General features: G+C 37.6%; 3 protein-coding genes and 1 long non-coding RNA gene across 9 annotated transcripts; all 4 read left to right on the top strand.

Moving 5' to 3' along the window:
* Positions 1–2,810: 2,810 nt before the first annotated feature.
* LOC144706630 (uncharacterized) lies at positions 2,811–5,971 on the top strand. The gene is made up of 3 exons (XR_013582286.1): positions 2,811–3,060; positions 4,200–4,792; positions 5,802–5,971. It is a non-coding gene; the product is annotated as an uncharacterized LOC144706630 (long non-coding RNA).
* An 11,422-nt stretch (positions 5,972–17,393) lies between these two features.
* Positions 17,394–23,121, top strand: SETH2 (UDP-Glycosyltransferase superfamily protein). 5 transcript variants are annotated; one of them, XM_078579720.1, is made up of 8 exons: positions 17,399–19,544; positions 20,144–20,716; positions 21,517–21,652; positions 21,829–21,893; positions 21,972–22,088; positions 22,167–22,270; positions 22,435–22,525; positions 22,964–23,121. In XM_078579720.1, exons 1-8 carry the CDS (start codon positions 19,416–19,418, stop codon positions 23,015–23,017), a joined length of 1,269 nt encoding a protein of 422 aa, XP_078435846.1. In that variant the 5' UTR covers positions 17,399–19,415; the 3' UTR covers positions 23,018–23,121. The 5 variants fall into 5 exon arrangements, 4 of the variants coding, with proteins under 4 accessions (XP_078435846.1, XP_078435847.1, XP_078435845.1 ...); XM_078579721.1 differs by having other exon boundaries at positions 17,403–19,544; positions 20,144–20,626; positions 21,517–21,671; positions 21,803–21,893; XM_078579719.1 differs by having other exon boundaries at positions 17,407–19,544; positions 21,517–21,671; positions 21,803–21,893.
* Positions 23,122–23,407: 286 nt separating this feature from the next.
* On the top strand, positions 23,408–25,966 carry LOC144706717 (OBERON-like protein). Its single transcript, XM_078579718.1, has 3 exons — positions 23,408–23,529; positions 23,853–24,959; positions 25,035–25,966. Exons 2-3 carry the CDS (start codon positions 23,867–23,869, stop codon positions 25,706–25,708), a joined length of 1,767 nt encoding a protein of 588 aa, XP_078435844.1. The 5' UTR covers positions 23,408–23,529; positions 23,853–23,866; the 3' UTR covers positions 25,709–25,966.
* Positions 25,967–27,347: 1,381 nt separating this feature from the next.
* Positions 27,348–30,137, top strand: LOC144706719 (uncharacterized). 2 transcript variants are annotated; one of them, XM_078579724.1, is made up of 4 exons: positions 27,348–27,488; positions 27,998–28,154; positions 28,782–28,857; positions 29,958–30,137. In XM_078579724.1, the coding sequence occupies exons 1-3, from the start codon at positions 27,486–27,488 to the stop codon at positions 28,826–28,828; spliced, it is 207 nt and encodes a 68-aa protein (XP_078435850.1). In that variant the 5' UTR covers positions 27,348–27,485; the 3' UTR covers positions 28,829–28,857; positions 29,958–30,137. The 2 variants fall into 2 exon arrangements, with proteins under 2 accessions (XP_078435850.1, XP_078435849.1); XM_078579723.1 differs by lacking the exon at positions 29,958–30,137 and having other exon boundaries at positions 28,782–28,979.
* Positions 30,138–54,621: the final 24,484 nt, after the last annotated feature.

The following is a 54,621-nucleotide window of genomic DNA, read 5'->3' as shown; positions in this document are numbered from 1 at the left end:
GCCAATCTGACAAAAGGAAGAAAAGAGTTGGGACAACCTAGGGTTAGGTAAAATTTTGATCGTATAGAGATTACACAAATTACTTAAGTTTTATTTGCTATGCATGCACAAACATCTTGTCTTGCAACCAACATGCCAATATTGTAGATACCTTCAATCCAGAAACGTTCAGTAATATGTGGTCATAAAATGTCTCAAAGCCACATGATTTTTCAGTCAGTATTCTTCTGCAATAGTTTTCTAGATTAATATAGGCACTAAAAATATAATTAATATATGTTTACTATGTTGACTTATATTGTATTGTCATTAATGAATTCGAGATGCGTAGGAAATACGATAATAAAGATATTATCTTGAAGCTTCAGTGAAAAATCTTCATTACTTAACATATTAAAAATAAATGATTTCTTCCACTATTATTAGAAATGCGTATAGTCTTAAGTGGCACGGCACAAAACCTCAATCAGTAACGAGAAGATGTCTTAATTGTATCAGTAATTCAGTTATATGAACAAAGAAACCAATTTCTATTAAATTACTTGGATTTCATACTTAATTTCTCAATAATAATGATTAAAACTAACGTTTAAATGGATCAAATCATCTATTTGGGAATTTATTTTTTGTTTTTTAAATATTTTAGGCTCCTTTTACAATGGTTTAAGTTTTGTTATTGATCATACTTCATTTGACAGATAATTGACAAGTTCAAATATTATATGCATATTTTGGTCAGTGTTAACTGAACTATTAAAATAGTCAGTAAGTAAAGAGATCAAATATTGAATAAAATTCATTTATATAGACAATGTGTACTTGTACTTTTATTTTTGGAAATATTCAAAACAAATTTTGAGTTAAATCAAGGTTATTTAATTCTTTTCATGATCTACATTGAATTTTTATCAACCGGTAGTCAGTTGATCTTGATAGCTTCTAGAATTCATTATTTAGTCACATATACAATAAAAATTAAAAAAACAATTCAAACAAATTTCACACATTTTATTTATGTATGGAAAAGTAAATTTTCATTAAATTTAAAAAATAAAAGGGGAAAAGTAATCAGACTATCAATATCGATCAAATGCTTTGACCACATATTAGCCAAAAAGAAATATCTGAGATCTATCATGAAATAACTGACATATTTGTAAGAGAATGTGTGAGTAAATTTATCAATTATAAGATGTCATGACAAATCTGACTAATTTTAAATATATAATTTTGAGATGTTATTTCAGGCCACTTCTTATAAATCACAGGAGATAGGAATATTACTAAAGTTCATCATATACCTCATTAGTAGATCCAAAATACTCTAAACAAAGACTTGGTCGATAAGTTCCCATTTCAAACAATTTGTGTTGGTAACCTGAAAAATACAATATACCACTTTTTTAACTCTCATATTCTCTTATATCACGTCTTCATTAATAAAAAAATAAGACATCTTTTCAGTAGCCACAAATAATATAATTCACATTAGGCTAGGATTACATTGCTCCATTAGGGCAGAGTTTCACTGTGCAATGATTTTTTTAGCAAAATAAGGAAGACCATCTGATACCTGTGTGTAATGACTTATTTGAGGTTACAAAGATAATTTAGAACATTTTCAACCTGAAAATGTAGTACATTATATTAAAAAATCATGAGAGTATCATTTTAATGAGCTATTCTTTTATCTCCCTGATAGCATTTATTTTTCAGTAGCCTCACAATGTAATGGTAAGATCCACACACTTTGTAAATATCCACACATTTGGACAAAATTTTAGTTTTAAGAAATTCTAAAAATAATATAAGGTTATTTTTTAAAAGTAAATACCGATATGTGGTTTCATTCCCATCTTCCTTCTATCTTAGGGAAGGAGACATGGAAAAACTAATATTTCTTCTTTGGTTTCATGATTTTCCCTCAATAACTAATAAATATATTTCCAATTCGGACAAAAATGTGGTGATAACTCCACTTTCTGAAATGTGACTTCAAATTCTAAAGATTGAAGTATAAGAAGCTTTTTGTCTACCCCGCCACATTTAAAAATGCCTTTTGAACCAATTATATTTGAGCTGATCATAAATACCCCAGTGCAAACTTTAATAATTATTTCTGAATAATATACTTACACTACTGCACTATGCAGGCTGGTTGATTTATTTGAACGTACAACAAAGGTAGCGTTATGTTTTTTAAAAGTGTGATAGAATGTACTTTATTTATTTTTCACTTCTCATCTGTGCAGTTAATTTCTTATCATTAATTGATTCGAAAATATTTTTGAATAAAATTCTTTCATTTTGACGAATTTGTATGTATTACTTGACTTCTTCTTATATTACGGATGAAGGCAGAGAAAAATTTTAGAACTGAAATAGAAGGTACATTTTCATAATTTCCATACCGCATCCTATTTTCGTCCAAAGAGATATCACTGCTGTTTTATATCATCCTTGTAATTGTGAACAATTTTTTATTATTATTCCTCTATATTTTCTGATGGGGTAGTGATGACTCTAAAATATGTCATCAAATAATCAAGTTCTTAAGTTTAAATTCATTACAATTATCTTGTGAATTCATGCTAAGTTCATGCATATGTATTGTTTTATGAAATCACTAACCCCACTTGATTCTTTGAATCAAGTGGAATATATTTAACATTTTATGGCTAGTGAACATTCAAAAACAGGTTAAGAAGATCAAGGAAGAGAGGAGGATCAAGAGAAGTGGGCAAAAATTTGAAGTGGCAAAAATTACGAAAATGCCCCTGGGCATGACTTAAGAGAAAACCTATAAATACTCTCTTGAGAGGAGTTTAGGTGTTCAGAATTTTCTCTAAGGAAACAAGGGCTTGGAGAAGAGGATTTCTGCACCCTCCAAGAGCTGCTGAGCATTGGAGTTGGGAGGAGAAACAAGCTGAAGATTAACTGAAGATCGAAGACCTCCACCTCGCCGCAAGGAAGTGACCTTGGTTGGAGTGAGTTCTTCAGTTCAGTGGTGTACTCTTCCCATTTCAGACAATCTCAGTTGGGGCTGGAGAATCATCAAAGGTTCTTCAGCATTTCCCAATCTGTGTTGTTGCTTTGTGTTAGTTTGAATATCAGTTCATAGTTTTTGTGTTTGTTTGTGTTTGTTTATTCCTTTGTTCAAGCTCCTATCAATCTACTCCACCTATCAGAAACCTATCTGCATAAACGAAAGTTTGCTTGAGCTCCTGTGCAGCGCAAGGGGCAGGCACCTGTGCGCGCACGCCACAGGCACCGCTGTGCGCTCGCGCACAGCAGCTGCAACCGCTGGTCGCACGGGCTTGTGCGCTTGCGCCGCAAGTGTTGCCGCACACCCGCGCGGACGTGCAACACACTTGTTCGAGCGTGTTGCAGGCGGGTGGGCGCTTTTGAGGCCGTGGCCGCGAGCTTGTGTCGCGCAGCCACGAGCCCACTCTGTGTGCACGCAGCTGCTTGCACCGCAAGCAGTTGTGAGCTCGTGCAGCTTCCCCCTGCGAGCTGCAGGTTCTGGTCGTGCATAATCAAACACCTGTTAGGTGTTTGATGAATTGACTAGACCGTAGTTGCAGCCCATTTCATTATTTAATTGAAACTATAGGATTCTGCTTGTGGTTAAACTCAGATTCTAATCTTGCGGAGTAATCCTGAGTGGTACAAGCTACTGGAAGAATTATCGAATTGGACTGTAGATATTTCTTTCCATTGCTGAAATTCAACATTCTGATCTGATAATTCAAAGTGAACCGAAGACATTTTCTGCTGTTTCTCTGCTCCCTGAGGATCGACCCTCACTCTCCCTAAGCCGTGAGGTTATAAATTTTGTTGTATAAGCTCTCAACCTCACACGATTATCTTGCTAAATAACCAGTAAAAATCACAGTAAAATTGAGCTTATCAGGTAGGTGTGACTTTATTTAGATATAAAGAACGAAGGCATGGCAAAGTATCTGGACCAAAAATAGAAGACCCTTTTCGTAAATTTCAAAATACCTCCCACTTTTATCCAACGAGATAACAAAATTGTTCTCTAGCATCAGTTATTTGCAAACACAATTTTTCACCACTGTTCCTCCTTTTTCTAAGATTTGGGTATGTTTCGTGACTTCCATTATAATCTAATGAACGAAGACGGTGCAAAGTTTCTGAACCAGAAAATACACTTTACGTGTTTGTAATTCTTACAGGTCCTACTCTTCCTCGTCGAAAGATAGACAAAGATATAACTTGACAGGCTTCCAGTACGACAAAGACTACATCTTACAGGTGCAGAGAGGTATCGACGTCTTCATCAACGTCAACAATGGCGGAGTTGCCACCAAAAGAAGATGAAGAAGAAGAAGAAAAAGATGAAGAAACGACGCCAGAGCGAGCTTGAGAAGTCTGTAAGTCTGAAGTTGTGAGCCATCTAGCCGACGTCGCAAGCTGCTGGCTATGGCGAGGAGGAAGAGGAAGCCTCGCTGTGAGGTTTTCCCTTCTTTCTCGCATTTCCTTTTCCTTCTGCAGCAGCCTGAATCTCTCTTGAAGCAGGGCGATGGCGGCAGTGGGATCGCTTGTTCCTTCTCCTCTCATGGCGAACGCTGTGGTTTGTTTGATCTGGGTCTCCTCGGTATTTGTAGAGAGCGATGGTCGTCAAGAATCAACCCGGGCAGAGAGTCCAAGGAGAAGTAGTCTCTCTTGATTTAAACAAAGGGAGAATAATCGTTTGAGGAAGATCCAAGGAGAGGCGGCCGGGGATATTCATAGCCTTCTGCTGTAACTTTTCAAAGCTGCCGCGTAGGTAGATAAGGAACCTCTGTTTGTCCTGCTTCTTTGGAGCTTCTCCATCGACGTCTCTCCATCGTCTCTCTTCCTATGACAAGATCTCTCTCTATCTCTCTCTCTATCTCTATCTCTATCTCTATCTCTACCTCTATCTATATCTGTATCTGTATATGTATCTGTATCTGTATCTGTATCTCTATCTCTATCTCTATCTCTATCCCTCTCTCTCTCTTTCTCTATCTCTATCCCTCTCTCTCTCCCTCTCTATCTCTATCTCTATCTCTATCCCTCTCTCTCTCCCTCTCTATCTCTATCTCTATCCCTCTCTCTCCCTCTCTTTATCTCTCATAATCTCTATTTATCTCTCCCTTTATCTCTCTTAATCTCTCTTAATCTGTCTTTATCTCTCTTAATCTCTCTCGATCTCTATCTCAGTCTCTTTCTCTATCTCTCTCTCTATCTCTATCTCCCTCTCTCTCGATATCTCTGTCCCCACCTCTCTCACACTGCGTTTATCTATTGTCTATCTCTATTAATCTCGGTATAACTCCCTCTCTATTTATCTATCTCCCTCGCTCTCTCTCGATATCTCTCTGTTCCTATCTCTCTCTCTGTTTATCTATTACCCATCTCTATTAATCTTCACGTATAACTGCCGCTCTATTTATCTATCTATCTATCTATGGATCGTCTCTATCCTTTTCTTTGAAACCCAACACATGCGATAAGAAAAATACTACTTTCTCTGTCTTCCAAAGAGTTTGTGCGAGGGCTGAAGAAACCCAGTCTGGGGATGGGTTCTCCTTCTCTGGCTTTTTCCTTGCATGTTCTTTCCTCAGACAGGATTTCTCCGTCTCGCTTCTGTCATTGTTTCCTGCACTGATGATTTGATACGTCGTACATGTGGATAGAAGCCCATTCACTTTTCCCTTATTTAGTTCTCCTCCTCAGCCTTCTTCCTTTGTCTTCAACCATTGATTCCAGTTTCGGCGCTTATTCTGTTCGTTTGATTCGTTTGTCCCCAGCTCACAAGATGCCGCCAGCCATGACAGATGTGATAGATCATGGTACCTGAAGACTCCATAGATTCCGAAAGATGCTGATAGAATTTCCTTCATCATTTAACATAGAATCCACATTTTGATGCATGTATGTGTCCCTCATAATCTTTGCGGCAACAACATCTGTCATCACTTTCTCCCTCTTAACCTGTTTTAATGCTTTCATATGATACAACAGGTTTGGAGTATGAGAACTTTAAATGTTGGGTATAAGTTAAGGTTTGATCATAGCACTTATTATACCTGTTAGGTATGGTTTTATGTAGGTTTTAAAACCTTGTATAGGGAAGTAATAGTTAATGGGAATGCTGGTTGAAAAAAATGATATCCAATGAACTCATTATGTCATTACAGTAATCTTAGCCCCATTCATGAATATGGTTGACAACATATCATGGTTCATACTTGAATGATAGCCAGGCATTGAAAAGAAATGATATCGTGAAATACATCAGTGTCTCAACAGAGAAATCTCACTGCAGATCTGGATGGTAGAAACTCAACCCCATACCAAACATATCGAACTCTATGTTCATGTTACCAAGCGCTGAATAGCCCCATTGTTCATAATTTAAACTAATCCATCTCCTATCCCCTCAATTATGAAGAATTCATCCATGTGCATTTAATCACTTGGACTCTTGTTGTTACCTGATAAAATCATTTGGCTTCATTTTCACCCAGTATCCAAATGATTTTACTCAGCTCATGACTCCTTTATGTGAAATAATATTGTGCAACTATGTAGATTGTGAAGATATGTGGAAACAGTTATAGTACCCAACTTAAATCATAGGAAAATATGTGTTCTTCTTCTTGGTACTAGAGCATCAGACTGCAACCTCGATAAATATTAAATTTAGTGAGATGTTGAAGTTTAAACATAAAAATCCCACGACTTCCAGATTAACTTTCACCAGTAAACAAGCATCAAATCCTTGGTTCCTTGTAAATAACTCAGAAAGTTTTTTTTACGCTACCAGTGAATTATTATAGTTCATTTAGTACATAACCTAAAACCTACAGTTTAACTCAAGATCACATTGAGTCATAGCTACACAGTCAAAATACCCCAATACTTTCACATAGATCTTCCGTCATAAGAAGTTAAAAATGTGCCTTCATGTATATTCTTATAAAAAATAATGTCGGACTTTTGGTGTAAGAGACATTTCTCATAGTCCTACAGTACCTTGGGATGCATCTCCGTGGCTTTTAATTGCAAAAAAGCATTCTTAAATTAAAAATAAATGAATTGAATTCCTTGGTCTTCTTCAATAAACTAAATTTCAACATGTCAAGTATAACATTATATACATACTTTACAAATAAGATCCAAAAACTCCAGCATTCCGTCAAAAACTTAAATTGGTTAATAATGTGTTTCTCGATCTGATAGTGGTTTCAAACTCATTAAAATAGAAGTATGGTTTAAAAATATTTCTTAAATCTATCATAGACACATTCCTCTCCATAACTAGATATTGTTTCCCCTTTGTCTAAATACTATTTGGCCTCGCCTACCATTGTAAAAGGAATTATTGACTTGTGATGCCATAAAAATTCATTCATTGACTTGCCATTTTCTTCATTCATTCAAACATGTGGCATTGATTTGATCAATGCAATCATGACACACAGTCATCAATATAATTTATATCCTACCCCTTCAGCCAAAAAAAATGCAGATCTTTTTCATAATAAATGCAGCACAAGTCACTAGAAATTTTTAAGCTAAAAAAATCATTAATTTCCAGGCACACATGGCAACCTTTTAGTGGCCAAACAAGGTGCTCTTTTGGTGCTGGAATCAGTGCCATAAGGATGTTTGGTTTTTTATGTTTACTCTTCTTTTAATGCTCAGGGCAGGTGGCAGCATGTGGTTGATCAGTAGAGAGAACAAGGAAGGGTGCTGATGAATCAGAAAGGGGATATTGATCTATCTGGAGCGCACATGGAAGAGAGAGATTAAAGATCCAATAATTGATATTAAGTGAAGTTCAAATGGAGTTATCTTGAGATCCAAAAGTCCAATCGATCCAAAATTTTGAGGTCAGTCTAGTCTTTTAACCATTATCCATCCGTACAGTTGGATTATAAAAGTATCATTGGGAACATGGAGAAAAATACCAAGGAAACTCTGCCCAACTCCGTTGGCCAGGGAGGACCTAGCAGCTGATTTCGATTGAAATTTTCTTGCATCTTGGATCCAATTTGTAATTTTCTTATTCACCTTTTATTCCTTCTTGAATGCTTCCAAAACCTCAAGGCATGGGCTAAATGTACATACTCTCGAAGGTATATTAACGGTGAAGAGCTTCACCTTTAATTTAAGATCAAGGCAAAAACACTAAAAATATAATATTCAATTTCTCATCTCATTTACTATCCTAGATTCCTAGATCCATTTCAAACTCCATTAAGAAAAACTAATTTCCCCCCAAATTTTACTATTTCATCTCTTTATGGTCTTCCTAATTTATCTCTCCAGATTGTGAAATTGATTGTTCTATAATTAAATTTAATATATGTCATATCTCTTTCCAAATGTTTTTAAACATATTCATTCATCTTCACCTTTAATGCAAATTTCTGCTTTTCCTATTTAGAATTTTGAATAGATACCATTAAAAATTCAATCTAGAATTGTTCCATTCTGAAATTTAGTTTCACTTTTATCTGAAGTTTGGACATAAAATTCAGGTCAGAAATTTAATGAACAAAAACTAAAAGCAATAAAATTATTATGATCTTCCAAAAGTCCATAAAAATAATGTTTGTTATATCTTTGAATATTTTCTTCAATAGTTTTAATCAGATATAAATTCAGATTTGTATAGAGAGTTTCCTTCATGTGAATTGACCCCTTTCTCGCCCTATGATATCTATATTTTTAAAAAATGTAAAATTCAATAATATTGTATGATCTTAGAATCCTATGACACAATTATTTCACGTCAAAACACATCTAATTTTAGGCTTATTTCTCTGTTCCTAGGAAGAGTACCTCAAGCCATTCATACATCTAGATTCTAGGAGTATCCACTCAATTTCTAGAATGATGGATCTTGTCTTGAACTTCTTCAATTCTCATTTAAGTTATAAGGGTAGTTATGAGAAGTAGAGAAGGAGGGTGCATCTAAGGTGGTATGTCATGGGCACCTAAAAATGGTGCCCTATATTTATTCTTAATTTAGTCATTTTCATAAAAAACCCTTATAATTTAAATATATCTACCAATGTCCCATAGATCTTATGTGTGTGGCTCTCTAGGCCCATGTATCAGTCGACATAATAACTTTAATGGGCTAATAATACTCATTGGCCAAACTTATTAATTAACTATATTGGCATGTATATATCCATTACTCAATGATATATTTAACTCAATTGATAGGTTCAATTTCCATCCCTTGGGGTGCCAAGGTACACCTCGCCCTTTAGAAGATATAAAGTGTTAAAATGTACTCTCCTACAGAATCTTTACCATCATAAATTATTTTAAATGTATATTCTTTTAGTTGCGGAAGACTCCCAAATGACTTAGGTTATGTTTATTAGCACTGATGTATAATTTTGATAATTAGAAAACCTTTATCCAATATCTCCATTACCTTGTCCACGAAATTTTAAGCATTTTATTCTTCAAGTAAGTTTCCTCTAACACTGATGATGGAGGATCCCATCTTGACCTTTCAACCACCTTCATTAACTTCCTTCTATAGGTGAGCCAAGACTTATTGTATTCCCATATTTAGGAACTCCTAGTACATAGTCAAAATATAGTCATTCATGCACAAGAGGTATTTCGTGTCTTGGGTCGTAGGACCACTAACATGATATGACATGAATCAATATAATTGAAGTTTTGGTATATTACAATTCAATGATTCATATAGATCAATTCAATGAAATCTTTCCCTAAAGAGCATCCCACTATTCATCTATAATGGTCCTAAAATAATGGTTGAATGATCAACTATACTTATCATAAAAGTAGGATCAAATAGTGCTCCTATTTGTGGTTATTTTGATGTTTGTTTCGAGTGTCCGTAGAATATGAATACTAATAATACATGTGTTAAACATATAAGTTTCCATATTTTGATCTTACGGTAATTCACTTAGTATTTCATAAATAAAGTAAAAAAATTTAGCCAGAAATTATATTTTTTAAGCATATTTAAATATTATTAGGTTTTTAAATATCTTAAAAGTAACATTATTATTTTAATGGATTTTCTAATACTGTTTATGGAATTTATGTCATTAAAGAATTAAAAAAGTCATTGTAATAGTGTACATATTTATTTTCTGGTACTTGTAGCCTTTTCAAATGGGCTGCATCATTTCAAGCATAGAAAATCATGATAATGATTGACCGTTTTTGGCCGAAACAAGGCACATGACAGTGCATTTCTGGAGGGCAGTTTTTGGGATATCCATTTATTCTTCGTCACACTGGTAAAGGGAATAGATAAAAATTAAGGGCCTACATTAATCTAAAGTCAATTGAATATATATGACAAAGTAAAGGGAATTCAAGAAGAAATGTGTAGGGTAGTTTCATCATTCTCCCCTCTATCTATCCACCATGTCAAATAAACAAAAAGGCCACCCATCCCATAAAAATGGGATCCTTGGATTTTGTTCCTAATTAAAAATAGTAAGAGTGTTTTTCTCATCACTTGGGGGCATTCATATAATTTTGATTAAGGCTCATCATCACCAGGAGCTCGATACCCGCAAAACTCATAAACAATTGAGTCTACCCTATCCTCTAGCGCATTCCATAGTTAGGTAGGCCATAATTTACACACTGAACTAGATTAGAGTGAATTGAAATTTTAAGAACCTAATTCATCATTTCTTTATCTCATTCCCTAATTCAGCTCCCCCCTCTTGGGTCATACATTGGACACTAAAATGACCATAAATTAATCTAATTGATTTACAATCTAAATTATGAACACAATTATGGTGGTTAGAAATAAAAAACTAGCCTAGATACCACTGAAAAAATTGATGAATCAATGTGGCATATCCACTTCTAACTAATATCCCCCATTAGTGTATCCTTTGGTTGAAGCTTAATTTTCTTCCTCACCATAGCAGCAATCACATTTAGATGATAGGATATAAGCTTTCAATTAAAGAGAAAAAACCTTCCCAAGAATTGTATATGCTTTTGACAAGGCCCATGAGAATTATATCACCATGAGAATGAAAATTTATGCAAATAAATATTTTTGATCTGATTACAATTGAGGGGCTCAGATTTATGAAAAATCCTGAGAGCTCGTGCAAAGAGATTGATAAACTCAAATTTTGGGTTTTAATTTATGACGGTATTAGATTTTGAGTATAATCAATAAAAGTTAAAGATATCTTTACTCACTTGAATATATCTATTTAGTGACGAGTTAAAAGATAATAGGGTGGTGATTATGAATTTGTAACTATTTTAATGGTGATTAACGAGAAGGGAAAACATATGTATAGAACGCATGATAAGGGGACCATTGAAATGGAGAGATATGAATATAATTCATAATATTAATATATTTTTATGAATGATAGAATATAGTAGAGAGTGATTTAAGGGAGATAATGAAAAAGCGAGATGGAGGATGAAGTGAAAAGATAGTGGATGTGAATGTTAATGTAAGATGGATGGGATGAGAAGGTGGATGGAGAGGTACTGGTAAATGTTAATGTATGAGTGGATGTGAATGTTATGAAAGTTTAGCTACGTTCTATGATGAGACAAAGTAACAATGAGGGCCTACAGGGTGATGACGAAAGTGGAGTGTGATGTGACAAAAAAGATATGTTGTTATGATGACAATATGGAACAATCTAAGGCAAGTAGTTTTACATTCTGCTGGGACAACCACAATGTGCCGTTACATGTAAGCTTCTCCACCTCTGTGTTGCTCCTAGGTAATCTAGCACAAAAACAATAAGCTTGAAGGATATTTAAAACTTAAACTCAAACTATGGAGCCTAGGGCATGGATGAAGTGAATATTTAATCATTGTCACCTATGTGCTTCACATTAATGATGATCCTAACTTCAGATTTATCCTTTAATGGTTTTTCATCCTTAAAATTCTTATAATCATTGGCTGATATTTTCCTCATCATCCGTGACTAATGTCTCCGAGCATTACACCTCTCTTGCATGAAGTAAGTGCCAAATAGTATTAAGACAATATTTATCATATGGGCGATGTGGTGACACATTGCCTTGTGCAATGTTAATGTATTCCCCCTTTTAATTCATGACACACATACACATGTCATCATCGATATAAAAATGTGTGTGCAATCATTTCGAAAATACAATCATGATGTAGCTATGTGGATTGTGGTGCCACGTCAATTTGATATTTCATTTTTTGCGAATGGAATGAATCCATATGAGGCATTGCCTTCTTGAGTTTCAAGCTTTGAGTCATGCATAACATTCAATTTTAATACTTCCTTCTCTTTTCTGTTCGTCCACATCGCCCCTGTGCTTAAAAAATATGTGACAGGAAATGATTGGCCATTATGGCATTGTGATTTGTGGTGATGAAAAAAAATTTAAATGACTGTGTACGCTAATCTATACCAAAATCTATGATTGGTCAATATATTTGCAATGACTCCACATAAGGCGTGGCAGGGCAAGAAATAATACTGGAAAAAGCATAACTTAAATTCTATTAAATAAAATATATGTCATCAGATGTAAATTTGAATAACCTTCACAACCTGATCTATTTTTTTATAAATTAACTTAGAAAAATGATATATCCCTGAATATAATATCACAAAAATATTCTGACTCTAAAAATAATATCCTATGACGAGTGGAGTGAGTCTGCTCTCTGTGGAGAGAGTGTCCCTACCACAAATTCATCCCTTCTTCCTTGAATGGCTGACGTGTAAACTTGCCCCTCAGGTTACGAAGTCAATTCACAATATGCGAATGAAGAATTTTATAGCAGAAATCTAGCAACGCATTCTACGCAAAGATCATTGGTATTAGATGTATCATTAGGTTGTGCCAAGTCAAATCTGCGCCATGTTTTTTTCTGTTGAAGAAAAGAGATCCCTTACCCCCGCTTTTTCTTTTTAAGAATATGGAATGAAAATCCTTAAAAATATCAATAAATATTAAAAAATAAGAATACCACTAAAAAATAGATTTAACTATTTTAGACGTAATAACATACATATTTAGAATTATATATGTAGAGAAATGTATTTTTTATTTTAACTTAATATTTGGATGGTATCAGTCATCACCCTTGTCACATAAATCCGAGTTGACTAAACCCATGATGAACCAACCTGGACAATTTTGTGTAGGTTTGTGATCTGTCAATCTTATTGACCAGTTTCAATACACATAAATCCTGCTATGTTGGCCCGACAACCTAATCTAAATGCCTGTGACTCATTTTATCACCCCACCAAGATGGCTAAGCCCACTCTGTGACCAATACACATTGTAAGATAAATCTGGTATTGCGGAAACACACATATTATAGAGTTTTAAATATATCTTTGACTAAAAATAAATCTATTATTTGAAACCTGGACATCGTAAAATTCTATAAAATTTCTTTAAAAAATAGAAAAATCATAAAAGCCTTCAGAAATTCTATAATAAATTCTATAAAATTTGTTATTAAAATTTATTATTTATTCTATAAAATCATAAAAGCCTTCAGAAATCTGGACATCGTAAAATTCTATAAATTTAAAGTGACACCCAAAGTTTTGGGTTTCACTTTGATTCATTAAATTATCTTAAAATTCTATGCATTAAGAATCACTATGATTATTCATGGATAATGAGGATACATATACAAAATATTATGACTTATTAAATTCATTTGATATATAAGCATGTTATCACTTAAGTCTATGATTTTTTATCCTGGGGTGTAGGTAAACACCATCACATGTTGTTTCTTTTGAAGTTATTCGCCTTATCGTCCATGAAAATTTCCTAGTGCTTATGCATCAAAGCCAAGGTCCTTTAAAGTAAGTATTATGTGCACCTAATTCATGCAATATACTAAGAAGAAAAGAAGCACCATCCTAAACGTTATAGACTTTATTATAGTGATTAGTCTTGTGACCCAAGCAAATAGTCTTCGATCCAAATAGACTTCAAAACGCAGTTTCAGTCTAGAAATCAAACATTCTAGGGTGAGGAATTTTAGGCTGCCATTTTTATTGCACAAAATTCTCATTGGCAATCAGTATTTCATTCTGGAATAGTGTTGTGGGATAATCAGGGACATGGATGAAAAAATATTTTTCACTAAGTTCAAAATAATTAATGTTGGAGTAGTTTTTAGGGATCCCTTTATTATGAAAATAATCTAAAACCTGGAATAATAAATATGATGTGAGTAATGTTATGCATAATCCATAACTGAAATCCAAATGTTAAACTCTTGAGCCAATGTTTTTTAAAACAAATTTATTTTTATATGACTCCTAGAGAGAGAATATGAAGGACATGGAATGAAATCTAGGAAAGATGCTAAGTCTCATGAGAGCATTGTGGGGTTCTATGGCATTGACTTGGATGAAACAAAGGAATTCTCTCAATAGACGATTTTGAATGGAATCATAACGACATTTATAAAACCAGTGATTGAATCACCTTTGAGTGTACTGGACCTGTGATTTCTTGATCCATCGCGAGTGACATGTTGTGCTGCTCAAGTGTGTAGCCTCTATATGTTTGCATGTGAACCTCCCCCCCCCCCTCCCCATGTCAAATCTCCTTCTTCATCTTGATGAAGCCCGTTCTCGCCCACCATCATTGTTAAGATGCCCTGATCGCATCATGAGTGGAAAGGAGCAAAGGGGACGAGATAGAAGAAGGGTAGGACCCTAAAAAAATCTGGCTTAGATGAATTTCATTCAGGGCCTTTCCTTATTTATACGAACTGGGAATTTTTCATAAACCTTAATGAACAATTCCATATTCACATCTTCTGACGTCCAGAAAGATAATTTGAGTGTGAGTCTCTAGGCCCATGCATGGATAGTTTTGTTGTGATGTTCAGATTTTCCATAAGATTTCTTAATCTAGATATTAAACTGGAAAAATCTAATTCAAAAGTTATGTTTATAATTTCGTAAGGGCTAATTACGAATTATGTTAAATGTATCTTTCTCAGAAGGGAGATTAGAAGAAGCGGCATGGAATTGCATCTTGGTTCCCATGGAAGAATATTTATGAGGCTACTGAACATAACACAATATTTAGGAAAATCAGAGTGAGTGGGTTGAAAGTTTTTTGGAAATCTGGATTATCAGGTTTAATATTTATGGACAAATTATTTTTTTATCTTAAACTATGAAAGTTTACAACACTGACATGCCCAAAATGTTAATTAGAAATATATTTTTTGAAAGAGTGTAATTTAAAACGCATACATATAACAAAGTATGGGAATATGGATTATTAGGTTTAATATTTATACGCAAATTATTTTTTATCTTAAACTAAGAAAGTTTACAACACTAACATGCCCAAAATGTTAATTAGAAATAATTTTTTTGAAAGAGTGTAATTTAAAACGCATACATATAACAAAGTATGGGAAATCTAGACTATTAGGTTTAATATTTATAGGCAAACTATTTTTTATTCAACACTAACATGCCCAAAATGTTAATTAGAAATAATTTTTTTTGAAAGAGTGTAATTTTAATCATATACATGTAACAAACGTATACATATAACAAGTGTGTAGCCGCTATATGTTCACAATGATTGACTTTGTTAGCGCCTCAAAGTGAATCTTAATCAGTAATCATATATTATTCCTCTAGAGGAGGATTGCAGCTATCATAAATGTTAGTGGATGGATGATGGTATAGGGCATACGGAACTGGAATAAATGTATATATTTTTTAGTCATCCATCAAAGAGTCTGGATCATTTGGTTTCAGTCCAAAGGCTTTAGAGGATGGCTGTAAAGCTTCACATTGACAGGCGCAATGCGACGCAATGGGAAGACATGAAGGCTTTTTTTCTAAGGTCAGGACGGATGACTAATAACGGTAAGGGTCAAGACAGGTAAGGGATGACATAAAATCGATAATTGTTAAAAAATTTAATGGACGACGGAACTAAACTGGGCGCAATGAGAGGAAATGATACAGAAGCCACAAAGGTTTTTTGATGGCGCAGCATCACGGGACGTCATCGAGCAAGCACGCGAGGAGCCACCGGACGTCATCGAGCCAGCACGCGAGGAGCCATCGTCGTCATCGAGCCCGCCACCGCCACGTGCCCAGCTGACACGACGAGCCGCCGTGGCGACACGCGACCCTGAGTTCAAATACTCGGCATGACGCACGCGCACATCTTCATCGGAGCAGCCACTATTCCCCTTTGCTTCTTTTCGTACCTTCATTTCCTCATCTTTCGTCTCGATACTTTTCATCGCCTTACATGTCGTCGTGTAGTGCGGGGAAGAGCCCATATGAGGACATCTTCCCCTCACATGGGCCTGACAAGCCCATTACCTCTTTTATTTTCTTATCTTTTCTTTGTTGTTCACAAGGGGGCCCACTTTCACCCATTATATAACGGGAGGAGGTGGGCGTCCAAACTTACTCTTGAATTTTAAGTTATAAAGTTATAAGAATTTGAAGAGTCACGACCGCGCGAGCAGGAAGAAGAAGAAGAAGAAGAAGAAGAAGAAGAAGGAAGAAGAAGGAGGAGAAGAAGAAGAGGAAGGAGAAGAAGGAGAAGAAGGGAGAGAAGAAAGAAGGAGAAAGAGAGCCGCCGCTTGCCGCTCGACCGCCGCCGTCTGTCGCCTGGCCGCCACCCAAGGTCGTTGCCGCCGTCGGCGCCGCCTCCGCCGTTTACTGCCGCCGCTCGCGCCGTCCCCGCACCTCCCACCGTCGTCCACGCCCTCGCCCCGCTTCTCTCTCGCTGCCCACGCTCATCCCGCAGCCCCTGCCACCCTCCTTCGCCCCATCCCCCCGCGCGGCCGTTGCACATCGCCCGATCGCGCCTTTTCACCTCCCGCCTCCGCCCTTGCTGCCTCTTTCACCCTCCCGTCGCCACACCACTTCTCTATCTCCTGTCCCCACCTGCAACCTCCCCGCGCCTCCTACCACCCTTCATTTTCCGTCCCGCAACTCCGCCATAGAAATTCCCTGCTGTGCCCTCTCTCTCACCCGTCTCCACCCGCACCGTGCTGTCGTTTTTTTTTCATTACTCTGCCGCGCGACGCCCATCATTGTAAGACCATCCATCCAATTGCCCACTGCCCTCTTCCTCTCCCTAACCACGCTAAACGCTCCGCACATCCGCCCGCGACAACGCGTCCCGCAGGCGATTCTACCACGCTGGTAGACGTTCAGTGACCTTGTTCTCGCCGACATCGCCCCGTTGTTCAGGAATCCCACATTCTTATGGATCTCCGGTTACGCATATCTGTCGCCAGCGCGACATCGGTAGCCTCTCTCGCCCTCCTTTTTACGTCCTTTACTTTCTTCAGTGCACTTTCGGTTCGCCTCCTCTGCGCTCGGGTTAGATAGGTGAGTGTGATACAGGTTGAGAAAACGATGAATATTTTTCGAGAGTCTTTACCCGTCCGGTACGAGTTGGCAAACCCCGACGCGTGTGGACACTTCAGCGGGGATTCCCCGTTCGGCGACGTACTCGCCCTCGACCCCCTCGGGCGAGGTTCAGGAGGTCCGTCAGGCTTCACTCAGGCGACCCGTCATTTCTCCGGAACGGCAATCACTGCTCGTCGGCGCACGCACGTACGATATTAGGACTTTCATTCATTCATCTCGTCATTTATACCTGTTCACTCGCATCCATCGGACGACGTCATTCGGCGTAGTCCGATTAGTTAGCGATACAACACCGAGCCCGTACCCTCGGTGACGACCGAACGACGTCGTGACGACGTCCGGCATCACTTTTGTTAAGAGGTCAAGACAAAGGACTGAATGACGGTTGGGTTGGAAATAGATGACAATAAGGGAAGGCACATACAGATGTCAGTCTCCTTAAGTCAGAACCTTTGACTCTTCCACAGACTTATACATGTACCGAATGCTCATACGGGAAAGTAAACTCTTGGGTCTGGTTCAGCAATAACTTTTGTAATAAGCCATCTTCCTATCTATCCTTAACATACGATTGAACAGAACGAGATTCAACAGGATGGGACGACACGGAAGACAGTAGGCTTTGACATTTTGGACCGGGGACCAGTTTGACCGGACCGAACCGGGACCGAACAAGACCGGACTGAAACTGGGCCGATCTTCAGGTAAGGTTTAGGTCCATGCCAAAAAACCAGACCAGACCGGACCCTGTCCCACGTAGACGTGGTCGTTCTGTTCTTTTTGTGCGAATTTGTGCGAATTGTTCGTTCTGTTTGGTTTTCCGAACAGAACAAAAACAAATTCGAACAGAACATCGCACAGACCCGTGTGCGGTTCTTTTGTTCGCTTTGTGCGAATTTTGTTCTAGTTTTGTTCGCTTTGTGCGAATTTTGTTCTAGTTTTGTGCGAATGTGCGAATTTTGTTCGTTTTTTTTATAAAGAACATAACAAAGAACAAGGTCCTGTGCAGTTCTTTTGTGCAAATTTTTTGTTCATTTCAAACGAACAGAACAGAAAAACCATGTCTAGTCCCACGCACTACCCATCCCCCTCCCCGTCGCCCTTCCCATGACCCACCCCAAGCGCTCATCGATGCTGCTCCTCCGCAACCCCCTGTACCGGACCGGATCGGGACCGAACAAGACCGAACTGGAACCGGACCGAACTTCTGGTAAGGTTTAGGTCCATGCCAGAAAACCGGACCAGACAGGGACCGTCAAACCCTAGAAGACAGGAAGACATTCGCTGCAAGGTCAGGATGGATGGCTGATGATGGTTGGGGTTGACAATTCAAAACCTTAACAGCTAACAGAGTGGAACGGGACGTGACACCAGGAAAGGCGCAAAGGCTTTTGTTTTGAGGTCAGGACGAACGGGAAAGGTCGAGATGGATGACGTCAAGGGAAGGCACGAATGGATGACAGTTCAAAAACCTTAACAGATGACGGAACGGAATGGGAATTAACATCACGGGGACGGCAGGCACAAAGGCTATAGGTCAGGACAGACAGACTGATGACAGTAAGGGTCAGGACTGATGACGTCAACGGAAGGCGGATGACGGTAAAAACCTTGGAGGATGACGGAGCGGAACGGGGAGTAACGGGACGGGACGTAAGGCACGAAGGCTTTCGTTACAAGGTAAGAACGGATGACTGATGACGGAATCAGGCGGTTAACGGCGTCATCCGTCCCCAACTTTCGCTGTCGTTTCTTTTCTCGCGGATAATCGGTTTGGGGAAAGTTGTTCGCAGATTCGTTTGAATTTTCAACTTTCCTGGCAGATCTGCTATACTCGTTTCGATCTTCAACTGGCCGACGAAAACATTCAAATTTTTGTTTTTGTGATTCTCCGTAACCACGGCGATATCTCTAGTTGTTCAAGAAGTTTGATCATTTCAAATTTGTTTCGGAGTTTTGTCAATGGCGGGGCTGGCAGAACGAAAGAGGCACAGTATCTTAATGGTTTCGGATTTTTTCTATCCGAATTTCGGCGGCGTTGAGAGCCACATCTACTCCCTGTCGCAGTGCTTGCTCTACCTCGGCCACAAGGTTCGCTTTCTGTTTGATTTTTCTTTAGATTTCAATACTCCCTTTGAACTTGATGAATCATGCGGGATTGCGACATCATCGCTAATGTGGTCAGATTTTCTAAAGTAGGTTTTCTAAACTTAAAACTCCAAGAACAATAAGTTCGAAATATTGAATTTGTCCCAAATATGAATAATCTATGTCATCGTAGGCGATGAACATGATACAGGGAGGGAAGCAGGCTGTTTAGTGCTCTGAAATGCTTATGCCCTCAATTTGTAAAAAATGTTTCGGATTGATATCCAATTACTGAATGCTTGTTTAAACGTCTTAATCGCTTCTAAAGAGAAACATATTTCAAGAAACGTATGATTGAGATACCCCGATTCAATTTTTAGAATGGCAGGATTGTGTTGATAAAATTAAACAGACGCAGGATTTCCTTCAACCTGTAATGCTTATATTTTTAGTGAATTTTTAAAGGGCAATGGATACCTGCTGGGAGTACATTCCCGGATGGCAAGTATCCAGATTGATACTTTTTTTAAAATCTCTTTTAAGGTGAAATTTCCTAACTTTCGGAATCGAAATAACTCTAATTATGTTCGTCAGTCCTTCAGGTCGTCGTCATGACACATTCCTATGGAAATCGAACTGGTGTTCGATACATGAGCAATGGATTGAAAGTTTACTACATTCCCTGGAGACAATTTTGCATGCAGAATACATTGCCTACTTTATTCTTTACACTTCCTATCATGAGGAACATTCTTATAAGAGAAAGGATATCCGTGGTACATGGACATCAAGCATTTTCCACTCTTTGTCATGAAGCCATAATGCATGCTCGGACGATGGGATTCAAAGCCGTCTTTACGGATCACTCACTATATGGGTTTGCAGACATTGGAAGTATTCACATGAATAAGGTTTTACAATTCACCTTGGCAGATGTGGATCACGCCATTTGTGTTTCTCACACGAGTAAGGAGAACACGGTTCTTCGATCTGGGTTGTCTCCGGAAAAAGTGTTCATGATTCCCAATGCTGTCGACGCCGCCATGTTTAATCCTGCTCCAGAGAAGCTGAACCACGATGAAATCGTAATTGTCGTTATTAGTAGATTAGTTTACAGAAAGGGAACCGATCTGTTGGTAGAAGTAATTCCAGAAGTGTGCAGTTTATTTCCAAATGTGAGTTCCCTTGACAGTCACCCCCTTCTTTAGTTCATTGTCATCGTCTATGGATGATGATGATGTACTGTAGAGATCATCAAAGACAGTTGGATGACATGGATGATGTCACAATGAGCTCATCATGGTCAGCCTCATCCTCCATTTATCATTGAATTTATTGACGCTGGAATCTTACTCTGAAATGCCTCCATTCTGTGGATGGATGATGAATTTGTCTTTATCATCATAATCCATAAATTCTGCCACTGACATCGTCATCCATGTTTTAGCTTGAATAATTGAAAATGCGACATCTATCGATAAATGACAATTACGATTCACCACCAACAGATGGATGACAGTAATGATTCGTTTCAACAGATGATGACTTAATCATCATCTACCATTTGAGGGCGCGGATAATTACGATGACGATTCACCATCAATAGATGGATGACGAAATCTGCATCTATTGTTGGATAACAAAGACAATTAAGATGGTCATCTTTATTTTCATCGTCATCGTCTGCTCATCATCGTTTTCTTTGTTGCCTGAATCTTGCCCTGAAGTTCTCCCTTCTTCTGCAGATTGATGACAAATTCGTCGTCACCATCATCATCATCCAAAAATTCTGTCATTTTCATCACCATCCATGTTTTGGCATGGACAAATGATGTTGACAACGATAAGTATTACGATGATTAGGGAAATTCATAATCAACAGATGGACGAGAGTGACAACATGATGGTGAATCGTCATCATCATTAATGATGCCCAACCCTAATTATTATGCTAACTACTCTCTCTTTTCACCAGGTTCGTTTTATCATTGGTGGTGACGGTCCGAAGAGGTTGCGGCTGGAAGAAATGAGAGAGAAATATTCTCTTCAGGATAGAGTTTCCATGTTGGGTGCGGTTCTGCATTCTCAAGTGCGATCTGTTTTAATACAAGGTCATATATTTTTAAACAGGTGTGCTTCTTTAGATGGGTCGTGTTGAATTAAATGTCAATAGTTTATGCATGTTGTACATTTTAATTGATCTTTTAAATATTCAATCTAAAATTTTAAAAAGTTGAATTTTTTTCTCGTCATCATGGCAGCTCTCTCACTGAAGCTTTTTGCATAGCTATACTAGAAGCTGCCTGTTGTGGGCTGCTCACTGTGAGCACGAGGGTTGGGGGAGTTCCTGAGGTTGGAATTTATTTTCAGAATTATTATTAGTATTATTTTCTCTGCTGTTCTTCAACTCAATAATACTCATTACTACAGGTTCTTCCAGATGATATGGTTGTGCTATCAGAGCCTGTGCCAAGTGATATGGTCAAAGCGATAAAAAAAGCAATTGACCTACTTCCTTTCATTGACCCACATGCCATGCACCTTCGGGTATAATTTTTCATTTTTCGACCCCTATATATAAAAGTAATTTTATTAAAAATGTTTTTTAAAATGGACTCTTGATAGGTTAAAGATTTGTATAGCTGGCATGACGTAGCTAGGAGAACTGAGATAGTCTACACTCGTGCGAGCAGCTGCCCAGATGAGAATCTTCTACAGCGCCTGTCGCGGTACCCTCTTCAACTATATGTTTATACTCCCTTTTTCATAATCAATTATATGTTTATATTAATTTTGATTTTAATTTAACCCTCAGGTTTCAACCTTTTATTGTTTTTAACCTTCTTCTCCCTAATAGGAATGCTCAAGTTTTGTAAATGATGGGGAATTTCAGGTATCTAAGCTGTGGGGCGTGGGCTGGGAAGCTATTTTGTATCGTGGTGATTATTGACTTCCTCTTTTGGCAATTTCTACAGCTGTGGCAGGTAATGAACCAAATCCTATCGTTTCATCTTACACATATTTCAACCCAGATAGATCAGGATGGATAAAAAATCCTGTTTGATATAAAGTGGAGGAATTGATGCGATCTGGTTGATCCATGATCAAGGAAGATCGCTTCAAATCTACTCTCTCTCTCTCTCCCAATCTTGACTGCTCAAAATTGGATCAGGATAGATCCGAGGGGTTTAAGGCGGTTGGAAATTCGCCCACTTGTGGCAAATTTCCATGCCGAACCACGCCACCATCCATAATTCGAGTGATTAAAATCATGCCACTTGATCAAATTTGGAAACTCCTTGAGACTGAATTTAGAATATATTTTTTTGAATCCAAGATAAGAGATGAACAATTCTCTCACCACCATAAATTTCTTTAGATTTGGAAATATAACAAAAATTCTTTTACTCTCTTTGAATCAGCCGGCGAGAAACATCGAAGAAGTGCCAGACATCGCGTGGAGTGATGCTGATTGAGAGAGTCAAACGCGGTCTGACTCCTCTTTATTCTCTTTTTAAAATCTCTTAAATTATATGTACAGCATGTAATGATTTAATTTTTAAAAAAATTCAAATCCTAATCGGATAAGGCTCCTGGACGGACGAAGGATGACGAACGGACGCCGGGACGACTGAAAAATTTGACTATTTGAACGGAGGTTGAAACGGAACGGGACGAGACGTATTTTTTTAATTCAGATTCGGAAACTCGAATTTATGTCCATATGGGTAAAAGATATATTTTTTTTAAGAATAGCCGGTAACTGGTGCCGTCCTCGGGCGGGCACAGTCGGTCAACGGCCAGGTGGCTGCAGGAAGAGCCGGTCAGCTTGACCGGCTGGTCCGGTCACTCAACAGATTTCTTCTTTTTGAGTTCGTACCCATTTGCTCTCGTCCCGTTCAAACGCGGAGATCGACGCGGGTCGGAGCAGATTCCCGATTTCCTCGGTGTTCTTCGCTGCCGGGCGAGATTCGCCGAGTATTGCGTTGTAAGTTTCGATTATATTCGTGTTTTTCTCTTTTTTCGATCTAGCACTCTTGTAATCGCGCCGGCGGCCGCAAATTTGGGGCTGGATCGCCTGTTCTAGGGTTTTATCGTCCTGTGACTTCGAAATCTGCTACTACTATTTCGATCAGCCAATCGATTCACTTCAATCCAAGCATTCCGATGGATTTACCGGGATTGTGAGTTTTCCGGAGGGTTTAATCGCTGATTCTTGGTGTTCTGAGTAGAATTCTAGCGGTGGCCGTGTGGATTTGCCGATTGCTGGATTCTGATATCGTCTGGGGGCGGATTTTGGAAAATTTGCAGAGGGAGAAGGTCCAATGGAGACCTCCTCGGGAGCCAATTTCCACCAGCACCAAGCTCCGTTAATGGTGCCGCCATTGAACCAGCACCCTCCCCCGGGTCGTCTCCAAGCATCGCTGTCTCTCCTTCCCTGCGACTCCGCCGGGCGCTCCCCCGACGACAACTCCCCCTCCGAGAGCGAGAGCTCCCGCGAGACGTGGCCCATCGACAAGGACAAGCAAGGAGATCAGAGCCACTCCCCTGATCAGAAGGTTGTCCGGCGGATCTCCGCCGTCGAAAAGCTCTCCCTGCGAGACGTCGCCGGCGAGCCCGTCGACGCCGTCGCGGAGCGGCTGACGGTGATGCCGGAGGAGCTCCACGCCGAGCTCAAATCCGAGCTCCGCGCCGTCCTCGACGGCGCCGGAGGCTCGCATCAGAGGGAGGAACTGCTGAATTTGCAGAGAATTGTCCAGGCCAGGTCGGATCTCTCGGAGGCGGCGCTCGCCAAGTGCCACCGTGCCCAGCTGGAGATGCTCGTCGCCGTCAAAACCGGCATCCAGGCCTTCTTGCACCCCACCATCTCGCTCTCCCACGGCCGCCTCGTCGAGATCTTCTCCTACAAGCGGTGCAGGAACATCGCCTGCCAGAGCTGCATCCCCGCCGACGACTGCCGCTGCGAGATCTGCTCGTCGAGGAAGGACTTCTGCAACCTCTGCATGTGTGTCGTCTGCAACAAGTTCGACTTTGAGGTGAACACCTGCCGGTGGATAGGTTGCGACCTCTGCCTCCACTGGACGCATACCGATTGTGCCATCCGGTCCGGGTCGATCGCCATGGCGGCCTCGCTGAAGCGCGGCGCCTCCGCCCCGCCGGAGATGATGTTCCGGTGCCAGGCCTGCAACCGGTCCTCGGAGCTGCTCGGCTGGGTCAAGGACGTGTTCCAGCAGTGCTCCCCCGGCTGGAGCCGCGACGCCATGGCCAGGGAATTGGACCTCGTGAGCAGGATCTTCTCCGCCAGCGAGGACCCCTGGGGCAGAAAGCTCCTCTGGAAGTGCGGCGAAGTCCTCGACAAGCTCAAGAGCGGCATGGCTGAGCCCGCCGCCTGCCGGATGATGATGATCTTCTTCCAAGGTATACTTCGTTTCGATCGCCGATCCGGGTTTTGGGCCGGCTTTCTCAAATGGGTTATGGCGAATTGTGGCGCAGAGCTGGAGGTGGAGGCGGGGAAGGCGTCGGAGGCGGCGGAGGTGGGACGGGCGATCACGCCGCAGGAGGCCTGCAACCAGATTTCGGAGGTGGTGCAGGAGGCGGTGAGGAAGATGGAGGCGGTGGCGGAGGAGAAGATCAGGATGCTGAAGAGGTGCAGACAGGCGGTGGAGGCCTGCGACCGGGAGCTCGAGGAGAAGGCAAGGGAGGTGGCCGAGCTGAAGATGGAGCGGCAACGAAAGCGGCAGCAGGTGGACGAGCTGGAGAGCATCGTGCGGTTGAAGCAGGCCGAGGCGGAGATGTTCCAATTCAAGGCGGCGGAGGCGCGGCGGGAGGCGGAGCGGCTGCAGAGCATCGCCATGGCCAAGTCCCAGAAAGCCGAGCAGGAGTATGCCAGCAGGTACCTCAAGGCGAGGCTCGAGGAGGCCGAGATGGAGAAGCAGTATCTCTTTGAGAAGTTCAAGTTGCAGGAGAGCCACCGCCCCGGGCAGGCCGTCTCCGTTCCCCCTGCCGCTACCGCTGCCGCCGCCTTCGCCGCCTCCGCCGGGGGAAGCCGCAGCTCCGAGCCGTCGCAGATGATGATGATGTGCAAGATTCAGGACTTGCTCAAGAATGTCTACGGGTCCGTCCCCAAGTCGGAGACGCAGAACTCTGGCGATCACACTCTTAATTAGCTCTCTCTTAAATCTCTCTCTAGTAGGGCATTAGGTTTTCACTTTGGGAGGAGCTCAAATATTCCTTGATGATGTAGCTTGGAGGGAGTAATTGTCTTTCTGTCCCATAGTTGACCATTGTGAATTCTCTCCCACAGAGACTCTCTCTCTCTCTCTCTCTCTAATAGGTTGGCAGTGTTCTGGCTCAATATCCATCTATCTAAATATACTGTACTATTTTTTTTACCTATTTCTTATGCAAATTTTTATTCTTCTGCATGGGTCAGATCTTGAATGGGGAACAAATTTAGCTCGATGGCAAATGTATGTACTTATGTATGTTCATATGCATGTTTTAATGTTTGCTGAATGATCCCTTCCGTATCTATGTCTATTTTGTTATGTCGTATTTAGTCATTTGGCTCTTATGTAATTCCTTAATTCCTTAAGAGGGGAGCCAAGAAGTATCAATACATGTAGTTTGGATCTCCGGTGATGTCCATCCCGCCACAATTGTCACCTCTGACATGTCCATTCCGACTGCTTCTAGTCTCGCAAGAACTTCACCACGGCATTCCCTGTTCTGACGCTGATGATGACTGTTACGGCATCTTCTCCTCACCTCCTATCTGATGTCCATTCTGCCTGCTTCTCGTCTAGTAAGAAGTCCACCGTGGCATTCCCTGCTCAGACGATGACGACTGTTCCGGCGCCTTCTCCTCACTTCCCGTCATCTCCCCCGTACAAACTTGAGAGTTCATATCATATGCAGATATGCACATATGTATGCATGCATACATGTATGTATGTATACATGATTGCATTAGACATGGTTGTTCTGTTCTGTTCATTTAAATCGAACAAAAAGTTCGCACAAAAGAACCGCACAGGGCATTGTTCTTTGTTCTGTTCTTTTTTATTTTTCAGAAACGAACAAAATTCGCCCATTGGAACAAAATTTGCACATTCGAACAAAACTAAAACAAAATTCGCTCAAAGCGAACAAAAGACTGCACACGGGTCTGTGCCATGTTCTGTTCGAATTCGTTTTTGTTCTGTTCGGAAAACCGAACAAAACAAACAATTTGCACAAATTAGCACAAAAAGTACCGAAGGACCACGTCTAATTGCATGTATGATGCTATCTTTATGATGCTACATCCCCTGTTCAGACCCTGTTACGGCATCTTCTCCTCACTTACCGTGCTCTCTCCCATACAAACTTGAGAGTTCATATCATATGTAGATATGTACATATGTATGCATGCATGCATCTATGTATGCTATCTTTATGAGGCTTTTAATAAGGCCTTTCAGCTGCCCAACTACTATCTTCCAGGGCTTTAAAAACCTCCCTTCTACTGCCTAACGGCTATCTTCCATCCAATGGGCTAAAACTGCTTTGACTTCAATAGTTGAATTTTGAGAGTAGAGATGACTAAAAAACAGTGGGCAATCCAGCCGTTGAGATTAGATCCAACGGATAAGCATCGGTTTCGTCGCCCACGGACGTTGATCCATCTCTCTTTCTGCATTTAAGTCCGCCTTTACTGACTTTTGATTTTTCTGAATTAAAAAACTATTGATAGTAAATACGAAATATAATATAAACCACTTGAAATCCAAGCAGATTTTCTAGACTGGTGGAAGGGCATTTCACAAATTTATATCTTGAACGGGTTGCAGAGAAATTAATCAGCGGTATAAATAATGGATCTGTTAGAGTCTGAAGAGAGACTTCTAGAGACTCTTGCCGTCAACTTCGCTTGTTCGTCCTCTCCGGCGCGTTCCTGTCTCGATGGTGAGCATTCTTCTTGCATCTGATGATTTTCTCGCTTTTGATCTTCTATTCGTGATAAATTGTCCGTGATTTGGCTGGCGATCTCGAAGAAATCGGTTGTTTGCGCTTTTATTTTCTCAAACTGCTGGCCTGCAGTATTTCTGCAATTGGAGCGCTGTTCATTCTGCATGTCGTTTCTTCTGCTTCAATATTTATTTGTAATCTTCGGATTTATTCTGATTATTGCGTTGTTCGACCAGTTTTTGTCTTAGGATTATTCATTGACCTTTTACTATCCGTAATCGGAAGTTTTCCTCTTGTCTCTTGGTGGTGGATTGAATCGATTCTGCGGTGATTCTATAGATTTTATTTCTATCTTGTCAGATATGGAATTTGTTTCGTCTATTTCCTCCACTTGGAATTCGCGTATACATTTTAAAGAAATTTTAACGAGTTTGATGTCAATACCCGTGAAAACGTTGGGATCGTCTTTTATTGTTACAGCAAACATTTATTTTTTTCCCTTGTAGACTACATCAAAGCGTCTCTCAGAGAGGAGAGTTGCTAAATTTGAAAAGAACATCACGAAAAGGGGCTCTGTTCCTGAAACAACGGTGAAGAAGGCAAATGACTATCCCGTGGGACCAATAGTACTTGGTTTTTTCGTCTTCGTCGTCATCGGCTCATGTGGGTTTCCAAATTTTCAACTTCCCCTCTTTATTTTTTCGAAGAAAATTGTTCATTAGTCATCTCTGGTGTTTGTGGGCAATGATGAATTCATGTGTGCAAGTGAAATTACAAGTTGTCCCCATCATCGCCCTGACCAGAATGATGAGGATGAAATTTTCATCACGATGAGGAACTCATCATTATCTAGTCATCTGAAGGAATAAAAATAGAGAAAGTGACAAGAGCATGATGGAGAGACTTCATCATCATCTGGCAACAACCTGCAAACGAAAGACGATGAAGATAACCAAATTGTTTTCATGATCACGATGAAGATGAATGGCAATAATGATGACTCGTCTTCATCATCCTCTTGTTCTCGTCTGTGTTGATGTAAACATCAGTCAAGAAGAATCATCGCTCCTTGGAAAATGTAATGCTAAACTCTTTCACAATTTTCTCATCTGCTGATTGAATTTGTAAATTTGAACAATTTTGTATGCTTGCACCTCATTCATGGTAGCTGTAATGATGTCATACTTCCACCAGTGATTACTGATATATCATTTCATACTTCATAGTATTTGAAAATTTTCTTGGTGTGTTGGCTATTAAGCTGTCTAATTAATTATTTGCCGTTTGCAGCTTTGTTTCAGTTAATCAGGATGGCAACGAGCGGTGGGATGGCATGATGACACTTTTTAAGCCCTTGAGAAAAAAGGTACATGTAGCCTTTGAGCTGTTTCTAATCGTCAAAACAATAAATTGAGCTTGCAATCGCCTCATACCAGTGAGTTTGTTCATAGTGATCTAATCAAATATTACACGGCTTCATTCTTATCATTAATGATGTATTAGCTTGATCAAAACGTTTAGAAAGTAGCATCCCAGTTCCAACTCTTGAATGGAAATTCATTCCAAACTGGGATCAGTCCTTGCATAGAACTCTACTTTTCCTTGGTTTCCTTACCCGACATTTATTCTCCACATTTCCTTTTTTTGTTGTTAAAAAATAGGGTTTGGAAATACATCCAACTCTTCAATGGAAATTGAAATAATTTTTTCCTAGGGTTTGGGAATGTTCCCTAGCAAAAAAATATTAAGAGAGAAAAGATTCCAATTTAACCATACTTGGAGACCCATATATGATTATGGAGTAGGATTAACCCCAACTATAACTTTTTATCAAAAATAGGTCAAAACAAAAGTTTGACTGTCGTCGGCCAAGTGGTCACTGATCAGGATTATTCCAGATCATACAATGAAGGCTAATTTTTTTTCATATGGCAAAGAGCCACAACCTTTGAAGGAACTTATGTGGCATATATTATGAATTGCATATGTTATGCATTGAGAAAAAATGGCCCTTTTGAGGTGGACAAGGTACTCACTTGTGATTCTTTTATCAGTACTTTAGGTAGTGAGAGGTTATAAAAATGTCAAAATTAAGTGATCTACTTTGGGATTTAAAGGATTATGAGTGAACAGAAAAACCATGTTGGCTGTATTTGATATGTCAGGTTAAGAGATTCTAATGCACTGTAAAATGTCCCTAATCGTGCAATATAAATTTGTGTCAATAATTGGTCATTTTTTCCATTTCTTGCATATTTAATCTCTTTTATAGTGATGGATTGTGCTAATATTGAGGTAAAAACATTATATTTAGGGTAAGTTAATTCAAAATTACAGAAATAGTATTGAGATGGGACAAGATAACATATTGCAAAAGCGGACTTTCATGGATTGGAAAAAACATTGATACGAATTTATAATGAATATGTCATCGCATTAACTGAAATGAAGATTTGTTTGTTGTAGCGGGTTGATAATCAAGGATGCAATGTTTCCAGAACAAAGGGTAATGAGATTTTGAAGACATGTTAGTTCTTGACAACATTTTCTCAGGGATCTTTTTAACCCTAACTTATGAGGAAAGCTAGGATGTTGAGACTTGTAATTGTCACATATAAATCTTCATGAAGGAATGCATTGAATACCTATGCGAATCATCATTCACGGAGGTTGCGAATTTGGAAAAATACAATAAATAAAAATTAAACCATTCTTCTTGATTAAATCTGTTGGCTACCAACCTGTCTTTTTCCCCTCATTATTTACATATGTGTTTGTGTCATTCTTGTACTTGTGTCGAAAAATATGTTTACACCAAAACATGAATGTTAGATGATTCAGGAATAAGAGACCAGGTATAGTTTTGAATTAGGTCTTAAAAATTATGGATGGATTTTAGAGGATGTATGTTCTCCAAGTAATGCAGTATTCTGCTGAGATCTACATAAATGTGATAGAGTCCATATTCAACAGTTGATTTGAGAATAATTTTATGGGTTGTCTTATCCTTCACTAACAAAAGTGAAACTCAAAGTTGAATTTATTTTATCGTTTTTGTTTTATACAGAACATAACCTTCATATTTTAAGTTAAATGCAAGGTATCGTATTGTTTCAAATGTTAAGACGTACAATTCAGTTTAAATTGTGCCACTGGAATGAATTTACAGAGATGTAAAATTAGATATGTGGATGTGATTCAATCCTTATGAGGGGTTGGATAACTGATATCTTTTTGATCAGGTGTAATGCAATGTAATATGTGAATCAGATATCTGGATATCAATATGAAATAGACAGTTTTGTGATGATTGAGGTTCTCGCAAAAAAGAATGACCAAATCACATATGTAAATAATGAGGGGGATATAGGAATTTATTTTCTTTATTTATCCAGGTCTCAAATGGGAGAAGAAATCGGAAACTATTTATTTATTTAATAACTATATTAGGAAAATTGTGGGAGATTGAGAAAGTCGTAATTAACATGTTTATTACACAACACAAAATTATGTATTTAACATTGGAAGTACTAAATTAGCTTGGTTGATGGTCGCTATCGGTATTGTGGAAATTGTATAACACGACACACAAATATCGGGGTGGAAGGTGCACATAGGGTTTGACGGTCCAGGTCCGGTCTGGATCTTTAGCAAAGACCTAAACCTTACCTAAACTTCGGTTCGGTTCCGCTTTGGACTGGTCCCCGTTTGATAAGGTTGAGTAGTTGATGTCAAAGTCTAAGTAGAAAATTTATGTTCATAGTGATGTTAAATATCCTCTACATCAAGTGGGTGCTCATAGATGATCAAATATATGATGTCTATGCTGAGCTCAATAGAAATCTCTCCGTCGAGTTGGATATTTTAAAAAATATTAAATAAATATCAAATAATATACTTTTGGTTCTGGTCCGGTTTGACCCTCGTACCTAAACCTGTTTGACAAACCGATCCACCCTCAAATGGAGGACCTACGGTCCCAGTTCTGTCCGGCCAAACTGGTTCTTGGTCCTAAATATCCAACCCTAGGTGCACATAGCTGATGAACTCAAATTTAGGATAATATTAACACATCGTCATACATAGAACAAATTGTGGTATTAATCTAAGTATTTACATAAGTCTGAGAAATGGGATGACATTGATGTTATTATTTTGAGTACATCAATAAACCTTTATCAATATCGACTCGTAAAAGAATTTGAATAATTAGTGACGAGAAAGGATCATCTCCAGAAAGAATGTATATTATGAATTTGTGGATGTTTAGATGGTAATGATGGGATGAGAAGAGGTATTTTATAAACTAAGCAATGAAGTAAGATCAGATGGATGATGATACTATATGATAATTAATATATATTATTGGACAAAGTTGTGCGATGATGACATGTAATTGGATGGATGATGTGTATGGATGGATATGCATTGATGGATCAAATGAATGATGCCAAGATGAAGACAATGATGTAAGCACATGAAGACTCACTTTAGATCTTTATAATCCACTACGATCAAGGTGATTTATCATAACGGAAAAGCTCCACCACTTCTCCTCTGCCTTCTAACTTCAATCATTGAGAGACACAGAGAAAAGTTGGTGGACCTCAAAATACTTTCTTTAAGTTAGCCTGTTGAAGTAGTATAAATTCATAGATGAATTTTACATGTATTTAGGGTGTATTTATAGATGAGAGGGTATGGATGTATTTAGAAGAGAGAAATAAAGTGACCCTTAAAATTTCAGCCCAAAAATCCTTAATTGGGTTATAGGCGCATGATTAACATGAAACTAAGACAATTCTTTTAGCATAAGAAATAAAACAGAATCATAATAGATATTTGAATCCCAATCTTTGAAATCAGATTGATCATGTGATTTCTAGATTTCTGAAGAAAAGTGTGTTGAGGTGCTTAAGTGCTCAATCTCTAGACCTACCCACACAATCTCTGGCACATCGAAGCCCCTCCTACATGATCTTTGTCATATGTTAATAATGATTTTACAGTGTTCTGATTGAATCAAGAGTAGAGGTGATACAAAGAAGGAAGAGAGAATAAGTGTGTGCACTTTAAGAATTATATCCTGGATAAATTTTATTCAAGGGCTTCTACTATTTATTCTTACTATTAATTTTTCATAAAAATCTGTAAATTTTAAGCATATTTTTTACGTCTAAAAGGCCATTCTCATAGGATCCTTTTGGCCCATGTATCAATCTAGTCAACAACTCTAGTGCCCATGTATCAATACAGTTAATTTGTATTGGCGAACCTAATAAATTATCTGTATCATAATATAGATTAACTTATAATGAGTCACTTTAACCAAATTAAGATTTTGGGTTTCCAGCTGAAAGGGTGACAAGCTACATTTAATTAGTCATCCGAGTTAGACCTGATGTGGTGGATAATCATGAGATAAATCCTCTTTGATACTCCACTTCCTTAGGCTAAGGAATTCCTCACACCATTTTTCTTGGGATGTATCCTATTATATCAATGAATGCGATGATGAGGACGAGGATAGAAATCTTTGGATTAAATCAACAGCTAGGAGTTGTCCAATTTCAGTGCTTGATATCAGAAAATCCAGAACTCTAATTGAGCATAATTTTTTTGAGTGAACCTTCATCTTAATGTCCTATATCTATCCATACAGTTGGATCTAAAATTGAGGCCCAGACCTTTGTTTGAAATATCTTTAGGCTCAATTCTTCCTAGAGAGTCAGATTGGAAAAAGCAAAGTTTGAAGGTCCATCAAGAGTATTCTTGGCGTCTTGAGTGCTTGGAGAATATCATCAGAGAAGTGGGAGGCTGATCTGCATCAGAAAGATACGTTGATCTAGGAGAAACATAGGGATCTAAGGTTAGTCTCTTCCCTTACATTGATCATTCTTCAACACATTCATTTAGGTAGATTATAATCATCATCACCATCCACCATAATCCATCATCCATCCCCATCTGTCGTTACCTACCATCCACATCATGTATCACCTATGCCATCACAATCTTGTCACTTGTTTCCCTCTCTATTTTTCTAAGAAAACCTAAACTACTATCTTCATCTCATTCATCAATCAACCCCTACTTCCACCACCTTCAGCACCACGTCTTATGCCATCATCTCTATCCAGTCTCACCTTCGACCCTCATATATTTTATTAAACCCTTGATTATTAGACCTTAAATCAGATACTTATTATTATCATTTCTGATTAGTTCTGAACTCGTCTTATCATTATCTCTTCATGTCTTCCTTCATCATAACCTTCCATTTTCACTCGCCTTGTTTACAATTCACTATCTACCACTTGTGTAATACTAGCCTTATTCTTATTAAATAGGTGTTATCCCTATTTTTGATCACTACCTTCATCCTACAGCTACCTCTTATGCTATATGTATCCCATCTCATCATATTAAATTCACCTGATAGAGAAAGCTATCTCCCTAAGATCCATTCCCTGTGGAGAAGACCCTGACTCATCACAATCTAGTCAAATTATTAAGGAGTATAGGATTGTAAATTAGTGATTAGCTCAAATATCAATGACATAATTTTACACCAAATTTTGCCATTATTAATTGGGGCCATTGCCGGGGAAACAACTGTCACTAGAGATTTTTACTCTCTTTTTTGGGTGATTATCTTTTGTTTAATTAACCTCAATTGATATTATCATGTTTTATATTCATTATGTTATATATTTGATGTTTATTACTTTAAGGACATCACTCAATTTTTATTAGGATTAATGATCATTATGCACTTCCCCTGCCTTGAATTTCTCAAAATGGAGGACTTTTACTCGTCCTATTTTAGATCGAATTATGTGGCTTTTGGGTCCTAGATATTCCAACTTATTTATGTAAAAATGTAAGAATCCCTTAAAATATGGCCAATCAAAGAGTTACACACATAATGATGATAAGCTGAAACCTTTTCTGATGAGAAGTCACCACTTTGACCATATTAGGCTAGAAGAAAAAAATCTAGGTACCAATTTTTCTAATAATTATTGATATATGGAACAATAAAATGGGTCCTCATGACGCATTCTTAGCGTCCCAAGGGATCCCCAAATTGGGAGAAGCCATTTTAAGATTCAATGTGCTCTATGACAACTTGATTTTTGGACCAATTAGAAAAGGGCTAAATATATTATGAGGGTGCCAATCTGAATGGACCGGCCTCTCCGTTGGATCACACAGGGGCACTTGGGGTATCCAAGAATACGTGGATAAATAACTTTTTCTCATGTATCGATCTTCAAAGTTTTCCCAAGCCATGGTTTTGGACGAGTGAAGTACCACTCCAGGATTCGAATTTTATTCTTCTTAAGTTTCTCGAATAAAAAAAAGTCTTTCAGCCTTCTTATTAGATATATTAAACACTGTGTTGGCACATAGTCAGCCCCATGAAGATATTTCTTTCTTTTCAATGCCCATATAGATTCCACCCTCAAAATTGATAGAATATAAAAACAATTGAGGAATATGATGATACTGAAAGGGTTTGATGTGTATTGACATGTGGTGACATGATGATGATGAATGGTTGGCAAAAAAGACATGAATACAACAAAGTCACCATTTTTCATGTCTGCCATCATGTCATATGGTCTTCGGCTTTGAAAATTTTCTCATGAGATGTTATTATCAGGAAAAAAGTTATGTCATCATCATATCATGGAATGCCATTAATAAACATTTCCAAAGTTTCTGAATTACTGGATTATTTTACAAATCTTAAACATAGATGAAGAAAACCTAACTCTTTGTAATATTTCGAAGAAGATTATTTAGCATGTCTACCAAGATTTTTTAAGGAATTTTTATGAGTAAAATTCATTTAGGGAATGCAATGATTGGTTTTATCATTTATGGTTTATGATGTAAATGAAACATTTGAAATTGAAAGTAGTTATTGTATACCAAATTTTTTGCTGACATCATTTCATCCCATGGGATGTAAAATCATCTTTTTATGCATTTTTGAAGATATTAAAAAGAGGAAAATATTGTGACCTAGAATTTTCTGTGTTAGCAATCTTTGTCTAATGATGATTATTTAAATATTTCTACGAACAGTTTTTTTCAAAATTTACTGATCATAAAGGTTATTTATAGCACACATAATAATTCATCGAATCTAGAGTAATGGCATTTGATATATCATTGAAAAATTAAGAATGGAACAAAAAGTAACATGATAAAATCATCGAGAAAAGGAAATAATGAACTTACAACAAAATTAATGGGAGATTTACTCAAAGAATCAGCACAAAATGAACTTTTAGTTATTATTATTTTGGGATTTTCTGAGTCTGTGGATCGTGTATTCATAATTTTTAAAGTTATATAGGGAAGAGAAGAAAGAAACATCCAGATGCGTTCTTGATTTACACACGTCTGTAATAGTTGGTGAGTTTGATCCTAAAAGTGATTAAATATCCAATAACATTAAAGGGGAGATATATGTCAAGAAGAAGAGAATGAGTGAAATAGTAGATAAGTAAAAATAAATCATTTAAACCATTTATTTAAGATTAAGCTATCCTATTGGTGAATTAGAATAGTATCTATTCCTCTGAAACTATCAATCATTATTTTTACAGAACTTATCTAATTGAAATTCTCTACATACGTGTGTGTTTGGATTCACTTAAGATTATACTTTAAGTGGATCCTTTTTGGCTTTATGAGTCAAATAGGTGAAAGCTTTGGGGAGGGATAGGAGGAGACATTAGAGGCTTACATCATAATGAAATGTCAAACATCATCGTCTTGTTGAAGACTTGTTGGGAATTTTTGGGGCTTCGATCGTCTACACAACATAATATTGAATCGATGCCATATATGAAAAGCTTAACATATAAAAAGAAACAAACCATCACCTAGGCATGGATTGTATCCAAAATTTTGTGGTTCCTCAAGTGAGCATCTTCAAGTCATTTAGATGTCCGACTTTTAGACATATCATGCAATCTTTAGAGTGTTGTATCTCCTCTTCTTTTGGCAAACTATGCTATTGTAAATCTGATTCCCTCTCCTTCCAGTATCCACTAGAAGCAACACTCAAGGAAGAGGAATAAAAAAAGGAGGGGGAGTCAAATTGACTCACATGGGTATCAAATGAGGGTCCCCCCTCTATTTACACTATTGGGGGAAATTTTCATAAGGGTCCTTGGGAAAATTTCATGAAGGTCTCTAGGGAAATTTCATAAGATATTGTTCAGGAGGAAAAATAAAAAAAGTCCCCATACTCTGACTATGCCCCCCAATATCCAAAAAACTTATGTGTGCAATCCTCTAGGCCCATGTATCAATATAGTTCATGACTTGAATGGCCCAATAACCTTTTTTGGACTGATCTTATTAATAAAAAACACCACATATAGATATAAAGGATTATGTCAACTCTCTCATATAATATTACCATCAGGAGTTACCGTGTATGTATTATCCCTCATATGCCTGGGGCTGCCAATGACTTAGGGTTCATTTAATCATCAAACCTGAAAATTAGTAGTGATGCATGGTGAAATCATTCAAGAACACCTTGTCTAATATTTCTACTACATTGGATAGGGATTTAACTACATCTTCCTTGAGTTAATATCCTTTAATAACGAGGGTGGATGATCCCATATTGACAACATAATCACCTTCAAAGACTTTTTCCTGGATCTGAGCTTGGACAGTTTGGAATCCCTGCTTAGGTGCTCTTAATTCATAGTCAAAACACAACCGTCCATCCACGATGTATCCTTGGTTTCGTAGGTCTAAGGACAATTTATACAATTGTGAGATGAATCACCCTTATTGATGATAGGTATAATACAATTTAGGTATTTATATGGATCAATCCGGTGAACTCTTTCTCCAAAGAGAACCTATGATTTGTCATTAATGTCTCTACACTCATGGCTAGGGGATCAGCCATACTCATCTTATGAGGGATACTAGAGAATGCTAGTCCATCAAGATATTTAGAAATTTTCTCAAGTATCCATTACATATCAATGTTAAGAATGCATATTATAAGACTAATGATCACCACATTATCATCTCATCATAATTCACTTAATCATTGCATGTAGTCATCAACTTTAATTCTAAGCATTACACCATGCATTATAATGATTATATTAATTAATCAATATTAAAAAATATGTGGAATGTGTAATTGACTTGTAGGTTACATGAATTTAGGGGGTAAAGGACAACAAAGATTCACCAAATTTTTCTTGGTATCCTTCTTACTCCTTATTTCAAAGTGCTTTTTTGGGCGTCCACACCAAATTGTTTACGGCTCGTCATCATGTCAGGCTGGATACCCCCAAAAACCATAAAATATTAGCCTAATATATATAAGAAACCTAAATGAATCTATGCTATCCTCTATCTCATTCCATAGACTTGTAGACCAAATTTCACTTATTTAACTAGATTAGAGTGAATAAAATGTATAGGCCCTAAATCACCCCCCTTTCTTATGTCAGACCCTTACCCCTTAAATAACATCACTTATGAATTGGTTTTCTTTTAGAATGGAATCATCAGCTGAAAGTACGCCCTCTAATTTCCCCGGTACACTCATGTCAAAGTGAGATTTGTTGACTTCTCCTCAAACTGGTCAAGGTGCTGAATTAAGTTGACGATATGAGACCATTCATTTTATCCTTAGGTGAGAATAATCAACTCTTCTAGAAGACTGTCTTTACTTCCGTAATAAATTTGCTTCAACCCTAGTGCAAAATTAAATTTCCATAACTAAGATTTGATCATAATCAATGGTGAATTTAAATTTCCATATGATTTATGACATACATTCAGTATTCTTTAAATGCAAACATATGTTTTGATATTCCATTTTACGTATATCTCTATTAAATTAACACTATGTGTAAGATTTTATTCTCTTAAAATTTTGTAGAAAAAAATAGGGCTGTGTCCTCAAAGACTCGGTTTTCAAAACAGTATATGCTTTTAAGGCTAAAGGTGGAGGATTAACATTCAAATGTAGTGTTAAATGATACTAATTATATAATATGGAAATGGAAGTAATATAGTTTGAGAATGATACAAGTATAGTACAAGTATAAATGATAAAATTAGAGTATTGAAATAAATATATTTAAAAAATATCTCTGAAATAAAATGAATCGACAAATATGTTTGAAGATAGAGAGAAATAAATGAATAATATAGGGATACTTTTGAACAAAGATAGAAATGTGTGGTGCAGGAATAAAATGAAGAGATAAATAATATAGTAAAAGAGAATATTTATATTTTATTTAAGAATAAAAGGGAAATAGGTGAAAGGATGGTACTTAGTTAACAATCCACATAAAATAAAGTAAACATACTATTATACTTATATTGAAATATTAATAGGAATTTAATATGTTAAGCGATATGCGTGAATATCTGGAGACTTCAATATGAAGTTCAGAAGAGGTTAGAGAGATTATACGGATAATAAAGGGAAACTATAAGAGGAGGATTAGAATAAAAAATATATATACTAATGTGAAATGGAGGATATAAGAATAGTATAAAAATATAAATATAATTAGAAGGAATGCATAAATAACCCAGGATTTTCCTAACTAGGAAATGAGGGAGAGGAAATGAGAGACACAATTATTTATTTCAGACAGATTAAGCTAATCCTTAATGTTGTTTGGTGATATTCATCTCGAGGTGATAATGTCCCTTAACTGTGTTTGTGTGAATGCCCCCTGAGAATCTCATTTGAAAGTAATGCTGAACAAGGATACCAAAAAGGGAAAAAGTTAGCAAAGCGCTGTAGTGCTCAACCCTCAAAGTTTTCCACATGGTGAGGGTGCTTTACCTACTTCAACTTGGCCCTGTAGCCTTCTAGACTCTGACCCCCAAGCCTTTCATATGGCCTCCAAAGTCTTAACCTGACTGGCCACAAAGATCTAATAAGAAAAATACACTTCTTAATGATATGGGTTTATCCTCAACAACAATTAGTATATAACCAGTCTCTTTAACTAATACTCAAGACAAGGTGTAATTAAATGCATTTGAACAGGAATATTATTTCAGATAAGTAATTCAATCATTCACATATAATAGTAAGTAAATGTAATTATGCATTCCCTACAACAAATAATATACCTCCATGTTTGTGGTCGTTAATTCCAATAGTCCTCTTCTTCTCCATGTTTTACTTTGGATGAAATTTGTTGATCTTGGTTTAACCTTTGGGGGACTTAAAACTAATCTTATTAATTCATGAACCAAATAGTACAATTCAAACTTATATCTCCAGAGGTCGATCTTTCCATTTTCCTTGTCAACTGCCCGATTTTATAGTGTCCAAGTTCAAACCCATGTAATTTTTTTAAAAATCAATCCAAATATGAGATTCCAAGTTCTATGGATTTTTATGAAAGCTAAGAATTAGTTATAAGTTGAAAAAAAATCTAAAAATGAACCTAAAACTTATATTCAAGAATCATCTGTCCTTTTCATAAAAATTCCTAATGATGAAGTTGAGGGAAAGAAGAATGAGCAGAAGAAACAGTTGAAAGAGATCCTTATCCAGAGCATCATGAAACTCATGTTCTTCTTAAAAAACATCTTCATTCTGGAATATGAAAATAGAATTCAATTAAATGTATTGATAATCATAATTCATTGAAACATGGTAATTGTGTAAATAGTGGAAAATAAAATTCTGAAAATTTTGAACCTTGTGTAATTATGTTTAAATATCAGATGTCTTCTATGAGTAATGAGGATCTTTCTAAGATGACTAAATATTCTGAACTAGAAGTTGACAAGGAAAATATGGATGAAAAAGTTTTGGTTAAATAATTGAATGAAGAGATAACTGAAGAAATCATTTCAGATATTCATTAGTTATTTATGGATGAAGAAACCGATGTAGTAAGTAATCTCTACTTGAGCATCTCTAAAGAACATGAAATTATTTCTCATATTGATTTACCATTTTTTGATGTTGAAAATGATATTTTAATGAATGTACCTGAAAATTTTAAGGCTCATATGATGATCAGGGAACTATATGATGTTTTGTATCGTTCTTTGATCCATAATGATAATGATGTATATTTGAAACATATGAAAGGAAATTTAACTATGAGTACAGATACTATCATAAATAAAATAGATGTATTGAAAGAAAAGCATTTTTATGAAAGAATTGAGGATTACAGATGTTTGGAAGATCAACCATGGATGTTTGGGAGAGCAAATATAAGGTCTAAAAAAGTTGAATACGTGTCAACCATTGGAAAATAGGCTAAAATCCTTTTTACTCATTGGCATGACCATATATTTGATACCCAACTTCAGAAACAATGTTTTACCAATTTTTCCCAGACATATTGGATTAAAATACTTTATTCTACCAGATATGTTTGAAAAAAAACTTCAGGATATGTATGAAATTTCATTAATTTAAATATTGTTTCATTAGAATCTGCTGGCCTACTTGAAGAAAAAAAGAAAGATATATCACATAGCATGGCATGATCACCTATTGCATCATCAAAGTTTTCCTAAAAAGTTAGATTTCTGCAGTAACCAAATATCTTTTTACTTTGTCATCCCTAATGCTCTGTTCCTTTCACACGTCTACTAGATATTCCAAGTATTTCATGTTTAATATTAATATTAAAATTCTTAGTTTTAGTCAATGGCCTAACTATTTTACAGACATGAAAAAACATTTATGGCTTAGAATAAATATTAATATCATGATATTAGAATATATTGCTTTATTAGATGATTATGGAATGATTTTTCATGTTCCATGGAATGATGACCTAAATTGCATTGAACTTTTTTCATACGAGTTGATTTTGAGAATTAAAGATATATTCTCTATGTCATGTTTCTTGCTCCAAGACAAGTATATTAATGATGTCTAGTTTGGAGTGATATAAACCTCAAACCAAAATTAAAATGTAGGTTTATTGATATGGCAATTGAACATCTTTTACAGAACTCTTTTATACATGAAAACATTTTTCAATACAATTTATTTCCTTAGGATTTGCTTTTTCATATGGTATGAATAAAAGAATTAGAATTCTATTTTAGTTTTTATCATTTTTTTATTGTCTTTCCTTTGCTTTGTGCTCTTTTGTTTGTGCTTGCCAATGTTCAAATAATAGAGAACTTTTGTGCACTAGGGAGCTACGACTACAAAAAAAGAAGATTTTCCCCTCAGTATGCATGCTTTAAATATTTTGGTTTGTTTTCTCAAGGCATTAGGGACCATGCTGAATTTTAAGTTGGGGGGGTGAAATTCATGTGATATTTTCTAAAAAAGTATTTTACATTCATGTATCATTCTTAGTTGGGAGGAGTTTATTTTTGTGTAAAAAGATAGATGTTAAGAACCCCATCTTGAGAAATTCATTCCATCTTTGATCCAAAAAGAGTGAGTTGAGAAGTTAAACTCCTTGAGTGCATCATAAGCTTTTCACAATGATACCAACCTTGATTTTAGACAGTATATATAATACTTTCCAAATAGTAAGGATAACTAGTGGACTGAGTTAGGGGGTTGAAAAATCGAATGGTGGAAATTCAATGGGTATGAGTGATAAGAGTGAGGGAAACTAGGATAAGAACATGTCCACCTCATGTGATGGTTAGCCAAACCTGCTTTGAGTGTCTAGTTCCATCATGAAATCTTGAGAAGGGAATGGATTGGTACTTCTTCAAGTCCTGAGCATAAAATCCCTTTTTTTTATCCACCAAAATCTAACTTCAAAACCTTTATATGTATGCTCTTCGTCCTAGCCTACCTAAAACCATCCCCCATATGATTTTATTACCTATAGGAACCCATCTCTAAACCTTCCCACTATTACTTATGATATGCTTTCTCCCAAATCCGTCTGTCTTTCCCGTTGAGATATCCTTGTGATATATGTTTCTTGTTATCCCTCTTTTTAATTTCACTCTTCATTTTCTCAATCTCATTCTTGTCTCGAATTTTTGTTCTTGGTCATTATATTCTCACTAGGAATATATGTTTGATAATCATGCATAAATTACATGGATTTTCTTATGACTTTGGGCATGTCTTTAGCAGCTCGGTTTTTGATGTACACCTTTCATAAATAAAATAAAAATAAAAAATGCTTCAAAAAAATATTCAAAAAAGGGAAAATAACTAAAAAGGAGAAAAAATGAAAAGAAATGAAAATGAAAAAAAAGTACCACTGGGGTTTTTACACTGAAACCTTATTTGCTCTTGACGAACTCTCCATCCAATTCTTGTGAGAAGTATTTTGATCATTTTCCTTGATCTTTTTTCTACCTCCCTCCTTTAGTCTAAAATCTTGGGAGTAAATCTATCTAAGTAATCTTTCCTTTTACACATGTTAACATTCATCTCACCTCTCACTTTTCTTTTGAGCCATCCAACCTTCTCTTCTCTATTAACCTATAGATATGAGATGTAACCATATCCCCACCAGCTCACTTCATTCGCAACCACTTGATATTTTGTGCTCACCAGGAGGAGAATAGTATCTTACCCCCAACTAATTCAGAATAAATATATTGGAGGTATTTTGCACCAGGTAATAACCTATTGAGAGAGAGTGTGTCCATAGCGTTGAGAGATGTGAGGGGAACCTGTTCGTTGAAAATTATAAGGTCACTCTTATCTATAGCATCATACCTGGAAAAGAGTAGATTCTCTCCCTCATCTTCATTAGCTCTTTTCAAGCTACAAGGGGGTTGACTTACATGTCCTTTACATGTTTATTTCTAAATTGTCAACAAAGGTATCATGTGTTGATAAGTGATTGATATTTCTAACTCTTCACTCTCTATCTCTTTTTGTTTTACAAGATGATTAAAAAACTCAAGAAAAACTTTATGGACATTGTTAAGGGACTAACAATGATTTAGTTGGGGGGTATTTGATACCATTAAATTAGATCGATAAAATTATGGTTTATACTTATTTTTAACCGCATATTTTTATATTTACACTAGCATTATTCACTATTTAATGATTAAATGATAACTTTATGATTTTTTTTCTTAAGATCTATTTTTGTATATTTTATTGTTTTTTGATCTATTTCTCACATCTTCTTGGAGTTTTATTTGATAAATTGGACTTAGGTAAATACAATGGTGAATTTGAGAGACGAATGGGAGGAAAGTAGAAATCTAATAGATGATAAATGGAGGCCCAATACATAAGAAGCTCATTCAAACCTCCTTAAAGACCAAGTCAACTAAAAGCGAGATTTGTGGAACTAACCCAAAATTTGAATTTGAATGATCTATTTTTAAATTTGAGATGGTGGGCACGTGGGTCCAGGCTGAAAATCAAGAAATCTTAGCCCTCCAATCCCTTGTAATTAAATCCAATGGCTGGGAGAGTTAGGGCATTTTTGTTTATTCTGTTCTCTGCTCTCTTTGTATCTCTTCTTGGATTTCTGCTCCCAAATTGTTGTTGGAGGCTAGTGCATAATATTTCTTTGATCCATTCTTGTTCTATAGGAGTGTGGGAGAGAGAGCTCAAGGGTGATCATGATTCTTGGAGAAATAACACCACTCGGCCATTGGGGGAAGTGAAAACGTGATGTAAAATGACTCGACGGAGTCGTCGACTTGGTTTACGTCACACTGTCGATGTTTGATATGCAAGGTAAATGAAATGGCTAATTAGAAGATACAACATTGGTACTCAGAAAACCACCGACCAGATCAATAGAAACAATATAAATACACGAAGGGGTCTAGGCTGGACGGGCTCCCAATGACCCGACTGATCTGCTCGAATACCGACAAAGAAGGGCAGGCAATCACTGCCCGAAAGGCGTCCCGACCTTCGTCGATGATGACTCTAATCCAACACCAATTAAATGGATTAATCCCTTCTTTCAATCAATTGTGATGGATAATCCTAATAATCTAATCAGTTGAGGAACACTGAAATCGGTACTGATGAATGTAATTAAGCTGTAAATTGTAAAAGTGGTTTACGAGCAGACTGAGAGTGACCTGATCTAGAGTCGTCATCGTCGAGGAAGCCCTTGGAAAGAAGTGGCAGAATTTCCACCGTTGAGGCAGATACGGTAGACTGGCAAGCTCAAAAAGATGGGAGTCTTTCACAACAACTCAGCTAGGAGGAGTCAATCAATTCAATCCCTTGGTCCCCAAATTTGGTCGTCATTCATAGGCAAGCATTCCATTGTGTAGGAGAGATTATTCATGTTTGATAAATAGCCACGGCCCGGTGAATGGACAATGGAGAATCCGCGAGACAAAATCCATAAAATGGCCGATGAACGATGATGTTGATTTTCCTGGTGAGGATGACAGTGGAGAAGACACTGCGGAGGGGATCTCACGGTGGCACCTTCGAGCTTGATTGTAGGAATCAGCAACTGAAATTTGAGATAAACCTTTGTTGATATGGAGCTTTGAATCCACGAAATTAGCCAATATGGGCCAGCAATCGTAGCCAATTTCAATCGGAATTACAGCCGCTACGTCGTTGATGGCCGGAGTGATTAAGGAACAGTGGTACTTCAAATTTGATAGCAAATGGGACCAGCTCTCGATCAGAAAAAAAACCAGGCAGGAAGGAACCAGGTTTGAGCACTCTATAGCAGGATTAGAAGACAACCGATTGAGGTAAATAGGATAATGATAAGCATGAATTTGTCGTTGCATACATGTATAAAAATGTCAGTTTTAGATAGTAATTCATCAAAAACATCATGAACTTATGCTAATTCTAAGGTGAAATACTGCATTTATGTTAATTTTCATCCTAACCCTAAAATGCATCATTTTATGTGATTATGTGCTTATTCTACGAGACTAACCCCACTTGACACCCGAGGTTAAGTGGTTGCCATCTCACGCTTTTCATGAGTATTGGAATGCTAGGGGACAGGAAATGACACGTGGACGAATGCAAGGATACAGGGCATCACCAAATCAGGTTTGAGAGTAGTTAGGGATCATCCCTTCATATCTGGGTGATCCATGACTTTAGGTAGCCATACTGGTCAGGTTTCGTTCATTAAAGGTATTGGAAATGATAAATCAGTCTCCAAGGATAGGTTTTGGACAAAATATAAGAAAGACCTAAATTTATTAAGGATTTCAAAGTTTGTTGATTTAAACAGATAAAGGATTAAATTCTTGATCCAATGAAAAAAAATTGAGGTCAAACGGAGTTAAAATGAGAAAGCTACAGTGAGTTTAGTGAATAGGGGGTTTTCTGTAAATTTCCATATAAAGAGGGCGAAAATTGGTGCCACGAAAACCTACCATTTGACCCTTAAATTCTTTTGATATACATATCCTCTTGCACTGAAATTTCAACTTCCTAATGATCATCTCTAGCAATTGGTATAAGTTTGGCACGAGTTTGAGTTCCATATAATTTATAAATATTAAATTGACCAAACTACCCCTCAAACCCTAAAACCCCTACAAATATTATTTTCTTTCTCTCTCTATGTGCTTTTTGTTCTCCTCTTTGCACCAGGCTACCAGAAGGAACCATGGCGAGGTCAAGGCCCACTCTTAGCATTGTTTTATGCTCAAGAGTGTTGTGGGAGTGCATTCGAGTGGAGGAGCATCGTCGTAGCAGGCCTTGCATCACCCGGTCGAGAACAGACATCAACAACGGGTTTGTGTGTGTTGGGTTCGGACGTTTTCCCTACTTCTAAGCCTTCCATGGATATTTAGAAGTGTTAAACCTATTTTGTCGTGGAATTATTCATATCTTTTCATAGAAAAATCTTAGTCGCTCCACTCCTTTCTTCTCCACGTTCTTTCCCTAGAGTGTTTGTTTTGATTCCTCAAATCACCCAAAACCATCTTCATTGATCATTACTATAGCTATATCTATATTAATAGTCTGCTCCAGAATCTACTTCACTCTCGTTTCAGTCATTTCCTCTCAGTTTTCTTCCTAAATCACCTCTCTAACACTATAGGTATCTCCACTCTCTTCCATCCTACAAACAATCTAATCTCATACCCAAGCTCCCTGAGGTTCGACCCTTACTTAATTCCTATACTAAGTGAGGAAAAATTTAAACTTGAAAATGTAAGACAAAGAAGTTGCTTTTTTTTTTAAAGACAATATTGGGCTCTTGAGATAATCTGATGCACCGGCAGCAATGATTTTCTCTGTTCTTCTGGCAATACTTGATCTTCAACCAGAAATTCACATTGGAGATGAGCGTAGGCAAACACCTTCACCAACATCCTTGATGATAACCATTCCTGCGGTGGGTCCCACCACTAGGAAGAAGAAGAAAAGAACAATACTATTCAAAATGTTTCAAATGCCACATTCTCCTCTCTTCCATTAAGGCATATCCCCCTTTATATATAGGTGGATGCCTTAATGGATCATTAGGGGAATGGTACAATTTGAGAAACCTTCCCCTAATGGGCCAATTTTAACAAAATACAACATAGAATAAAACTAGACCTAAACAGGTGGCCCACTACATGTTCTTACCATAAAGAAAAACATAAGTAAAATAAACTGCATAAATTACCCAATCGATCGTCAAGCCGTGTACTTGAAGGTCAAGTTCTTCGCGTCGGCTCAGGCATTACGTCGCGGTTGCCGGTGAACTTGAATATGAGCTTCTTGATGGTCCTCCATCATAACAAGGTTCTTACGATCTCCTGAATGTTTGGTTTGAATTTTCTCACCATTTTGTATAGGTAAACTACAGATGATATCCCGTACTTTAAGCTTTCCAAAGCATCAAACAGCACTGAAAAATTCCATCTGTACCAAAAGTTACAACATTTTCAGTCTACTACCTCCCCAACGGAGTGCTATTGCTGACAAATTGTGCTGAAGGTTTTCTTCAATGTTAAATCTTAGTTCTTGCTCTAAAAATTCTCCAAAAATTACTTATTAATTATTAGAAAATATCTAAAATAAATAAATATGTATTTCATTTATTTGAAATAGGTTTGACTAGTTTTCATTTATTTCATTAATTTTTCTATTTAGAAAATGCTTAAAAATCCAGAAGAATATAAATCACATAAAATAATTACTTAAAAATATATTTTAAATGTAATTTACTCTATCTACTAAGGTACCCTTCTTATCTTTATGACTAAATGTAAAATAATAATTTCGTAATAACTTCTTGATAAACCTAAGTCATTAGATTATAAATATATGAAGGGTACCTTAGTAGATAGAGAGATAAGATAATTAAAGAAGTAAAATGTGATTATTAATTAGAATCATATAAATTATGACTACCTATTATGCATAATCAAAATATAGGGATACATGGATACAACTAGTTAGAATAAGGAATAAATAATGACATGGATGTAGGAATATTGAATAGATGTGAAGGTGAATGTATATATGTATTTATAAATAGTGAATATTATTTGAAAGATGATGGATTATAGTCAGTTGGTTGTTGGCATGGATGTTGATTGGTTGATGTGGTTGAAGTTTTTTAGATTTTAGGAATGAGATGATCTAACTAAAGGGATATTGAGAATGCATTGACAATGTACACTAAAAGAACTCACATTACATCCTTTTCTACCACAAAGATCATACAGTGTAGTCCTCTGCAAACTTATCTGTGAGAATGAAGCTCACAACATATCCCTCACCTACAAAAGAACCTAACCCACATGAAGAAGAACCAGATTTCAAAGTCAACATATATCATGAGAAATACAGGACTGGTAATACATCAATGCTAAGGGACAAGCAATGTTAAGTAGGGTGGGGGGGGGGGTATTTGATGAACTCTAAATGTGACATGAAATTATGCATATTCTAAGGCCATTTTGGGATCATTTTATCTATATTATCATCATATTTATATAATTTTTCATCTCATGCATTAAATATAGTAATTGGTTGCAATAATAAATTTTAATGTATTTTTGCATAAATTACAAGTCCAATGATTTTCATGCAAAATGAGTTTTTAAAATCATTGATGGGTTAATGTCTTTCTAGTAGTTATTCTATATTGTCGAGGACAAAAATTTAAAAAAGAAGTAAAAAGATGGGGTTGACCCAAGCCAAGCACCAGTTGAGCAACACTCAAGCTAGATACATACATGCACATGCAGAAGTGCTCAAGCCTGCCTACAGCCGGTGAGCATCACCACACCTAAGGACTCGCATCAGCGCTGCTTGGAGAACCACACAAGCGAGCTCAGAAGGAGCCCACAAGGCCCATAGGCAGACGTGGATGCACACACAAGAGGGAATGTGTTTAGTTACTTTGAAGGGCATCCTTAGTCAAACTTTATCTACTTGTTTCACTTTTCAATATTATCAATATGGGATAAATACCTAACACACTTCTTTCAGCTCCATGTCAGGCCAATCCAAGGATATAAGAAACAGTTCATGACCCAATGGGCGAACGTCTGAATTAGGAAGAAAATATGATGAAGCTTCAAGCCAACCCGGCCCGAAAGCCGTGTCATATTCAGCCATTTTAAGTAAGAAGATATAATCTTAGCCGTCTGGTCTTCTTAAGGAATGTCAGACAGTGAGATCCATCTCATACTTCTAATTCTTTTTTTCACTTCAGGCTCTTGATTTTCCAAGAACATTGATGTGGACAACGAGGCCAAGCAAAGGATGAATCAGGAGTAAGAAGCAGTTGACGGGGATACTAACATGGGAAGGATGGGTACACAACTAATGAATGGATCCATGGCTGTGATTTAATTGCAGTCCTTAATCTATTCTTATGGGGATCGAATGGTCGGGGGGCAAAGATGTTCTTCATCACCCTGATCGTGGCCCCCATCAAGCGGCTGTTAGAGGCCGGCAATGGGAGGATCATGTGGCAATCCAATGGCTCTAAGAAGCTGTTGGATCGGGAGTTAGTGAACAAAGGGTTGAGAGAGCTTCTCTCTCCATCCAATAAATGTGATTTTACGGCTTAAGAACCTATCTCTCATTGCAGGAATTTAGGATGTCAGAAGACCCTTCCAAAAGCAAAAAAGCTGAACAAGGAGTGTGGAACTTCGCTGACAGTTTCAATCACTCAGGACGGCAGGAGGAAGAGTGAAGGGAGGCCAATATCCACACCAGCATGGAGGGAGATGGGCAAGAACGCACACTGATGTTTAGAGGAAGTGATCAACACCCCTACTCTTGCTCACCTGAATCAGGGCAGATCTAGTACCTCCCCCTACTCAATCTAGATGATAAAAAATAGTAGAGCAATATAGATTACTAGAAATTTTATTAAATCACATTTTAAGATTGATTTCATAGAGATTTACCATCGTGGTTTTGTTGCGGCACATAGTGTACGTTGAAGGATTTCCCTCGATTTATCCAATTTCCTTCTCGATTTTGCCTAATTACAAATACTAAAATTTACTTGATTAAATATATAAACCAATATAAACTACCCCTAACTATAGTGCTATATAACTATTAATATCTTCATCTTCTTAATCCTATCTTAGTTCTCTTAGCCTACCCCTATAAATCAAATTAAATACATTCTTATAATTAGATAATCCGTACTCTCCTATCTATATCCCTTAATCTTAAAATCTAAGCATATCTATATATACATCTATTTATGTCCTCCATTAATCTATATCTTAACATATAATCCTTTCTTCCCCCATCATAAGTACTAATCCCTTTTTCATCATTCTTCTTCTTCTTACCTCTTACAGAAGTGAAATCTTATTCAACGCCTAAATAAATCTTAACATCCATCATTATTATATCTACTTCTTATCTTAAATAAAACTTAATATTAATTAAATAAATAACCTTCTTATATTGTATAATTCTCTCTATCTTATATACCTCTTCCACCACCTACATTAACATTATCCTTAATTATAATAGAATGAATTTATTTCAATATCTTACTTATTTATCATAACTAATATTGACAAGAAGACACAAATAATATCTTATATAATTGCTCTCTTTGATGGAGAGCGCCCGCCCGAGATCGCCGCTGCGTCGTCAAAGTCCTCGTCATCGTCTTCATTGACTCCAGCTGGCTCGCGTCCCCCCCGACTGACACTCCAAGGTGCAAACGACGGCACCCAGGTTCAAGCAACTCTGAGTGAAAAGCACGTCCATATCTTTCCCGTGTTTTGATTTCATCTTTCTTTCAGTGTTTTCGTCTTTGTCATCGTCCTATCGTTTCGTCTCCATCTTCACCTTTGTCATTTTTGTCTTCGTCATCGCCCTCTATTTGTTGTTTGAATCGTTCTTTCTATTAATGTTGTTCTAAGGAGGGTCCTTGTGTTAAAGGACCTTCCAAGTTGGACCCTTCTTAATGAGCCAATGGACCCTCTTGTAAGGGCCCGTGATGGCCCTATATAAGGCCATGATGGGTGCCACATGTTCTCAGATCTGGATTTCAGTTTATTGTAGTTACTCCTCGTTGTTCAGATCTCACCAAGAAGAGGAAGAAGGGAGAGGAAGAGGAAGGCAAGAAGAGAAGGGAACGAGCGTAGAAGAAGAAGGGGATGGAGAACCGTGAAGACTGGGAGGAAGGAAGAAGCGCTACTAGATGCCCTGACCATCCTATGATGATCCGCTGCAAACCCTCTATGAAAATCTTTGCCGACTGCCAATTACAGTGCAACGAGATCCGTCGTGCTCCTTCACGCGGCCATGCAGCTGAATCTCGCCTGCGACCGCGTCATCGAAGCGCAGGATCCCAGTCTCAGCTGCTCCCGTGACACCAGTTAGGCCCCGGACGTACTGCTCGTCTACACAATACCTGCATGTCATCAAATCACAGCCACGCCATTTGTGTTGTGGGGTCAACGTGATTGCATCATGTGGATAAACCGATGGCCCGTCGCCCAGTGAAGATGCCCTCGGTTGCATATAGTGTCTGCACCCCTCCACGTGGCTCTAACATGGAACAACGACTGCTCGGCCTGGCAGGCTCCACCGTTTGACTGCTGTGCAAGTCGAGTGTCCGCTCGATTGAGCCAACACATCTCAACTCAGTGACGATCCTCAACGCCCAACACACTACCCCTAGATGCAGGCTTGTTTCGGATCGACGGAAAGTTCTTATGGGTTGACTCCTAGTCTTGGCAATGTTGCATCATCGACCCAAGACCGTTCATATACAGGTGCCCCGCTCTGGGTCACATTGCCAAGACCATCAGTGCGATCCACCAAGCAATCCAATTCCTGCTATATTCAACTAGTACCCTGTCTGCACTGTGTCGTGTTGCATCGCCCAGCCATACCATGTGACAACGAACCTTGCACACTCTATTGTCTGCTGCCACACAATCGAATGAACCGTGGGTCGCTCAAACCACCGTCACGCTGGTCCTGGCTTGTGCTGCAACCCTGGTTGCTCCGCCGCACTCGGCCGATCGTTCGAGTCATTTCCCCACCGCATGACTCTCGTCATTCTTGTCCTCACCTCCACCTTCGGCACCTTGCTCCTGCACCACGCCACCGATGCCAATCGACCCAAACCGTGCCCTTCAACGGCACGCCTCCGCCTTCCTGCCCGCACCGGCCCGTGTACAGACAAAGACCCCGTCGACGAATGCCACCACCGACGAGGTACATTGTTCCCCTTGCTTGTCAATTATATTACATCTTACAATATATTTTCAGCTGCACTCCACCGCGCTCGGGTTAGTTTAGGTGAGAGAATTTATCGAGAAAACTACAAGTTTGTCGAGCCCGTCCATTACGTGCGAGGCCCTACGAAACTTTTTTTTTTGTGCCGTAGTCGCCATTATCACTCTGACGACGGACAGAAGGTCACCGTCACCGTCATCGTCATCGGTCGCACACCCCGGAGCTCAGAAATTGGCAAATTCCCACAAGTCGGACCTGCACGACAGTCATCTAGGGTTTCATCGCATGACGTAGTTACATTCTCCCTTAGGGAATTACCCGTCGGACGACGTCATTGGTGACGTCTGGCAAAATCTTGGTATCAAAGCATCGTCTCGATACTCGACCGGACAACCTCCTTTATGATGTCCTGCATCATCTTGGTATCAGAGCATCATCTTGATACTCGACCGGACGACGTCCTTGACGACGTCCAGCATCACTCTTTCTCTACTTCTCCCTCATACCATTTACTATTACTTTCTGTTGCGTATTATCTTGATTCTCTCATCCATTAAATGTTTCCTTCTATGTACTAATTACTTGTCTCTACTATTTTCACTATCTTTATTATTATTACTTCTATTAATAAACTATAACTAATATCTTTAATTATTCTTATTATCCTTTTAAATTCTCCATCACCCTAGCTCAACTGCTAGATCAACTTCCAAAGGCCAGCCCCTATGGAGACAAAATCACTACCATTATACAAATATGAGTGACTTTTCTATTTTAACAAATTTATTTGATTTAGGCAAATTAAAATCACAACACCAATAAAATTAACATCACAATTTGCTGTTATCATCTGAATCCCTTGAAATCAATTTAAAATTAATGAATTATTGACTGCTAGATTAATCAATACAATTCTCTTCCCAAACAACTGGAAGAACATCAATCGCCCATTCCGTTTTATTTTATTTCCATTCATCTAAGACTAAACGTGTATATTATTAATCAAAGCCAATATAAAGTACTGATGTTCAACTTCTCCTTGTGGATCAACCGTTTCTCACACTTGAATACATATTTGTGGTTCCAATTATCATTTAAGATTTACACATATTTTTAGTGATTGATTTCCAATCATAATAGCATCCAACTATATCAATCTATCAGTGGGTGATATCATCATTTGTAAAAAATGATGGAGATGACATATCCAAGACTAAGTATACCTGAAGTGAAAATTATTTATTTGATATTTGAGGAAACCTAGGTGCTTCTTGAGGATACATTTTTTATATTGACATGGGGTGATGATTATGATACAACAAAAGTATGTACAACACAATTTGGAGGAAGCTGGCCTTCTGGGAGGAGAACCAAAAGAATATCCCTTTTATTCTGAAATTAACCTTAGGATACTACTCATGTCTTTGAGAATCAGTATCAACATATAAATTTGAAGCAAAAATATTTAAATGTAACTTGGCAAGAAATTGTCTACGTAGTGGGCCTACTGAACCAATCATATAAATTAATTGGAAATTAATGTATCATTCATTTTTTAAACATGTCAAAAGGGGCCAAGGTTCTGATCACATGTGATATTATATGGATCATTTTTCAGTGCATTTTCCCATGCTTATGTGAAAACCAATCATAAAAATTAATTGTGAGAAACCTGGCCCTCTACAAACCCACTAATTGTATTGAGGTGTTCCCACCACATGTGTTGCAATGTCCTCAAAGCCCTTATTTCAAACTAACATGTTAAATTAAAAAAAAAAAATATACATCTTCACCAAAATCTTTGGGAAATCATCATGTGACTGTTTGTGTACCATCTGGGCTTGTTTGATATCCATGCTCCACCTTGAAATGGAGTGTGACACATCCCACATTTGTAATGATCCACTTAGATTCGGATCTAGAGATATGTTTTATTTTAAGCCTGATCTCTAGCTCTTCAATATAAGGGATGGATTCCATCTCATTTTTGACCAAATCTTAAAAAAGATGAGGTTATAATCCATAGAGAGTGTCTACCCTATGAGAGTTTTGGGCAGCATAAAACTAAAAGAAACAAAAAATGTGAGAAAATTTACTTGGTGTCGAAGAAGTATACAGATCAAAACATGCATTTTAAAGTATCTATCTAAAGTTATGGTTGATTAACCTCATGAAGGTACTAAATGAATCAGATAAATGAAATGGTGTTACAACTTTATAAAATCTAAATTTCATCCTTATACATATTTCGCTCCTCATCTATAAATTTAGGATAATAATTTATAATATTAATTTTTGAAAAATAATCCTATATTCTATGGATAGATTCCAATCCTATACTTAACAGTAATTATATACTTAAAAATATGAATGCAAATCCTCCAAGTTCCATCTTTGTTAGGAACTAAAATGGATGGAACATCAATTTGAATAAGGCTCTCTGTTATCATAATTTATCATTTTTTAGATTAGAAATAATTGAAAATTTAAACT

This window comes from Wolffia australiana, chromosome 8, assembly GCF_029677425.1.
Source record: "Wolffia australiana isolate 7733 chromosome 8, ASM2967742v1".
In the NCBI taxonomy this organism is placed as follows: Eukaryota; Viridiplantae; Streptophyta; class Magnoliopsida; order Alismatales; family Araceae; genus Wolffia; species Wolffia australiana.
Note: the sequence above shows the minus strand (reverse complement) of the source record. Positions and strands in the feature narration are given on the sequence as shown.

Coding starts and splice junctions, on each gene's coding strand:
- LOC144706717 (XM_078579718.1), top strand. CDS start 23,867: ATGGAGACCTCCTCGGGAGCCAATTTCCACCAGCACCAAGCTCCGTTA. Junction 24,960..25,034: donor GATGATGATCTTCTTCCAAG/GTATACTTCGTT, acceptor ATTGTGGCGCAG/AGCTGGAGGTGGAGGCGGGG.
- SETH2 (XM_078579719.1), top strand. CDS start 19,416: ATGGCGGGGCTGGCAGAACGAAAGAGGCACAGTATCTTAATGGTTTCG. Junction 20,717..21,516: donor TGTGCAGTTTATTTCCAAAT/GTGAGTTCCCTT, acceptor TCTTTTCACCAG/GTTCGTTTTATCATTGGTGG. Junction 22,271..22,434: donor CTTCTACAGCGCCTGTCGCG/GTACCCTCTTCA, acceptor GGGGAATTTCAG/GTATCTAAGCTGTGGGGCGT.
- LOC144706719 (XM_078579724.1), top strand. Junction 28,155..28,781: donor CTTCGTCGTCATCGGCTCAT/GTGGGTTTCCAA, acceptor TGCCGTTTGCAG/CTTTGTTTCAGTTAATCAGG.